Here is a 72089-nt window from a genome sequence, read left to right as displayed (position 1 = left end):
TGAGAAAGTGACATTTGAGCAAAACCTGAAGGAGGTAAGACGGTGGGCCTGGGGGTAGGCAGGAGGCAGGGCATTCCAGGCCGAGGGTATTACCAACGGTGAGACACCAGTTCTAAGGCAGGAATGGGCAAGGCAATGGGAGATAAGAGAGGGATAGATGGTATACAGGGTCTGGTTCTTGGGATGGAAGCTGCTGCAGTTTTAGGCAAAGAAGTACAGCCTCATTCATGTTTTAAAACAAAATTTTTGGCTGCTGTGTTGAGAAGAGTCTATAGGAGGCAAAGAAGACCTTCTGGGGATCTGCTGCAATGATTTAAGCAGCAGGTAATGTTGACTGGGACAAGAATGGTAGTGGGAAGTGGTGACATATGGTCAGATTCTGGGTATACTTTGAAGGTAGAGCCAACAGAATTTCCTGACTGTTTGGATGTAAGTTGTGAGAGGAAGAAGCTAAGGATGTTTCCAAGGTTTGGGTGCTGAACAACCAAAAATGGAGAGGCTCTGGATGAGGTAGCCTTGAAGGAAAAAAAATTGTAAAGCATGTATAGGGAACTATGCTACTGTGTTCTATGTGCCAAATCATTTCACATTCTTTGGTTGACTTTTTAAAAGGCTTCCTTCACTATAAGGTAGGTTTCCTTCCAATACATTCATTAGTTAAGATACTTTAGAGAAATGAACGGCCATGCAAAATGTAGACATGTCTATTAAAAATCCTGATTCTTAGCATTCTTTATCCTTAGTCATTGGATTGTGGAATATCTCATTTTCTTATAATTTCTTAATTATATTTCTAGTGACATTAGACTTAGCCTGCCTATAAAGGTCCTACTGCTGGCCCCAGCTGACCAACAAAAAGTACAGTGACACCAAAGGCGGTCAGTCACTCCTGAGTGATTCTCTTAAAGGGATAGGCTGAGCTGAGAAAAGGCCCAATCAATGTTGGGATACAGTAATAAAATCCACGTCCTATCACAGAGCAAATTCAAGAAGCACCACATAGAAGGACCAAAATTCAAGGCCAATCTCTCTTAAGATTTATTTCTCCTTAGGAGAAACTGTGAAGACATGGAGTAGAAAAAGGTCATATTATTGTATAGAGATTTAAATAAATATGTACTGTCATTTCCTGATGTAAAATAGAGATTTTCCTTTCTTTTAATTCTAAATTTACATATATTTGGTTCCTTCTTATTTATTCTGCACATTTGGTCACTGGACTTCTCTATGCAGTCATTATCATTAATACACAAGTTAGAAATACACATTAGACTCAGCAGCTGTGCCCAAGGCTATTACTCCCTATAATTTGGCACAGATGGCCAAAAAGATGATTTTGGCTGGATGGCCCAATACTAACCACCTAATGAGGCTGCAAGTCCAAAATCAATTGATGATAGATGTGGTTTCACAGTTAGTGTTCCTTCTTTCCTCCCAGACCCCTCCTCTTTTCCTTGACAAAAAAGGCAGAAGAGTCCAACCAAAATCTAATTTGCCAAAGTTCCACAGGCTAGTCCTGAAATGATCATTCTTCAGGTCAAAAGACTCTTTCTTCAAGTCAAAAATATTATTAAGTATTAAAAAGTTTCCTGCAATAGGAATTAAGCAGGTTTGTACCTAACTCAACATCAGGGAAGCCATCACAATAGTCAATAATAATTAAATTACCACAGACAGGCAAACCTAAGTATGATGTCTGCCTTTCCCTCAGCTAGTCACACACCACAAAATGAATTCTCTTAAAATTACAATTAAGCAACATCCTATCATGCATAACCTTGATCATTTTTGCAGATGTCGGCAATTCATTTATGCCTTCCAAGTTGTCTAATGGCAAGGTTTCTTTTCCTTCTTGTCTGTATACTGGTGCTTAACAATTGCCTATCTCCTCAAAATGCCTAATATTCAAAAGCACATTTTGAACCCTCGCAAAAATAAAGATCAAGCTACAATTTGAAACTGTAGCCTCTCTGCTCCTCATATCGTGCTATATCCATACAATCCTGCAGCAGTTCACTACTAACCTGTTAATCAATGACTCATAAGATTTTATCCACAGTGGAAATGGCATTCTCCAGTTGGCTTACATAATGCCATGTAATCACTATCAATGCTCTAAATCTAAAAAGATATAAAATTTAAAACTATCTAGTTTTATCTTATGCAGAAATGTATGTTATTAATCAACCGAGCTACCATATGGACAACTATGAGGATATTAGCTGCTCTCTGCAGCAATCCGCCTAATTAGTTATACACAAATTTTAGTAGAAAATGATAACTTCTGTGTCAGTAGTAAAGATGTTAATCACACATCAAGACTTCTACCCAGACAGGGCACCTGGTTGGTAGAGAATTGTTTGTGTTGTTTAAATGTCCACTGAGTATCTGGAAAGCACTGACCTCAGAACTGATTTAACTTGCTATTTTTTGTTGTTGTTGTTAAGTGTGAATGACAAGAAAGCTGAGGCCCAGATCCAGATGGCCTGGCTGGTCCTCTGAAGGTAGGAATAAGAAGCAGAGTGTGAGCAGCTCACTGCACTCTAGACCACATCTCCCAAAGTAGACCTATCACCATAATTACTCAATGGGAGTTTCTTAATACACAAATGACTCAGTACTAATGCAGATTCTCACACAGTAAGTATAGAAGATCCAGTAATCTATATTTTCGAAACAACCTCAGGTCATTCTGAGGACCAGCCTTGTTGCAAACCTCTAGAGTGCACGTATTTGTAGGACAGTGGTAAATATATGATTTTCTGACGCAAGGTCCTACAATGCCCAATCAAAAGCAGTATCAGAGCACTCTTAATACAAACAAAGCACTTAACGTATCTAATTTTATCTCATGGATGACAATGTGAGAAAAATGAGATTATTTGTGTTATCCCAATTTATACAGAAGGAGACTTAGGCACAGAGTTCTGAAGTCAAGGTCACTCCTTACAGAGTGAAAACTCAAGGAAACTGATGCCACCTGCTTTTGCTCTCCCAATCCACTTACTGGGTCAACCCCTAGCCTAACCATAATCCACAGAAGCAATAACTGAGAGATTTTCAGTACTGATCTGTGACTCAAGCCACCATAAGTGAGTGCTGCCTAAAGAAAAGGCCTTATTAACCCTGGCATTGTCCTTAGGAGGTCTCAAAACTGGCCAAGAAGGGACACATGGCTGGCTCCTGGGAGATGACCCTCTGTCCCAGCTGAGATACCGGTGGGTGCTATGCCACCACATAGAAAGACTCTCTCCTGAAACTGTCAATATGCTTCCATCCCCGAGGTCAACCATGAGGCTCCAGATACAAAGGGGAGATATGAATCACATCTAAGAACTAAGGAAGTTCTTGAGAACAATGATAACCTGTGTTTCTTAAACATCTTGGTCAACAGTTGGCCACTGAGGTGAAGGGCTCACTTAATGTTGAGAGGCAAGAAGTCCTCTTCCAACCTTGCCTTGTCCCTGCATCCAACAAAGGAGTCTTACACCAATAGCTGCTGACTGAGGCACTCTAAGTTTCCACATGAACAAAGAATGGATGGCAACAGAATTCTGAAGCAATCACAGGATATAAATCTCCCAAAAGAGGTCAAAGTAGAGGAAGCAGAATTCCAAGAATACAGTGCCCAAAAGGAAAAATTCAGTAATCAAGGGACATGTTTTGAGGGGTATGGGAATTTCATCCCTCACTGGGTCCAAGAGTAAAATATGTCGTTTTCAAAGGTGTTATGTCGGGTTGATGCTCCTGCACAGATAAACCATGTAACTAATTCCTCCTGTCCTAATTCCATGCTAGTGAAATCCCTAACCACTAAACCCTTAACCACTAGGAAAATAATGTGCTGGTCAAAGAATTCCACTCATATCTGCAAACCCCTTGGCAGTTACAGATACAGAATATACTAATATTTGATGTTAAGGCAATTAAGAAAATGTAATGACAATAATTAACTGCAGGCTTCTGATGGGTAACATTGATAAAAACAGCATGAAACACAGAAATCAAAAATTGGCAATTTGGTAAAGTACAGTGGCTCAGATCTATAATTCCAGCACTTTGGAAGGCCAAGGTGGAAGAATTGCTTGAGCCCAGGAGCTCTAGACCAGCCAGAGAAACATAGTGAGACACCCATCTCTACAAAAAAATTTTAAAAAATTAGCTGGGTGTGGTGATTCACACCTATAGTCCCAACTACATGGGAGACTGAGGTGGTAGGATTGCTTGAGCCCAGGAGATTAAGGCTGCAGTGAGCTGACTATACCACTGCACTCCAGCCTGGGTGACAGAGCGAGAATCTGTCTCAAAAAAAAAGGGGGAAAAAAAATTGACAACTTTGTGAAACAGTACAAGGTGAGAGAAGGGAAACATCAGAAAACCCTACAGATGACACTAAGACTCACAAATCTTAGGGATTTCAGAAAAAAGTCAAGTTAAATGCTGTATAGAAAGGCCTATGGGCTGTGCATGAGTTTCTTAAATGACTTTTGCTCTATTAGGAGGCCCCATCTGTAGGCGATCTTGAATACCTCCAAGAAATGATAAATAGCTTTGGCCCAAAGCTAAAGAAGATAAGCTATGGCAAAATTAAATCAGATTGTAGGTAATTAATGTTTTCATGGGAAAAAAAAAACATTGATTCCATATTTCTTTAGGCTTTGAAATCTCAAAAAAAAAAAAACCCAGTCAGTTCTATCAGCTCAAGGACATCAGGCTAGGAAAGACTAGTGAACTTTACGCAGCCAAAGGGGCATCTGATTACATCTACACCACGGCCTATCACAAAACAACATTTTTTTAAAAGAAAGTCTCCTTTCAGAAAATGTCAAGCAGAGTAGATGAAGAAACAAGTGAACGAGAGACTCTATCAAAATAAATCTCCTCCACTCAGATATCCATATGAATTATGAACCTAAATTTCCAAAATAATAACCATAACTATTGCTTAGGGAGTAGTTTAGAATAAACTGGTATCTTCACATTTAGAGTAGGCTTTTTTTTTTCATAATGATTTTGTAACTTTGCTGGTCTGTGAATGTGATGCAGACACAAGACCTGGCACTGATGTAATCTCGGCTACCGTATTTTTCAGCTGAGAATCTACACCTCACTATAATCAATCTCCATTACAAAACATTTTTTACCATATTCTTGTCTGGAGCGATAAAGAAATGAGTAAAGAATTTTCTATCTTTAACAATCACAAAACTTGTCTTTCTTATTTTAGGTATCTCAAGTAACGTTACCAACTAGTAAAAATGCATCTGAATTATGAAATTGCACTATATCTTTAGAAATACTGAAATATATAAATATATGCATACATCCATACCAGGTATAAGCAGAGCATATTTAGCACAAGAAAAAGTATTTTATTTAAGGATGGGCTTTATAATCCATTGTATGATGAAAACAAAGCTTAGCTCGGTCTACGGGATCCTACAATATACTGCTCAGGCTAACTTCCTACACGTGTGGTGGTAGGCTGCTAGCAGTTCCTGCTGCTGTCTAGGTTCTCCTTAAGCCCATGAGCTGGGGGGTGACTTTGAAAAGAGTCAGGCCATACTAATCTCATGTGCCCTCCTGGGTCGTCAGAAACCCACATGATATTTCAACACAGAAGAAGGAGTTGCTGGTGGGAACAGGGAATGAGTGAGGTCGTGGTGCAGAGAAAAAGAAAAAAACATAGATTTAAGTAGAAAGTATTCCGTTCAGGAAGATTTTAATCCTATCTGACTGGAAAGAGAATTTGAGGAGTGTTTTTTTGGTTTTTTTTTTTAATCCTGGTGAGCTTTTGACCTTTTCATAAAATTTACATAATTCAGCATGAAGGGAAACTTCTAGTTGTCAAGAAAGATGTGGGCTCTAGAAATTGACCTTGCAGAAAGGCTAGGAGGTCTGTGCCCACCAGGTACTTGATGCTGCCACTCTTAATTCTACAGAGAACACAAGGGGCAGCTCTGTGCTTTTTGCAGATGTGGACCCCTGAAGAGATCCTATGATAGAGCCTAGAGAGCTGCCTGGGTAGGAGGAAACTGACTGACCCTCTCTCCTTTTCCTTGTGACCAGGCCGATGCTCCAGGAGCTGCATAAAAGAGGGAACACTGGCTTGTCAGAGAGAAAAGACATCATTGATTCCAAGCTATGCATCCCTCTCCGTGGGAGAGCCCACCTAAGCAGCATACTGCATCACTAAAAGCTCCATAGCATAATGAGGGTAGCTCTGCTCCAAGGTCGGCACACCAGATTAAAACATTTTATATGGCTCAGGAAATTTAAATGAATTCCACCGTCATTTTGAGGAAGGCAAAGGAGTGGGGAAAGGGGAGGCAAAGGGAAGGAATTAACAAGTACTGAGATTTTATTACACACCAACATTGTACTAGAATGTTTCTATGCATATCTTATTTAATCGTAAAACAACTCCATAATCTAAGTAACATAACTCCCATTTTACAAATGAGGAAAATGAGAGCTAGAGGGGATATGTAACTGGACTGTGAGTCACAGAACCAGGAAGTATCAGATTTAGTATTCAAATCCAGGCTCCAAGGCTCAGGTTCTTCTGGTTGTGCCATGCTACCTTGCACTTTCAATTGTAGAACTAAAAATCATAAATAATAAGGTTTCTAAGTAATGATTTTAAATGAGGTATCAGAACTTGTGTCATAAAAAATTGCAAAATGCCTCCTCCACTGCTCTATTGTCTGTGCCATTAGCATCAAATATGTTCTCACTGAAGCAATCAGCTAGGATGGGACTTCTTTTTCCATCAATATCTTGTATAACAAACGGGTTGTATCATCTGGGTGGGGAAGGGAGGGGGTAGCCCTGCTTCTAAGTAACTGGTACTGGCTTCTCTGGCATGGAAAGTAGAATACATTATGCCTCAAATAAACATGTAGGAAAACGTTGTCAAGAGTCCATGAAAACTGCCAAAGACATTTCTTCTTCATTTAAAAATTATCTTATCAGGTTGGTGACTCCAACCTTGCAAGGGAAGAAGCTATTTTAGACAAATTTACAGCTTTCAATGCTTTTTGCCATATGTAGAACTAATCTGACTCCAAGTCAAGTCTGCAAAACTGTTTTTTTCCTACATAGTTCGTTTAAAAATCTCACCAAAACTTATAGTGCCATATGTCAAAATCAAGTTAAATTAAATACATTAATGCATTGCAATGTGTATACGAAATAGGGAAAGAACAAAAGAAATATGAAGAAAGTTGAGCACTCCACATTGTTCAGCTCCTCTTAGGTAAAGATCTTGACAGGAAGGGCCTGGGAATGAAGGTTCTGATTAGAAATGCCAGGAAAAAGGTGAACAAAATGAATTCCATTTACTAATTCCCAACAAGAGAGAAAGTAAAATGTTCTAGGATAAATTCTTAGTTCTACTCTACAAATTGGAAAACAATTCTGAAATAATAAGCAGTCATATAAGCAGAGAAGGGAAGTAAGACACTGCCTGACACAGAGACATAGCCACATCTATCTCTGCTGTCGCCAAAATGCCCCTTGCTTATTAAGAAAGATGGGCTCCTTACAGTATCGTTTTTTCATAATATTTTCCATTACTTGCCAAATATATCTGTGAAGAGCAAATCATCATATTGGCTTATATTGTACTTGATAGGAATTAAAATCCCTCCAACTTTAAAGGAAATTCCTGTCATGACAAATATCCCATGACGCCTTCTATTTTATTTCATCCTGTTACCTTGTGCTGAACATTCTAACAGGTAGCTCTCCCACCCAGTCACTGAAGATCTAGTACTTAAATGCAAGTCTAACTCCCACTTGCTTGTCACATTTCTTTCATATCTCCACTGATGTAATAAATAAAAACATTGACCCAACCAGGATCAAGATTATAGTACATTTATCTGTCACCAAAGCCTTCTGTCTAGATTTGAGTACAGCTTTTCAAATGGTTAACATACAGCCCACATTTTTCCTTTACTTGTCCCAAACATATGAGACTTCATCAAAAGTATATGCAACCTTAAAATCTGTATCTGTAAGAGCCTCCTTAGCCTCCAAGTCTGACTCTACTAGAAAACAAAAGATTACATCTTTTATCATCTAATTTGCCAGAATCTTTTCCCGTTTTTGAAAATCCATATACTTATCCACTCCAAATGAATTCATATAAAATATGTGTATGCTTTTTCTATAGAAAAGTGATATCATGAGAGGAAATTGTGTACCAGCCATCAGACATTAAAAATATAGACACCGCATGTTCTCACTCATAGGTGGGAATTGAACAATGAGAACTCATGGACACAGGAAGGGGAACATCACACTCCGGGGACTGTTGTGGGGTGGGGGGAGGGGGGAGGGACAGCATTAGGAGATACACCTAATGCTAAAGGACGAGTTAATGGGTGCAGGAAATCAACATGGCACATGGATACATATGTAACAAACCTGCACATTGTCACATTGTGCACATGTACCCTAAAACCCTAAAGTATAATAAAAAAGAAAAAAAAAATAAAAATAAAAATAAAAATAAAAATATAGACACATCATCATGGTTTATGGGTATTTATTGTGTGCCAGTCTCTGTATAGAGAATATAATACTTGGTTTGTCCCTTGCCTTTATGTTCAGTCTTTAGAAGAATCAGTACTGCATTCTCCAGATTCTCCTCTATGGCTACAACTCCTCTCCTAGTCTCCTTCCCAAATTTGTCTTCCTCCATCCCCCCCCACCCATCCGCAGTTGCATTTTCTGCTGCACTCCATCTTCCAGACTATAGTTCTTCCACAGCTTTCATCACTCGCTCAGCTACAGTAAGCTCATCAATATCAGGTATCACTAGCATCATCCTCTTAACCCACATTTCCAACAGACTGTCTGGTGGAGACTCCCATCTTTCAATGGCTATAAGGATTTTCATTTAATCATACCCAGCCATCAAGTTCCAGCACTAATCCCCCTGCTACCTAGGGACTGACCTGATCTCCACAATCAGAACATTTAAAAATTTTTCCCTGTGTCTGAGCTTCTATGGAATCTTATATTTCCATTGTAACATTTAACACATAACTCCCTCAAAATCACAATTATGTACATGTCTGTAACCTGCATTAGGTAACAGTTGAGAAGAAGGAATGTGAAGACAGAAGAGCAGCTGAGGTTGCAAGATTTCTTTCATTGCTCCAATTGGACTTCGCAGTCTTAGATTCTCCATCTGTAAAATGGAAATAAGATGCCCACTTTGGCCGGGCACGGTGGCTCACGCCTATAATCCCAGCACTTTGGGAGGCCGAGGCGGGCGGATCACGAGGTCAGGAGATGGAGACCATTCTGGCTAACACGGTGAAACCCCGTCTCTACTAAAAATACAAAAAATTAGCCGGGCGAGGTGGTGGGCGCCTGTAGTCCCAGCTACTCAGGAGGCTGAGGCAGGAGAATGGCGTGAACCCCGGGGGGCGGAGCCTGCAGTGAGCCGAGATCGCGCCACGGCACTCCAGCCTGGGCAACAGCGAGACTCCGTCTCAAAAAAAAAAAGATGCCCACTTTATAGAGTCATTGTGAAGCCAATATGGAAGCAGCTTGCTCACAGAAGAGCTCGAAAAGTGGAAGCTGCCAGGAGCAGTGTGTTTGCTCTGAATCATTGAGGGCAGAGACGATATCTCCATGGACTCAGCCAGGACTTTGTTCGAACATTACTAACACACACCTGCATAGCTCCTTACTAGGGGTGCAACATATTTCCACGAAAGGAAACTGAAATGGCTTTATTTACTGTTAAGGCATCTTTCCAGAGGGGGATTTTGGAATAAGAGAACCATTAGAAATCGCTGTTCAAATCTTTTGGCTTTTCCTTTTAACTACACCTCTCTGGATCCACCAAAGAGGCAATGTAAATGAAATGACACTCCTCTCTGACTATTACCTACTTCACTGAAGTCCACTAGCATCTCTGTAGCTCTAGGAGAAACACGAGAAAATGGCAGCTTCTCAAAATGTATTTACCTCACTACAAGATAGTTATTTAAGGAGTAAACATTTTATATACCAGGGTGCTGGGATTTAATGTCTCCGAGTTCCCACTTATGTTTTCGTTCCTTTGGCATCTTGCAGTATTCAGTGCTGGGTTTTACCTAATTACCTAACACTTTAATCAGACATTTTCATTAAAGGCTCAGGATGCTCCATTTGCTGACCAATCCTACGTCTTCCTATAACAAGCACTCAACTGAGTTTTTCTCCACTTCTTGGCCTTATGGCAAGAAAAAAAACGTTAAGCCAGGAACATAAGTTCTAAACTATATATGCTTTTGTTTCACCAGATTCAAAAATTCCTATTTTGGAGCACTTCATGCTCTTTTCTTTTCTGAGATATAAGACAGAGATCTAGGAAACCTCAAAAAAATTTTGAACCTGTTTATTGAAGAACAAAGGTAGAGCATTTATTAGACTTTAATATTGAAATAAAAAACTGATCACTCACAATGATAGATGTATTTGTTCACATCAGTATTTTGTTAGAGAATAATAACTTACAATTGAGTGAGACCTCAGTAGTTATGGGTTGCTAACTAGCAGGCCACAGGCCAGATACGACCCAGATACATTTTTTAATGTGGTCCTTACAGTTTTTAAAATTAAGGATACCTCATAAAAAAAATCCAGAAGCTTCTGTTTTCCTTAAAAAACTGTCATGTTTTAGAGCCTGGACAGTAACAATCAGCTACAGTGGAGTGGGAGCTGCCTCCTTTACAGTGGTTTGCAAGTTCCAGAGGCCACAGTTCACCCTCCACTCCCTACTCTCTCCCACGCGTCTTCTCTAGGCCTGCTGCACTCCTTTATCTCACTTGTCAGATCCCTGCACACATCTGAAACGCACACACAACTTTTTTTTAAAGGCAAGGAGACTGGATCTAGAAAGGGCTTCCCCATTCACTAGCTGTGACCTTCAGCAAGGTTTGAGTCTTGGGTTCCTCAGCTTTAAATGGAAGGTAATTTATTGGCCTCAAAGGGTTGTTGTGAGGATTAAAAAAGAAGTATATGAAAAGTGCTTTCTACACTGTAATGTAAGATGTTTGTCATCATCATTCATCTCCCAAAGCTTTGTGAATTGCATAAATCCCCTCTATCTACCTCTGTCATTATTTGGCTTACTTGCTCCTCACATTATTTATTACACTCTCTATGACAGAGTTTAAAATCTAAATTAGAAGAATTTGACTTATTTCCTTGGGTCATTTAACAAGAAGTAGAAAAGATGAACAAATATCAAAGGAAAACAAAATGAATTCTTGAATGCCAGTGGATCTTTACTGGGCCTTTTGTTTGTGATGGAGGCATGAAATTTGTGCAAAGTGTAATTACTGGATTGCTGATGCCTTCAAGTACTGTGTTACAAGTTCACCCAATAGACACCTGAGACCTCAAAACAAAACAAAACTGACAGCCCAGGTATTAGGCTGACCTCTTCCATTGGCCTATCAGTGTTCCAGTAGAGGACCCAGTCCCATCAGGAAAAAAAACAAAAAACAAAAACAACTGCACTTTCATATAAGCTCTAGTAAGTCATGGCACACATTTTATATCTATCTCTATATGTGTATAGAGATAGACAGATGTAAAAATAATCAATAAGAGATTTTTTAAAAAACAGAATCTTCTCAGAAATGAGCAGAGGTGCAAAAAACTGCGTTTCAATACTGATGCAGGGGATATAAAAATGCTAGCAAAGATGTATGTCATGAATGCTACCTTCTTACGTTACGAATTCACAGACATGTATTCCTGTTCTGGTCAATTTACAATAGAAGCTCATCCTTGTGTGGGGAACCACAATTAAATCATCTACTTTTAATTTAAAATAATCACGACTAAGTGAACTGCAAAATAAAACTGGAAATAGAGGGGAAGAAGGGATCTAAACTGGAGTCAGCTTTCTTTATAAGATCACCAAAATGGGAGTAAATTATGATTCAAGACACAATCCGTTGAAAAATTCATCTGACGAATCCTTTTTAAAGCATACCATATAGTGCAATTACGACTTTTCTTGAAGTTGAATGAAACCGCCACCTGAATACAGATTAACAAATGCCAAATTACGACAAGGTCCTCAGTGTATATTTTATTTTAAATATCAAAATAAATAACGGCATCATTTAAGAAACCAGTTCTTTCAATAGATGTCCCAGGGCTGATGTTTAAGCAAGTCTCCTTGGCAACCAAGGAGCACAGTACATATTGGGCTCGGGGGGGAGGGAAGAAAGGGGGAGCGACTCCAGGGCTGGCAGCATAAGTAACCTGAGTAGTGGCTGCTCCCGTTAGACGACACGGGCAGAGGCTGCATGGACTGCAAGCCCCTGAAATGTCAACTCCGGGTCTGCCCCCACTTGGCGCACCAGCAGCCTCCCACCCTCTTCCTCGGGTCTGCAGAACAGGTTACAAGGAGAGAGACTGGCTTACCCGATGGGGTGAGCGGTCTGCTGGGTTAGGTGCCAGAGACGGCAGCGTAGGCACCGGCCTCTCCTTGATGCACAATGGCTCTGCTTCGCCCCACGATGCTCAGGTTAAGAGAACCCGCAGTAGCTTCGCTCTGCTGATTCGGGGATGCAGTAGCGAAGACGAGCGTCCTAGCGTGTTTGTGTGTGCGAAAGTGTGTGTGTGTGTGTGTGTGCCTGCGTGCATGTGTGTGCGCGCGAGTGCCTGCGCGCTCCCGAACTGTCGCGCGGGGAAACTGCTCCCTAGTAAATAAAAAGCCCTAGCCAGCACTGCAGGTGGCACGTCCCGCTGACTCCGCCCCAGGCGGTCGCGTCAGATTGGAGACGCACCTTGGCACCCCCGGGGCGGGTTCAGACGCCACAGGGCTCCGCCCCCTCCCGCCTGCAGCGAGCCCGCGCGCTCGCTTCCCCTCCCCCTCCCCTGCGATCCCGCGCGCATCCTCTCCCCACCCTGCGCGCAACGCCGCCGCCCGCCGCCAGCGCGCTCGCTCCCCCGCCGCCCCCCGCCCCCCGCCCCCGCCCCCCCCAGTCCGCGAGCTGCCAGCGCGCGCCCGCCGGTCCCGGAAGTCCCCTCCTCCACGCCGCCCTCCTCCTCGCTCTCCGGCACCTGCGCCGCCGGCCCCTGGGTCACATGCGCAGTCTGTAGCCACCACTGCGGCGACTGAGACCCGCGAACCCAGCCTGCTCGCCCCCAGACTCCTTTCCCAGGGCTGGCCGGCAACCTGAGCGAACAGACCCCGTGGCCTTAACTCGGTGTGCCAGGGAGTCCTTGCTCTGCTAACTTGTGAAGTTCAAGTTGCCTCTAGTCCTAGCGGCCCTACAGTGGCCCTCCTTAGGATAATACACCCTATGGTACTGACCAGAACAAATTCACAGTAACTTTAAGAAACGACAGGGGAACCAACCCCCCAGAGGTGGACGAAATCCCCAAGCCTGAGAAATGAGAAAGGGTGTGATTACTGTGGTTACTACTAATTCAGCAATAAAACCGCAAACAGACAACAACCACAGAACCATACCATTAAATTCCACGGCCTGGCACACTCTAGTGCCACTTGCGAGTCATTCAGGTCACTCCTGTGTAAAGCATGCTGAGAAACTCACACTAAAGCAAAGTGGGTAATTTTAATAGGTAAGTATTCCACCACCGAATTGAAAACCTTCGTCCAACGTGGAGGTAAGACACCAGAAACAGGAAGAATGTAACTAAATTGGAGTAAACTGTATTTTGTAGAAGTTCAGGATTTAACTTACTGCAAAGATAGTATGTTAATCCTGTTTCTTGCAGGTTTATGTTCTGCCACAGAGTTGGGCTAGGAACAGTGCCCTGATCTACTTTGAGGTGTCCTTAATGTTCTCATTGGTCTCAAATCAGTGGTTCAGCGATTGTTTTCTACTTCTAGATCCACAGGATTTGGGGGTTTATTCGTTTGTTCCCTCTGGGGGTTATCTGTCTGGCTTGTAGTGCTTCATTTTCATGGTTTTGATATTTGGACGTTAGGATGCTGGATACCTACTTATCTAGCAGTCCTGGACACAGCATAGGACAGGGGAAAGAATGACAAACAACTGACTACAAACATTAGGTGCAGTGTCATCCTAAGAATTTTTCATAAGCAACTTGATAGTTTTCATTGCGTTGTCTTCTATCAGAAAATCGAATATGAAAGCGTCTTTGAACCAAAAATATTGACAGTGACTGGTATCAATAAATAAAACACTCCTTTAAGATTCCCAAGGTGTTTGTCACTAAAGTGAGAATACTTAAAATTTTAAGCCCATCTATATTGATTGGATTATCTGTTTGTTTAGAGTAAATAGCAGCTATTTATTTAGTATACTATTTATTGATTTAGTATAATTAAATAGAGCAAAGACTGTAATTGCATTTACACAGGAAAAGAATATTTACACCACCAACTCACCATCTGTGTGACTATGGAAAAGTATCTTACTGCCCAAGCTGAGTGTGACATGGTATCTCCGGGCCCTAGCACAATGTCTGCCACGTAGTATCAGCTCACTAAATATTGTTCATTGACACATGGCATTGAGGTTTAAATGGTAAATGCCTAGTAAAATGTCTAGTTCAGAGAGGGCAAGTTTTTCCTAAACAGCTCCTTAGTATTGATTTAAACTTTATGTTTTGTCTTAAGTATTTTATTTCTCTAAAATAAGAGACACTAGGTTATTCAATAGCCACCAAAATTCAACACAAACATATTTTTCAGTTTACTCCACTCCTAGTGGAGCAACTAGGTATTAGGCACCATTTCTCTCCTAGGTACCATTATATATAGTCTTTCTCCTTATTAAGAAAATGACTTAAAATAATACTTCCCAAAAGCTGTTTTTTGGAATACTTATTATTTGTTCAGCAATTTTTTGAGCTCCTAGAATGTGTTAGGCGGTATAATCCACGTAGGTCTTTTAGTTGTCAATAAATATACATTGTTCCTGTTTCAATCTAGTGATGTTATGAGGGATGAGCTGAAGAAGATTTTTTTTTTTTTTAAAGTGTGAGTCTTTGGTTGCAACTGAAAACTCTCTGCCCAATTTAGGCAAGAAGGAACTTAATAGAAGGATATCTGGAGCTCTAAGAATTGATGGGAAGCCTAGCTAGATACCCAGGATAGAAAGCCAGCAGGAGAACTCCAAAGGGCACAGAAGCAGTGACAACAGGATAATGTCAGGACAGGAGTATTATGAGATGGTGTCTTCCATTGCTGAAATGAGTGAGCCCCAATTGATTGCTCTTTGTACTCCCAATTGTAGTCTGCAGCTTCCAGTTGTCTTAGCCTGGAGCGTTGGCCTGTCCCTCAGTTGTGGTAGTGTGGGACCCCTGCTCATAGCCCCACTAGATATAAAAAGAAGAGTGGACACTGGGTGGCTGGAAGATAGCATATATTCACTATAGGAAATTGGGTGCCACGTCAAATGAGTTGGGGTAACACTGAAAACTAGGTTCATGTCACATTGGTATATTAAAGACTGAGGTCTTACACAAAAGAAACCTCTTTCACTTTCTTAAACAAGTATCCTAGAGTTTGGTTGAGTAGGTAACACTTTTTTGTTTTTTTCAGCTTGCCTCTTAATGTACTTTGGTAAGCATCTTGGAACACAAGTTTCTGCAGCATTTTTTCATCTATCATCAGCTTGTCCATAAGCCAAGATATAGGAGGGCAGCATAAATCTAGTGCTGTGAGTTTTTATAAAGTCTGTATTCTAACAGCTCTGGGAGAATCAGATTTGAAACTGTCTCTAGACAGATCAGATTTCTAGCTAAAACTACATCATGAAAGAGAGCTAGGTCATAGTTCTTTGTTCAGTTCCTGATAGCTGCCTCCTCCCGAAGCAAGTAAGGAGGAAATTGACATTCTTAGTGCCAGTGTCGTGGTTTTCTGTCACAAACCAGTAGTGACATTAAGGAATCACTGAGCCATATTTCTAATTACTGTACTACTTGAGAGAACAGATCAGCATTAATTATGCCAAAACCAAAATTGATTTTTGGCTGATGTTCTCTAGTTTTCAAGTGGATAACACAAAACAACTCTAGCTAACACTTCACTTTACTCAATTACCTATGGGTACATTTTGTAGCTAATTCATCCTATTCATCAGGAGCCAGTGCCAGTGTAACTCAAAACTAGTGCCACAGGAAACTTTTTACTGTGAAAATATTTCATGTTTACATTTTCTCTGCCACATTCTCTGATATCAAGTGCTGTTAATTGTTTTCAGTCTAATTCAACATAATCAACCAGACACATGATGGGAGCTTTGTAAAAATTTACAGTGCTGAATAGAAAATAGCCCCTACCTGTAAGAAAGAATATTGTAATTACACAATTAAATAGGTTCAACAAAATATAAAGAGGATTATTAGTCATCATTAAGATAAGGGAGATTTAAAAATAAATTGTAATGTTCATGTATCGGATTGGCAAAGATTATAAAAAGATTATAATACCTAGTGCTACAGAGAATATGGGTAAAGAAGAGCTTATGAGAATGCAAGTCAAAACAAATATTTTGGAAAACAACTTGTCAATATTTACATTCATTTTTTTTTTTTTTTCTTAAAAACTCATGCTTTTTGGTCCAGTAATTCCAATTCTAAGAATTCATCCTAGGGTTACCTCAAACAAAAGTTCAAAGACTTATGTGAAAGGATACTCATGATAGCTTGGTAATATTTGAGAGAGAAAGGGGGAGGGAGAAGGGAGAAGAGAGACAGGGACAGAGAGAACTAAAGGTCCATCATTTGGGGAGCAGTCAAATTATAAAGATACCAAGTAGCCATTTAAAAAACAGATTAGATCCTTGCAGTCTGATATCAAAACTATATCACTAAGTGAAAAATGCAAATGGAAGATCAATAGGTATAATGTGATGTGGTTTGTGTAAAAGTAGAGGACGAGAAGGAGGGAGATTGTGTGTGTGTGTATGTAATTGTGTGTGTTTTTCCATTTTACTGGCTCAGGAGGAGAGGGGTGAATCTGAAGCTGGCTCTGTTCAGTGCCATACACATCAAGGTGCTGGACCTTCCATGTCACCTCAGTACCATCAATGCTCTGTGTCACTCTCTAACCTGGGGAACTCACACATGTCCTAGGCCATCGAAAGGTCAGGATAGGCCCCTCTTAGGGCACATATTCTCTCCTCCTGGATTTTGGAAGGTGGGACACCATGGAAAGGAAAACTAACAGTTGTATAGGTCTTAGTTGAATGATGACTCATTGCCAACAGGTCCTGGAGGTGACCAGCAGTGCTCATAGTGTTAGAGGATGGTGTCTGTGATGCTGACTGCTCTCCAAGGATTTTCCTTGAACAGGCCCCCTTTCCCTGACCCAAAGGACCATGTTCCCTTACTGAGTAGTCATGATCTTCCCATCATCCCAGCCCAGGGATGCCTGTCCAGTCCTCCCAGTTAGCAAGATTCACTCTTCCTCATCGTGTTTTTTTTCCCTGAAACTCTTTCTGTTCCTGTGTAAATAGACCCTGCCTTTCCACTGAGGACTGGCCTTTTGAAACTCATTACATCAAGATGCAAATTTGGTTGATTGACTGGTTTTCTTAACCTGTGGTCTCTAATGTTATCCCTCCACTGAGGCAAGTTTTATAAAATGCCTACTTGGTTGAATGGGCAAGAGCCCAAGTATGAGAAAACACCAGGAACCAAAGGCATATCAGTTATATCTAGAAATATCTTAAGTAAGAAACTTGATTTTCTCTGAAAAGGGGGATGATGTGGCTCTTGTTTCATTTTCTACCTTTCTGTACTGTTTATTGTTTTTATGATGAGCATGAATAATGTTTATATTAAAATGCATTAGTAAATTAAAAGCATTACTTTTTAGAATCAATTTATGAAAGTGGCTATTATAACACTTTTAGTTGCATTATTGGAAAATAATAAGCATCACAGTCAGAAAACAAATTGCTTAAATATTGTGGGAATCCTAAAATTAATCAAGTGAAATTGGAAACTACATAACTTCACCTATATATAAACCTGGTAGAAGTAGAAGATTCAAAAACAAATAAATGAAACACATACGAATAGATATTTCATATCAACACATTTAAACGTTTGGTCAGCATAGACTCAAGAAATCTACCTTTCAGCTCTAATTCCATATTCTTTCTTGACCCTTTCCCGTTCTCTTTAATCATAATGACAAATGAGTCACAATACTTTTAAATCAGAGTTTCCTGTATTAGTTACAGTTCTTTGCTTCTGTTTTAAGCAACTGAAATTGGTTATTGATAACCTCATTACTTTACTGGAAATAAAGTGAAGAAGATACTTAATTGGAAGGATACTGGTGGCTCATAGAATTGAGGGACTGGGAGGGAAAACCTGAATATCCAAGCTTTTAGTAAAGCCAGGAACCCAAATAACTCCACTCCATCCAAGATTCAAATTCCCAGGAGAATCTAATTGGTCAAGTCTAGGTCATGAACCTCTCATTGTGCTGAGATAGGGAGAAGAGAGGTGGGAAGGACAGGATATGTGAAATGGGGAAGGAGGACTTCCCCCAAGGAAGAGTGAAGTTCTCTTACCTCCATAGGGGAAAGGGATGCTATACTGCACAGGCGGAGAGATGGCTCTTCATTTTCTCCATCTTTTAAAAGTAGACTTAATTGAGGAATTTTATTACTTCCTTTTAATATTTTCTTTTATTATATCCTCTCCTGCCCCATTACTGCTTCAAAACGCATTTCCAGTGGAATCAGAATTGGTATTTTAAAACAAATTAATGCAAGTTTTAAAGATATAAATTCTCTTTTAAAAACTGATGAGTAACCCACTGAATGTGAAGATGTCTCACAGTAGCCTATTTTGAAAATTTTCTTTCATGTTTAGGCCACTTATCATGGAATTTAAATTGAACACTTGGTGATACATCAAATTTCTAGTTTCTAATCTTAGAACTTTGTGTGGGATCAATTTTCACAGAAAGTTCATCACTATTTTACAGTAGTATAATGTAGATTAATGTACCTGACACTTCTAAAATTCTAACCCCACAGTAGTAATGTGTGAATTTAAGCATGCCATTAAGAAAAAAAATTGTTAACCTCATTCATTAAAATCATCCATTCATTCAATTTTAACTAATGTTTCCCAAGCCGTATCAGCCCGAAGGTAAAAATAGGTCATAAGAACTGTCAAAAATAACACAAAAATATTTCTCCAGCTTTAGTCTGTCTGATTAACAGAAACTAGCATCCCTGGCTTCCCCAAATTTTATTTCAAGTTCTCTCAAAGGTATTTTACCTATGAGCTCTGTTAACTCACCCTATGCATCCTTGCTAGTACAAGAAATGGCCCTTTGTAGATATTGCGAGTGAGACTACATGGCTGCCTTGGACAGCAGCTCTTTCCGTTTTTATTTACTTCTTTTCCTCCTTTTTATAGCTTCTTCCTTCTAGGCCAGTGGTTCTCAAGAAAAGGTGATTTTGTCCCTCAGGGGACATAATGTCTGAAGTCATTACTGTTTTGCATGCCTAGAAAATAAGAATGCTATTGGCATCTAGAGGGTCAATCCAGGGAAGCTGCTAAACATCCTGCAATGTACGGGACAGCCCCTGCAACAATGAATTATCTGACCCCAACTGTTAGAAACTCTTTTCTAGGCACAGACTTCAGTCTCAGAGAGGTAGCTTAGGGGACAATCTGAGTAACAAACATGTTCTGTCCTCAGAAGTCACCAGTCCTTTGATGTTCTTACACTAAAGATGCTCCTCGTCTTTGACTTCACTTAGGATGATGTTCTTTTCCCTGAAGTCTCTTAAGCCCGTCACAGGACTTGATCCCTGGCACACAGAGAACCACACTCAGCAGTCTTCATGACAAACCCAAACATGCCTGAATACCAGAGGAGGCCCACTTGAAGTTCCTGCTGGGACCCTTGCAATATTAATGATAGGATTGCCTCCTCTGTGAAGAATGTAATGATCATTTGGGGTATTGAACAAGAAATGGTGCCTCTGTCATAGCTGTTGTTTTCTTTTGCCAGCATCTCTCTCTGACCTCATCCTCCTTCTGATAACAGATTGTGGCATGGACATCAGGTCAGACAACAGACCTTTCCCAGGATGTTTTACTTCTAAACTCAAGCTGAGTAAAGAGAATCTCTTTTCTGGTCTGAGGACTACAGGGTGTGAGTCTCCAGGGGAACCATTTTGTGACAGTGAGGATATCAGGCAGAGAGAAGCAGGGAGGATGGAAAGCAAGGAGAAAAGAGGAAGTGACAGGGAGGAAGTGATAGTGCTTGCATCCTAGGTTATCATAAGTCCAGCTCCACTGCATACTTCCCAGCATTTAATTTTGTGTGCAATAAATTTCTCATTTTCTGTTTAAGTTTGGTTAATTTGGGTTTTATCATTTCCAACATAAGAATCTTGGCTAATATGCCAGTCTTCAAAATCCTTGCAATTTAATAAGGCAGATAAAATAGCATGTGAAAAGTGCTTATATAAAGTATACATAGGGTTCTCCTAAGGTTGTTATGTTTTTGACTCTAGAAAGAGTTCAGGGTTGTTCCTATTACAGTAGTTTATTAGGTTGCATATTTGTGTTTTATGCATTTTTCCATAGGTTGATTATATTTCACCACACATAATTTTTAGATGGAAAAACAGTTCCTTTATGATGAGCACCAAAAGAATAGCACTATAAACATGTATAGGAAGGAAAGAATAAATAGTATATAATCTGGGTCATAAATCATGTGTTTTAGTTAAGTAAGTGTAGAGGAGGAAAAAATATTTCTTCTATTCTCTCATGTTTTCACTGGGGCCTTTGAATTGAATTGACAAAATACAGATTAACAGGAGAAAAGACATACAAAAATTTTTGTGTTAATATTCTAATTTTTATGTGTACAGAGGCCTTCATAGAAAAGAATGGAAGAAACAATGAAGCAGTTTGACCCAAGGACTCATGTACCATTTTAACAGAGGGTGATAAATTACGGGAAAGTGACAAGACAAAGAAAAATAGGTTTGAGCTTCAAGAGACAGTAAATTGTGGGATGGTAATATGCAAGGGAAACTAATAGAAAGTAAGGGTTGCTTTAGTAAGGTTTGTTCCTACAGACTCATCTTGGTGCTGACTTTTGTTAAAGCAAACTAAATATGTTCCGAGAAATATGTTCTGTACTTCTATATTTGAGTCCTTGTGGATGAACTGTGACCTAACTTAATAGGTAGACAAGATTGAAAACCTAACTTAGGAGTATGTGCCTATAACAATAGCTGAGTCTTGGCCAATCCTAGCAGCCATATCTCAACCACTCATACACTGCCGAGTGTTCAAACTGTGTTCAAATAAGGCAAATGCCAACCTGTAACCAATCCAGCTGTTTCTGTACCTCACTTCCGATTCCTGTATGTCCCTCTACTTTTTTGTCTATAAATTTGTTCTGACCACAAGGCACCTCTGGAGTCTCTCTGAATCTGCTGTGATTCTGGAGGCTGCCCAAACTGTGAATCATTCATTGCTCAATTAAACTCCTTTTAATTTAATTCAGCTGAAGTTTTTCTTTTAACGCTTTCTGTCTCTAATGATAATGGTTGATTTCTTTCTTTTCGGGAAAGGAAAGGGGAGCACCTTTATAAAGGGAAATTTATGTCCTGCTTTTAAGCCAATGGGGGAGGGCAAAGAGCTTTTTCTGTGTTTTCTGCTTTTAATTGCCTTAAGCTCAAAATAATCCTTATGCCAAAGTGGCATATTTTGGGGTGGCATATTCTGACCTTTTTCATAGATAAACATGGAATCATATATACATAGTACTTTTCCAATTACAGAGCATTGTTAATTCTCACTCTTAATACAATTCTATGAGTATTAGCCGTCCTTTTTTTTTTTTTTTTTTTTGCTTCATGGATAGAACCTTATCAATTTATTGAATTTGCCAAGAAATTAATTGCAGAAATTAATTGGCTGAAATCCAGCTTTTTATCTCCCAAGATCAGTGTTCTTTCCTCTAACTCAGAGCTGCTTCTAAGTTGAGGAGGGAATCACAAAGAAGACAGCCACACCATTCCTTCCACTGAGTTCCTGGGCACCTGACTTGTGTTGCTATCATCTGTTGCCATATTTTACTGAAATTTTGTGTTCATATGTCAGTGTCTTTCATTAGGTTGTGAGATCTGCAATAGCATAGCTATTATCTTGCCCATTTGGAGGGTCTTATCTTTTTTTGTGCCTTTTACCATGCCCAGAACAGCTATTAGAAAACAGCAACCACTCAGTAAATATTTGTTGGATGATGGGTAGTGAGTGGATATGAGTTAAGAAGCAGGAAGATACAAAACAGCTGTAGGTACCATTGAGATTAAATTATAAATTTCAGTAGAAGAATTTGGAGAAATACCTTCAGAAAAAGTTGGGGAAAATAATGGGAAGCTGTAAATGCTAATCCAAAGTGTTCGTACTTAAGTCAGGAAGCACAAATGACACTTGTTGTTTCTTTTTAGGAGGGTTGACCTTCTTAATGGGTTGGAGGAAGGGTCATTGAAATTGTCCAGGATTGCCGGGCGCAATAGTCCGTGCCTATAGTCCTAGCTACTCGGAGACTGAGGTGGGAGGATGGCTTCAGTCCAGGGTCTCTGGGCTGTAGTGTGCTACGCTGATCGGGTGTTTGCACTAAGTTCAGCATCAATATGGTCACCTCCTGGGAACAGGGAACCACCAGGTTGCCTAGGAGGGGTGAACCAGCCCAGGTCAGAAATGGAGCAGGTAAAAACTGCCATGCTGATCAGTTGTGGGACTGCATCTATAAATAGCCACTGCACTCCAGCCTGGGCAACATAATGAGACCCTGTCTCTAAAAAAAAAAAAAAATAAAAGAAAAGGAAATTGTCCAGGATGTAAGTGCTGGGAACATGGGATACAGTGAGGGCCATGGAAATGGAAAGGAGAGGAACAGTGTTGAGGCTATGCCCAGCTAGACCCCCTTCTCCCTCATGACAATGAAGCGTGACTTCTCTGGGGATCTGCTAAAAGGGCGATAGTGCAGGGAGATAGACAAAGCATAATCTATTTGGTAAAGCCACATTTCAAATGCTAGCAACATCAAATGCAATTACTAAGACCAAAGGAACAGAGGCAGAATTACAGTTAAGGCTGCAGAGCCAATAATTTGGAGCCCACTAGATAAAAAGTCAAAGTTAAGCAAGGACTTAACAAGTACAGAGGATTTTTGGTAGTGGTCAGCAGTGATACCATGTTGTATTAGTTTCCTGTCATAACAAATTATCTCAAATACAGAGGCTTGAAACAAGACAAATACAAATGTATTATATTACAGTTCTGTAGGTTAGAAATCTAGCATGGGTCTCACTGGGCTAATATCAGGATGTCAGCCAGGCTCAGTTTCTTAGGGATGGCTCTAGTGACACTGTTTCTGTGCCTCTCTGCCAGCTCTTCCACCCTTTTTTGCTTGCAGGTTCCCCTGCTTTCTTCAAAGCCAGGATCATTAGGCTAAATCCTTCTCATGCTGCCATTTATCTGTTCTCCCTTTTCTGCCTCTCTCTTCCACTTTTAAGGACGCTTCTCATTACATTGAGTCCCCTGGATAATCCAGGATAACCTCTCTACTTTAAAGCCAGCTGATTTACAACATTAATTCCATCTGCAGTCTTAATTCTCCTTCGTCAGGTAATATAATCTATCCATAGAATTTAAGAATTACGACATGGACATCTGCCTACCACACCTTTCCCCCATGACGGAGGGGACAGTGCCAGCCTGGCCTGCAGGAGGAGAGTCCTAGTTATTGAGGTGCACATATGTCAAGGGAAAGCCTGGCAATATTCTGATCCAGGCCACTCTCAGAATCATTACTTTCTTTCAAAATTTTTCTCCAACTATGAACAGTTAACTCTCATGTTCTTAAGATAATTTCTTATTCATGAAAGTAAAGCTCACCTAGTCTCTCTACTGACCCATCTAGACTGCAGTGTGCTGGAGCCTGCTTGCACCACTTGCAAAAAGTTATTGGTAAAATTTCAGGAATTTGGCAATGACATTGACATCAGTCAAGGTAGGACTGTTTACACCATGGAAATGAGCAAACACTAAAATTAGGGCTTTTCTCCTGAGAGCCAGGTATTAAACATGTGCCAGCAAACCACTGGGTATGTATCAATTTAAAGTGAGTGCTGCTAACAGTCAAGCTGGGACCTACATTATGTTTCAAAGACAGTGATTGGTTATTGCAGTTAGTCTGGGTCTCCCAGACAAATGCCAATACCAGATAGACCATAATTTGTCTAATTAGCTTCTGCTCTCAAGTAGGATATGCAGAATTCAGTTTATTAGTTGCTGGGGTGTTGCCAAGGCTAATTGGAGTTATGATGTACCTAAACTGGACAGTACTGTCAAAAAGGCTATACCTCATTAATAGTCCTCTCTAATCTTAGCAAGATTATACATAGCCACAAATCCCATGCTTGATAAGAGTTCAAGCACTTCAGAGCTGGTTCAGAAAGTGGTGACTTAGCAGAAACAGAAAGCAATCAAACATTGAAATAATTTTGCATCTATATTCATTCAGACAACAAAAAATTGTGAGCTTCTCCTAGGAATATGAATACCACAGTAAAACTGACAGTTATGGTTCCTTCTCCCACAGGGCTTACAGGCTACCTTGGTGAGAAGGGCATATGTGCAGGTGGTAGGGAGAGGAGCAGACAGACAAATAAGCAGCAATTACAGTGCAAAGGAACTGGATCATGGAAGTAGTTAGGAGGGCCTCCTCACTGAGATTTTCCAGGTCAGGCAAGGAGTCCTGGATAAAGTGACATATAAACAGAGTCCAGTAAGTAATAATAATAATAGCTAATACTTATTGAGTACGTTGTATGTTTCAGTTTAAGTCCTAAGCATATTTTCTTTCATTTGGTTTTTCTAACACTCATGGAGCAAATATTATTAGTATTATCCCTATTTTACTTAAGAGGAAACTGAAGCATAGCTAAGTTAACTTACCCCAAGTCTCACAGCCAGGGGAAGAGCTGAGAGAGTAGGAGTTTGCCATTTTAAGGGATAATGGAGAAAAGAGTATTCCAGTAAAGGGAGCACCACAGGAAAAATCGCAATGGGTGCTAGGAAAAGAGGAAACTTATTGACTAAAGATGCAAGGGGAGAGTGATGAAATATGGAAGCTACAGAGAAAGCACGAACTGAGAAGGAGGGTTTAATTGGTCGTTAATCAGGGTGATGAGCAAGTTGGCTTACTTTAAACCACCACTGCAGCCTCCGTATGGGAGCAGACGGAGGAAAGCCAGTGAGGAGGGTGAAATCCAGGAAGGAGATGAGAGTCAGGAATGGGAAGGGATTAAGAGTTGAGGATGCTGCCAGTTTTATGCCTTGGACACCTAGGGAGGAGGTGATGGCCACCACTGAGCTACGGGACACAGGAGAAAGAGCAGGTTTGTGGGGGGAAGAAGATGAGTTCAGATTCAGAACTTTACATCTGAAAGGCCTGTAGGACTTCTGGGAAGACATGTCTATAAAGCAGATGGCTGGAGTGATAGATTTGGGAATCATCAAAATAAGATGGAAATTGAAGCCAGCAACAGGAAGAGATTACTCAGAGGGTGCAGAGTGAGGAGAGCCAAGAGCCTAGGACAAAGCATGGAGGAAATCTGTATTTAAGGGGCAAATGGAGGAGTGGCAGTCACAAAAAAAAAAGAAAAAAAAAAAAGAGAGAGACCGACCAGGGAGATATATGGAAAAAGAACATTTCAAAAATAAGGGCATGGCCAATTTTGTCAAATACTGCTGAGTAATAAGTAAGAAAAAGACCAAAAAAAATGTTTATTGGATTTAGCAGTTTGAGCTTTATGTTGTGCTTTGCAGTACTTTCTTTAAAGTGGTAGAAATCAAAAGCTACTTGCCCTGGGGTGAGGAGTAAATGGGAGGCAGGGAAGTGGAAATAAGAATTAATTCTTTCAAGAAGTTTGACTTTGACAGGAGAAGAGATTCAGGGTAGAAGGTAGAGGAGACAGCACTGGAGGAGATTTGACCACACTTAAATGCTGGTGGGCAAAAACTGTGGAATAAAAGGTCAAAGAATAGACAACTGATTGAGAAGCTTATTGTTTGTAAAGAGCTAAAACCAGTGAGAACCATGGGGGGGAAGTTGAAAATGCTTGAGTTGGTTCTAGGTCCCTCAGGAAGTAGAATGGGTCAGGCTGCAGGACTGAGGGTAGCGCAGGATGCAGTAACCTGTATGTGCACAGAAGTCTTTTTCTTCACGAGACGTCAAGATTTTCTATCAGGAAAGTGGAAGATACAAAGAGAATTTGCAGTCAGCAACTCAGAAGAGGGCCCACACCAGAACTATGCCATCCTGGCAGCTGGATCTTGAACTCCCAGCCTCCAGAACTGTGAGAGAATAAAGTTCTGTTGTTTAAACCCCCCAGTTTGTGGTACTTTGTTATGGCAACCCTAGAAAACTAGTTCAGAATATCAAAGCACTAGTTGTACAGTTTTAAAAAGATATTTAAAATATAGATATGTATTATGTTATTTACACAACTGTGTTCATTTTACAATACATATTCACATAGAATTTATGATATATATTGAATATAATTATAATTTTGGTAAATAATGGTATTTAAAATAAAATTGGAAATTAATTATCCTGGAAAATACTTTGAGTGTTAAAGCTTGTGCTGCTTCTAGTTTTATGGTTCTCTTCTTTTATCAACAAAGTGCATGCCAAATCTAATTGCCTCATGGTAATCCAGATCAAAATCATATTCTTATTAATACTGAGGATTTACCTAAAAGGCTTAAGGGATTATGTGTGAAAATGCAACAGAAATTGAGCAGTAACTCAGTAACTTCCATTAAGATACAATTGATTTTAAAAATCAACAAAAATTTTAAACTTGTATTTTATTCTCAGCAACAAGCATGTACAGTTTGCAAATTAAGTACAATTAAACATATACAGTTTGCAAATCACCATATGAAGTGCTGTAGATATGTGGAGGCAAGTGATAATGATACTGCTCCACATATAGTTGGGAAGACTGAAAATGTAAAAATAATAAATACAAATTAGAGTGCTCATACACAATGCTGCAGATACTATTTTCTCTCATGAACAAGGGAGCAAGCCCTTCTTTCCTCCATCATATAAACACATCCTTGGATCTTCCCCTTTGTGTGTCCTCTCTGACATAGCCACAGAGACAGGTAAATTTTGTCAAATTTTTTTTTTGCTTTATCTTCTGTTGAAATCTTTCTCGTTCTTTTCCCCTGGGGATGGGGTTATTAAAAACAGGGAGGTCATATGTGGGACCTCCCTGTGCCACTCCCTGTTTCCAAATGAAGGAGATTCCAAAATAGGGTGTGTTGCGGGTAGTGTAGCAGTCAATGGTAAATGTGGGAGCCAGCTACAGCGCCCACTCCCAAAGTGAAAGGCATTGTTATGGGTCTAGAGAAAGTGACACCTCATAATAGAGCTGCAGTCCAGTAATCTGGCTCACCTCCAAAGCTGGCTATGTGAACCTTGTCTCTGAGTGTGTGACAGTCTTCCTCCTGCCATTTTTCCTTTCCCACCTGTCACATGTGGAAAAGTGCAAAGTACAAAGTTCTTTAAATCTTCTATTTCAAAACTACCATCCGTCTTCTTAAGATTTTTTACAATACCAGCAGGACATGACTGCTGACATTCTATTTCTAATTTTTAATGTGTTCAAATCACAATCCCTGCACACAAAAAGGCACACGCTTTCAAGCTCTTCTGAATGTGCTGATGTTCTGGCAATAACTCTATTCTCCTTTTCTGATTAGCTCTCAAACGTTGGACTGGAAATAATTACTACAGAAGGAAAGAGCACTGGATGGGAAATCAGTATACCTGAGTTTTAGTCCTGAACCTGCCTCTAACCATCTGTAGCATCTTAGGCAAAGTTTCCCCTGTCTCTGCTGAGTCTGTTTCTGCTCAGCTTGTCCATTATGGAGCTAAGAGATGGGAGTGCCTTTGACTGCCTTTGCTAAAGAGTAACCCACAACAGTGTGAGCAGAGTAGCAGTATATTTGCTCTTCCTAAAACTGTGGGATAAGCAGGGTTGCAAAGCATAGTCCAGAACCAAAATCAAGACCAATCACACAAGATTGTTGAATCTAAAAACTGGGTCCCAAGACAGAAAGAAGATCCAAAAATAAGCCTTCGTGACACACATGCAAAATTCCAGAACAGAGCAGTTAATTTTAGGAGTTGACAGAAGTGTTTTTCTCTTCTATCTTCTATGTTTTTTCTGTCTATCTTTACCATCCTCACTTCCATGTGGTTCTGATCGGGATGCTGAATTCTCTATCCTTATCAAATGATAGGCATTTGACCCAAGGCAGGTCAATTGGTATCCCTCTTTTCTGATAATTTAAATCTGGAGTAGAAAAAAATCCAGCAGCAGAAGTCAGCTGGTCTTCAGTGCTTGAATGGTAGCATCTTAGCCCTTCTGCTGCTTAGATCCCTGGAGCTGCCCTTGTAAAAGGTCAGGTCTTCCTTTATCAGGTCTCCCCTTCAAATGGACCCTCTTTTTTGCTGCAGTGTTCATTCAGTTTCTCCTGGTTCCAGCAAAAGAACAAAGCATATCCCCAAACGGTAGAATTCAAATAGGCACAAGTACGAAGCTTTGGTCTTCTTGTGCAGCAGAACTCATCCTGGGAGAGCTGGCTGGAAGCAAGCAGGAGGCATGTTAGAGTCAGCACCAGAAACTGGTGAAGGGGAGGGGGCAGGACAGTGGCGAGAGGATAGGGCAGTAAAGGGAGGGGGGTGCGGACAGTGGACAGTTGTTCATTGAAAAATGAGCTGATTATCCTAGATGATGTCTAAGTTCTAACTAGCATCCTATAATTCAAAGTGATAAACTCCATAGCTCGAATTATTACTGCCATGTTTTAAGTGAGATAGAGGAAGAAGCTTTGGTCTTTTTCTCTGTTCGTCTTGCTTTTTGGTAAGAATCTAGTGGATGGGAATATCCAGAAGTGTAGGGTGATGCATGATTCCAAGCATTCTGATTCACTACTATAAATGCAGAGGGGTGTGCATGTGGCAGAACCCTGTTAATAACATTCATGTGACATTTATTATGTGTCTCACAAATGAATCCCGCCAAATCATTAGGTAAGCCCAGTTTTATCATTACAAGTATACATTTATTCTTGAACACCTCTGTGTGTGGCAAGGTTTTGGTATGTTTCTTTTCTAGGAATATTTCTTGATGTTAATCAACATCAGCTTGTACTTTTGTACCCTGGGCTACCATGACATAAGAAACCTTTCACTCATCTTGAAATTTCCTCCTATTTCCCTTGTACACTATCAAGGAGTATATTTTCTGAGTTTCAGATACACAACTCTACCATTGATAGCTTTGCTGCCCTGTGATCCTTTTGGGGGTTTCTGGTTTAGCTGTTAAAGAAGGCACAACACCAGTACACATGAGTACAATGTCAAGCCTGCTTCTGCCTCAGAGCCTTTGTAGTTTCTGTTCTCTTGGCCTAGAACTCTTTTTCCCCAGGTGTCCACTATTTATGAGTCCATGTATCTTTGGTCTGTTCTATTGGTTTCTGAGTTAGAAAGTAGAAAATTAACTAGTCATTCACATACAAAGAAGAGCTATTAGTTGTACATCTTAAGCACTAAGCAGAACTTTGATATGAGGGGTAGAGTTAGGGGCTGGCAAAGGAGCAGGTATGGGAAGCTGTTATACACATGAATCTTATTTCACTTATCATCTGACTCAACCAACCAGTTAAAACAAAAATGACCTTTTAGCAGGAATTGATACAGAAATGAGCTGGGCGAGTTAAGTTGTGGCATCCTAAGATGACAGAGTCAGTCTTCTGATGAGCAGCAAACAATGTGGCCTTTTAGGGGTAAGAAACTGGTGAAAGGGAAGCCCACAGGTGGTGTGCTGAGTAGAGTGAAACACAGTTTCAGGAGCTTCCTGTACATAAAGTGTTTAGCAATCACATTATGACTTTATTGCTCAAATTCATTGAAAACACTTAAAAAAAATTTCTGAGTGTGAACCCATCCAAAAATCTGTACCTTTTTCTCATTCACAGCTCTTTGAACAAGACTAATGTTATTTTGTGGTTATGTTTTAAAAGAGCAGTCCTTGTCTTTGGTAAGATGTCCTTAGAATAATAAGATGTATCACTAAAAGAAGGATTTTTTAAAAATAATGACTAGGGAGGTAGAAAATGGGAAAGTATATAGAAGAAATTAGATTTGCCATAAATCGGTAATTATGGATACTGAATGAAGAGTACATGGAGATTTGTTGTACTAAACTCTACACATTTAAATGTGTTTGAAATTTTCATAATCGAAAGTTATTTTTTAAAAGACTACCATTAGATTTCTAACAAAGCTACATTGCTAAATAACAAGATTCTCTCTGACTTGCATAAATACTTATAATTTCTTACAGTAAATATATTAAAACCGCTTATCAAAATGCAGCTAGCTAGGTACATGAATTATCTTTTTGATGAAAATGGGAACTTCACATACTCTTTTACTAGATCACACTGCTGAGAGCTGTAGACAGACCTCATATTTTTAGCCTTCTCTGGAGACTTCTCTGGAAGCCTTCTCTGGACATGTAAGAGCTACTGTGCCCATGGTTGTGGGTTGGGAACCTCTAAGTGAACAAGATTGCATCCATACATCCTGAGCTTCTATGGAATCAAAAGCTCTAAAAAGATTAACTACACCAAGAGTAGAATGAGAATATTAAAATAGATGACTGTACTTATTCAGCTTCTGAATCTCAAATCCCACTGTTTAGGTTACTGTTGCTGTCCATCTGTCCAGCTCAAGTGGAAGTCATATCTAAGCAGTGTCACTACAAAGACCTCTTATTAAATAGATATCCCTAAGAAAACTGGACCAAAAAATTTAACCTCCCACATGGATGAGAGTAACAGCACCTTACCTGGTCTCTCTTTCTCTTCCAAAACATCCTTTATGTAGCTGTCAGTCATCTTTCTAAGAGAGACCTATGGCTCTCTAATTTCCACTCAAGAGACCTTCACTCATAGAAAATAAAAAACAGACTTTGTCCCATCATTTTAAGACCTCTACCACCACCTGATCTGCAATGACTTCTATAATAGCTACATCCCATTCTCCCGGTCTCTTTACCTATCCCTCTTCATTCCACCACCCTCTTAATCCCCAACTTTATTCTTGCTGTATTCATTTTCTGTTGCTTCACAACTAATCACTACAAACTTAGAGGCTTAAAACAATATCCACTTATTATTCTATGGTTCTGTAGGTTAGAAGTCCAAAGCAGGCTTAACTGGGTTCCCTGTTTAGGGTCATTGGGGGTCATAGACTTCTGTCTACCATACCTGCCTCCCTGCCTCACCTAACAGTGTCACATCCAACAGAAATGAAACTCGGCAGAGGGTTGTGTGCGCTGATGCTTAGGGGTAGCTGTGTGCAATTCCTAGAGACAATGGAGACAGAAGCTAACAAAAGGTGGGACTACCAGAATAAAAAGGCAGAGCTGTGCCTGTAAGGTCATGGACTGACAATAAGAAACGAATCCAAAAAGTCTATGAGCAAGGACACTTCATATACTTCCCAGAGTATCCTTCACCATTTTAAAAACAGCCTCAGGCAGCTAAATGGTTCTCTTAAATATGTATGGTTGGGTATAATACTACAGAGTATTGCAATAATGTATTAATGAATAAGGAATCTGAAGATAGTAACTTCTAAGCCATAAAGTTCCAATCAAACCTAAACTATAATTATTAAAATGTTTCCTATTATATTAGTATTTTGTTATATAAAAGAATAATAGCTAATAGTTTTTGAATGTTTACTGTATGACAAGCCTTATGCTTTCAAATGGATCATATCTCATAACAACCCTATGAAATAAGTAGTATTGTTATATTTCCATTTTACAAATAAAGAAACTGAATACCAGAAAATTTAAAGAGCTTACCACAAAATTACGCAGTCAGGAAGTGATAGAACCAAGATTCAGATGCAGGTTTGTCTGATGCCAAGCTGGTTAGTAATCATTATGTTACACCATGGCTGCTGAGAAAAGAATCAGAGACAGTTACAAAGGGAGAAAGGACCAGACAGATGGAGAGAACAAACACAGACCCTAGCTCTGGAGTTATTGAGTTGGGTTTACCAGTTAAGGTAAAATGCTTTGGTTACAACTTGCTTTTCACGTCTTTTCTGGGGTCCTTCTGGAATTCCCTGTTCTATATTATTTATTTTCATAATCTTTCATAATCTTTGAAATGAAAATGATTTCTTGAGTATTTGCTTGTTCTTTGCAGTTTTTCACTTTTTTTTCCCTGTGCCAAATTATCAAGAGTACCTTCTGTAGCTGGGGCCAAGATGGACAACTGTTGTATTGATTAAATTGCTATGGATGGAAAAAAAAGATCTCATTGGAATCAAACCAAAACTGCTATGATGAGGTGTTCCTTACTTCCATATAAAGCAAGTCCATGGGGACATGGAGGGACAGATACAGTATGAAAGCAAACTGATGCAGCAGGGAAAGCTGGAGTAAAGAAAGAAGACAGAGAATTGTTATAAATGGGAATGGAGAGCAAGGGGAAAAAGCAAACTGATAAATGATGTTGGAAATTCAGTTGTTTATGGGGAAAGAATTATATCCTTACATCACAGAGTGATTTTAAATGTTGCCCTGTACATAATTACATCTGTCTTGTCACTATTGTATTTACTGATTTATTTGCCTATTCCTGTATCAATACCATACCATAAAGTTTTATATCATATTCTGATATAGGGTAAGTCCTACCTAATTGCTGTTTTTCTAAAATCTGTTGGCTATTCTTTCATATTTTCTTTTCTGGATATACCTTATTATCAGTGATCGAGCTTCATTAAAAACGCTATTACAATTTTAATTGAAATCGAAAGTGTATCAAATTGATTAATTTTTTGAATAATTGACATTTTTACACTATTCAGACTTTGAATCAAGGAACCTGGTATGTCTAGCCATGTGTGTTTCTTTATGTCCTTTCATAATTTTTCTGGTTTACTAAGTTTTAGTTTTAAACATATTTCAAAGTTTATTTCAAGATGCATAATAATTTTTGTGGTCATCATCCATGAAATTTTTTGACCATTATATTTTCTTTCTTTCTTTTTCTTTTTCTTTTTTTTTTTTTTTGACAAAGTCTTGCTCTGTTGCCCAGACTGGAGTACAGTGGCCTGTTATTGGCTCACTGCAACCTCCACCTCCTGGGTTCAAGCTATTCTCGTGCCTCAGCCTCCTGAGCAGCTGGGATTATTGATGTGCACCATCACGCCTGGATAATTTTTGTATTTGTAGTAGAGGCGGGGTTTTAGTATGTTGGCCAGGCTGGTCTCAAACTCCTGACCTCAGGTAATCTGCCTGACCCAGGCTCCCAAAAGTGCTGGGATTACAGGCGTGAGCCATTGCCCTGGGGCTTGGTCATTATGTTTTCTAACTGATGGGTAGGATAGCTAGCTATTCAGCTACCTTATTAAATTTATTTATTAGATCTAATAGTCTTTGCCAGATTCTCTCTAATTTTCTAGGCAGACAGAAGTGCTGATTTTGCAAAAGAACAAATAACATAACATTTATAATTTTTATTTCCTTTTCTTCTTCTTTGTGAGCCGGTCAATACGATATTTGCCATAATTTTCTGAATTGTACCCTTTATAAAGTAAAGGCAGTTTTCTTCTATTCCCTGCTAGCTAAATGTATTATTAGTAATGGGTGTTGAATTTAACCAAATCTATATTGGGAATTCATTGAAATGATTACACAGGATTGACTGAACTGCCTTAATTTCTGGAGCTCAGGGGTACTCTTCCAGGCTTACTTGATCATTGGCAAAATTAAGTTCCTTATGGTGGTAGGATTGAGATATCTGTTTCTTGTGGGCTGTCACCTCGGGCCTCCTCTTACCTCCCAAAGGCCCTGAAGTTCCTTGCCATATGGCCTCCTTGCAGGTTCTCTCAAAGATCCTTTAACAACATGGCAGCCTGCTTCTTCAAAGCCAACAGGAGAATCCCTCACTCTTGTCTCCTAAGGTGGTCTTATATAATGTAAAGTAATCATGAGAGTGACCGTAATCTATTCTATTCTGTATCTATTCCTTATTCTATTATTTTCTATTTGATTGTGTTATATTCATATTTGCTATATTCTATTGGCTAGAAGCACGTCACACAAGGGAATGAGACTAAGTATTATAATTGTATATAAATTTATATATTTTTTCTTTCAATTTTAAAAAAAGTCTCTATATTTATGATCATATTCTTTCCAAAAAATTCTTAATGTATTTTATTTGTTCTTTTATTTTCACTTGAATTTGTCAGATTTTATATTCTCAAAGAACCAACTGTTTTTTTTGTTGTTGTTTGTTTTCTATGTGGTTGATTTCTGCTTTATCTTCAGTCCTTTAAAGAAATTTTTTGACTTATCTAAACAAAGAAAAAAGCTGGAGGCAACATGCTACCTGACTTCAAACTATACTGCAGGGCTACAGTAACCAAAACAGCATGCTACTGCTACAAGAACAGATACATAGGCCAACGGAACAGAATAGAGAATCCAGAAATAAGATCACACACCTATGATCATTTGATCTTTGACAAACCTGACAAAAACAAGCAATGGGGGAAAGGATTCCCTATTTAATAAATGTTGCTGGGAGAACTGGCTAGAATATGCAGAAAATTAAAACTGGACCCCTTCCTTACACCATACACAAAAATCAACTCAAGATGGATTAAAGACTGAGATGTAAAACCCAAGACTATGAAAACCCTAGAAGAAAACCTAGGCAATACCATTCAGGACATAGGCATGGTAAAGATTTCATGATGAAGACACCAAAAGCAATTGCAACGAAAACAAAAATTGACAAATGGGATCTAATTAAACTAAAGAGCTCTGCACACAAAAGAAACTATCAACAGAGTAAACAGACAACCTACAGAATGGGAAAAAAATTTTGCAATCCATGCATCTGACAAGGTCCAATATCCAACACCTATAAACAAATTTACAAGAAATAAACAATCCCATTAAAAAGTAGGCAAAGAACATGCCCAGACACTTCTCAAAACAAAACATACATGCAGCCAACAAACATATGAAAAAAGCTCAATATCACTGATCCTTAGAGAAATGCAAATCAAAACCACAATGAGATAGCATCCCACATCAGTCAGAATGGCTATTATTAAAATGTCAAAAAAAAAAACAAACAGATGCTGGCAAGGTTGTGGAGAAAAAGGAACACTTTTACACTATTGGTGGGCGTGTAAATTAGTTCAACCATTGTGGAAGATAGTGTGGTGATTCCCCAGAAACCTAGAGGCAGAAATACTATTCAAGCCCACAATCCCATTACTGGGTATATATTCAAAGGAATATAAATTGTTCTATTATTAATAAAAAGACATATGCACATGTATGTTCACTGCAGCACTATTCACAATAGCAAAGACATGGAATCAACCTAACTGTCCATCAATGATAGACTGGATAAAGAAAATGTGGTACATATACACCATGGAATACTATGAAGCCATAAAAAGGAACAAGATCATGTCCTTCGCAGGGACATGGATGGAGCTGGAGGCCATTATCCTTAGTAAACTAACACAGGGACAGAAAACCAAATACTGCATGTTCTCACTTATAACTGGGAGCTAAATGATGAGAACACATACACACATGGAGGGGGAAGAACAAACACTGTGGCCTGTTGGAGGTCGGAGGATGGAAGGAGGGAGACAATCAGGAAGAAGAGCTAATGGATACTGGGCTTAACACCTGGGTGATGGGATGATCTGTGCAGCAAACCATCATCTAAAGTTGATGACTGTAGTGAACAAAACAATAAGCCTTCCAAAAATGTCTTATCTCTTAATCCCTGAACCTGCAAATGCTACCTTACATAGCAAAATGCACTTTACAAATGTGACTAAATCAAGGATCCTGAGATGGAGAGATTATCCTGGATTATCCACGCAGGTCCAATGTAATCATAAGGGTGTTACAATGGAAAGAGGGAGGTAGGAAAGTCACAGAGAAGGAAATGTGACAATGAAGTGATGCAACTGCTGGCTGCCAAGAAATGAGAGAAGTCTCTAGAAGAACCCCTTCCCCATTTAAAAAAAAAAAAAAAAAAAAAAAAAAGCATCCAGGAGGAATATATCTCTGCTGACACCTTGATTTTATCCTTAAAAAACTCATTTTGGACTTCTGACCTCCAGAACTGTAAGATAATAAATTGTTTTGTTTTAAACCATTTGCGGTAATTTGCTAGCAGCAATGAAAATGAATACAAATGAATACAATGACAAAAGTCATAAGTGCAGTAACCACAAAGCAGGCATCTGGGCATAATTGCTTGTTGATCATTCTAATCTCTAATCTGAGAACCAGTGTTCCTCAGTATGAATACTGGATCTGCACAAAGCCTAGTTTGTTTTGGTTTTGAGTTTGCAGCACTACCCCCCGCTCCCAGTATTCTAGGTTTTACAGACCCAAAACACTGCATCACTATGAAATTGGCCAAACTTGGGAACCTTTTAAATTACTTCAGTTGGACTCCTACAAATTCTCTGGTTTCTAATCTGGAATCTAGGCCCTGGAGAGGTTCTCTCTGCCTGAACACCAGAACCTCTGCCAGAATAAGTCATTCCTCCATAAATCTGTTGTGCTCCTCAGTAGTGGTTGAGATTTGATTGATGAAACCTCTGAGGGCTGTCCTGGGCCCCTTGAGCCAACTGTCACGTGGGTTTAGCTAATGTAATCCTTTGAATGCTGTTGAATTATGTTCAAAAGAAGGAGTACCCAATGGTAAAACTCTAGGCAGAGACAAAGACATGAGGGCAGAGGGAAACAAAGTGGGGACTATTTCTGTGGCCAATGTCAGGCACAGGCGGGTGGCATTTTATGCCCCAGAGCTAATGATTCCCACCCATATTCCAACCTTAATAAATCTAACAATGCCACCATGTGTGCTGAGCATGCTAATCAGCAAATAAAAATCAAATTTAGCATACTTATTTTTAAAAACTTAAATTATTGAAGAACACGAGTCTTACTGTAATCTCAAATTTTTTTTATCACTTTCATTCATCTATTCACCAGAGCTTCAGAATATGTATCCTTTTTCAAACTGCTCCCTTCTCCTCTGAAAAATGAAAAACAATGCAAATATTGAACATCAGATTCTGAGCTGGGCATTGTGCTAGACACATATTTTTAATCTGTGTAAAACCCCTTAGGTGATTACTATTATCCCAATTTTAAGATGAGCAAAGTGTGTTCAACCAGATTAAGTTACTTGCATAAGGACTCACTTCTGGAAGCAGGGCTAGTGTTCAGGCAGAGAGAACTTGTCCGGGGTCTGGACTCCAGCTCAGGGATCCTACTTGTCTTTCAGTTCATTTGACCTTTATTTGATAATTGTTTAGTACCTACTGTGTACTAGCTCTGTTCAATGTGTTGGATACAGCAGTGAACAAAACAGACAAAAGTTCTGTCCTCAGAATTTACATTCTAGTGTGTTGTCAAGACCCTGGGTTTATTATATTAGTATCTTAAGATATTCAGCCATACACATGCATCATAATACTCCACTCAGGTGGAAGCTTCATTCTAAGCAGCATCCTAGTTATACTTTCCTTGGGGATCTGACTTCAATCCTTAACATAAGCCCAACAGGAGTTCTTAAGTTCAGAGTTCCTGTTAGTTTATATGTTTTGACAAGAAGAGCTGGAATTATGCATTTATGGTTCAGGTTTTATTTCCATGATTCCCAAAGGGTGACAGCCAATTGTGAGTTTCTGATGGAGTGCATCTGCCTTCTGTTTTGCAATTTGAGGGCCTGAGCAGCACTGGGCCAGGATCAGGTGAAGCAGCTGACACATGCTGGAAGCTCTTTCAATGTTGAATCCAAGCTCTATTGGAATGTGTGAATTCAAAGAATTATTTCATATTGTAATCCCTACTGTCCTGACAGTCACTTCTAACATTACTTTTTCATACTGCCCGAAGTTCGGTGGAATTTCTATGAAAATGAGATTTTCATTTTTAAAATATTTTAACAGGTAGTGAGTCGAATTGCTACCAAGATTAAAGCACATAGACATAATGAAGCAGATTAAAATTTCTTAGCACTCATAGAAATAGAAATACCGTGCCTAAAAAGCCCTGAATCACAAGCATGCTTAAAAGTGTCAAAGATAGAAATCTTGGAGCAGCCTGCCACCTTCAGGATAACTTCCCAGTTAATGCTATCTGAGATCACTGATTTCAGCTTGTATAAATTCCAAATACCAATCCCTGTAAAAATGTTCAGTATAATTAAATAAAGGGTTTCACGCGCGTCCGTGTGAAGAGACCACCAAACAGGCTTTGTGTGAGCAACCTGGCTGTTTATTTCACCTGGGTGCAGGCGGGCTGAGTCCGAAAAGAGAGTCAGCGAAGGGAGATGGATTATCATTAGTTCTTATAGGTTTTGGGATAGGCGGTGAAGTTAAGAGCAATGTTTTGGGGGCAGGGGGTGGATCTCGCAAAGTACATTCTCAAGGGTAGGGAGAATTACAAAGAACCTTCTTAAGGGTGGGGGAGATTACGAAGTACATTGATCAGTTAGGGTGGGGCAGGAACAAATCACAATGGTGGAATGTCATCAGTTAAGGCTATTTTTACTTCTTTTGTGGATCTTCAGTTACTTCAGGCCATCTGGATGTATATGTGCAAGTCACAGGGGATGCAATGGCTTGGCTTGGGCTCAGAGGCCTGACAAAGGGCATTTAAATTAGAGTGGCTGAAGCTGTCTTCGTTGCAGTGCTTTTGCTCTGATTAAGCATTATATTTAATGATTACATTAGTTTTCTTTTTAAAAAACTTTCCCTTTCTTCATTTTGGTTCTTTGATTCTTGTTTTATTGTTATTATTCTATTCGATTATCTTTACATCAATATTTTCTTACTTTAAACTGGTTAAAAGCAACCACTCTACTTCATTTTGCTAAGCAGAGATCAGAACACTAAAAATAGATTTTGCAGCCACAGTAAGAGAAATACTGTAACTTCCTTCCTGGTGGGTTTTATTATAGATTAATAACAATATTTCTAAAGGGTCTTAAATAAAAGCAGCACTACAGTAACCCATTCAGGAAATGGAGACAGAGAGAAGGTGAATGTAACACTCGTTTTGTGTGTGTGTGTGTGTTTTCTGACGTCTTATTGGCTGTTCCTTTCATTAAATTACACAGAGGCTTAAAAAGAATGAAGGCAAGAGAGAAGAGAAATAGGAGAAGGAATAACTCAGCATTTAGTAGCATGGAGAAGTAAATTAGTGTCAGGCCTCTGAGCCCAAGCCAAGCCATCGCATCCCCTGTGACTTGTACGTATACGCCCAGATGGCTGAAGTAACTGAAGAATCACAAAAGAAGTGCATATGCCCCGCCCCACCTTAACTGATGACATTCCACCCAAAAGAAGTGTAAATGGCCGGTCCTTGCCATAACTGAAGATATTTCACCACAAAAGTGAAAATGGCCGGTCCTTGCCATAACTAAAGATATTCCACCACAAAAGTGAAAATGGCCGGTCCTTGCCTCAAGTGATGACATTACCTTGTGAAAGTCCTTTTCCTGGCTCATCCTGGCTCAAAAACCTCCCCCACTGAGCACCTTGCGACCCCTACTCTGCCCGCCAGAGAACAACTCCCCTTTGACTGTAATTTTCCTTTATCTACCCAAATCCTATAAAACGGCCCCACTCTTATCTCCCTTCGCTGACTGTCTTTTCGGACTCAGCCCGCCTGCACCCAGGTGAAATAAACAGCCAGGTTGCTCACACAAAGCCTGTTTGGTGGTCTCTTCACACGGACACGCATGAAAATTAGTAGCAAAAATAAGATAAGGGAAAGTATAACTAAAATCGATACCATTAGGTCAAATGAGAACGGGATGTAAAAAATAATGGAAAAAGAGAATACAGTGGCTTGAAAAATGCATCAGGCGTAGGGACAGGAAAATAAGAGGCATTTAAATGAGAGCGGCTGAGAACAAATACTCATCGACAACGAACATCCTTTCATTATTTTCCTTTCACAAAAGCAGGAAAGGGCAACTTGAGAGCCCAATTTGACCCTGGTTCAGTAAGTTCCATTTTTATCGGCTAGCTCTTTGGTGGCATTGCCCTGTGAAACAACTTCAAGGTCAACTTCGTTACGACTTTGATTTTCAACCCTTCACTGAAACTTTGGAATCACGTGGAAGGTCTTATCCAATGCTAGGCCTCACTCCACAAGAATTAAATCAGAAAGTCTGGGGTAGGGCCCGGCACAGAACTTTGCAGAGCTTCCCCGGTGACTCCCTCGGAGTTCCAGGGTTAAGTGCAACCGTGGGTCTGGGGACTTAAGCCCCGCCACCTCCTGCCGGAAGCGGCCCCAGTGGGAGCCGTCACTCGCTCCGAAGATAGGGGCTCCCTTTTAAATGCCCTGGGCAGAGAAGCGGTGTGTGGCCTCCCGACCGCTAGGGGGCGACGGGCACGCATTTAAGCGCCCGCGGCGGAGCTTCCTCTCACTTGTGCGCATGCTCCGGGCGTCCCTGAACCTGAGGGCATAATGTTATGAGGAGATGGGAGCCCTAGTGATTCGCGGTATCAGGAATTTCAACCTAGAGAACCGAGCGGAACGGGAAATCAGCAAGATGAAGCCCTCTGTCGCTCCCAGACACCCCTCTACCAACAGCCTCCTGCGAGAGCAGATTAGTCGTGAGTGGTGCGAGGGCGTTTCGGGGCGCGGGGGCGCGGAGTCCCTGTGCTGCCTGGCTGTGCCTTGTGTGGGTTCGGAGGCCGAGGGATCGGCGTCAGCCTGCTCGGCCGCAGCCGCTGGGGTCGGCGGAGCGTTGGAAGGGGGAGCCATTTGGCCGGTGACATTGAGACTGTCCTCCGCGCCCGCGGTGAGGTCGGCGGCCCCGCCTACTTCCGAGTCCCAGAGGCAGCGGCCAGTGCTGCGGCTAACCCGGCCCTAGCCGACTGCTGTCACAGACTTGATACAGGGAATAAAAATCCGAGAGGGTCACAGAGCTTTCTCTGGGGTCTTCACTGGACGATGGACGCCGAGCCTGACCTGGAATTTTGATTTCCATTTATTTTCCTAACAGTCCAAATGATTATGTTTATTTTTTTAAAAATTAAAGTAGTTAGGCCGGGCGTGGTAGCTCAAGCCTGTAATCTCAGCACTTTGGGAGGCCGAGGCGGGCAGATCACCTGAGGTCAGGAGTTCGAGACCAGCCTGGCCAACATGGCAAAACCCCGTCTCTACAAAAAATACAAAAATTAGCCGGGCGTGGTGGCGCGCGCCTGTAGTCTCAGCTTGTCGGGAGGCTGCGGTGGGAGAATCTCTCGAACCCGGGAGGCGGAGGTTGCAGGGAGCCGAGATCGCGGGACTGCACTCCAGCCTGGGCCACAGAGCGAGACTCCGACTCAAAAAAGAAAAGAAAAAAAAAGAAAGTGTTTGTGTTAAGCGTTTAGGATATTACAGGAAATTTTCCTTGATTTTAATATTGTGACTTTTTTTCCTTTCCTTAGTCTATCCAGAAGTTAAAGGAGAGATTGCTCGTAAAGATGACAAGCTGCTGTCGTTTCTAAAAGATGTGTATGTTGATTCCAAAGATCCTGTGTCTTCCTTGCAGGTAAATGTGTTTGATTAAGTGAATACACAATTTACTTATTTTGGGGCTTCAGGAAAATAATTAAGTGTGGCAAGTCGTTAAAAGAGTGCTCTGCAAGTGTGTGTTGTGACTAATCTACGCACCTTGGCAAAGTTTCAGGACAGTGGTCTAAGACAGCAAGACACTTAATGCCTTGGTTCACTGGATATTTACCAGAATTCTAAAATAACTTGTGGAAGTATTGATACGGGCAACTGTGTGAATTATTTTCTAGTATTTCAGAATTTGTAGGATTTGGTAAGGCATTATTACTTCCAGTGGTTGTCATTTGAGTGACAAAAGCAGAGCTTTAATATTATTTTCTCATTCTTCTGTGGATTGAGGTATGTTCTAATCTCAAAGACTCCTTTAGTAAGTAGTGTTATTGGATTTTGTGGGGTGTTCTGTTTGTCTTTTTAAGGATGTATTCAGATAGGGTATTTAAAATTAGAAGGATCAAAGAATATATTGGGAATGGGAACCTATGTGTAAATCCATATACTGTATTATGTAAGTCCTGGGCACAAGTGCTTTGTATATAGTGATGAACAAAACTAGTCCTTATTCTCACAGGGCCTATGATGTTGTGAAGGACACAGACAATTAAACAAATGAGCAACAATGTGACGGTAATTATGGGAAAAGTACGTGCACTGTTGAGTATATTGGAGGGACCTCTTTGAAATGGGAGGATCAGAGATAGTTTCTGAGGAAGTGATAGTTATGCTTAGGCCTGAGGAGGGATCAATTGGAGTTAACCAGATGAGTTTTTGGGGGCAGGAAGATTCTAGTTAGGGGTAAAAGTTTGATTAAAGGCCAAGGAAGTGCCAACAACTTCCAGATTTTTTTTTTTCATTCTAAAATATTCTGGTACTGTCCCTCTCTCTCTGGATATTTGCACAGATAGAACGATTAATGTAATTTTCACTACAGAGGAGAAATAAAACAAGATTTGTAAATCGCTGCACGTAGTAATTGTAGGGTCCAGTTATCACCAAATGCTCACATGAAAAAAGTATAGGGTTAATGTCTATGTTCTTATGTCATTTTAAAATAAGTGTTGAGTAATACTCCCCAAGTATTCTTTCTCTCATGTTACTTAATTATGCATCTGAAAATTCACTCTTGGGAGCAAAAAAAAATTAATGCTTTGTATGTATAAGACTCAGTTATACATATAATGCATAAAGAGATATGTATATAGTGATATTAAAATTTCCCGGGGACATTAGGAAAAGTCTAAATAGATTCCTTAGGGAGAGTGATAATGAAAACTGGAATTGCCTTTTGTTTATGTTCTGTGTCCCTTTTTTTCCTTCGGGCAGTTCATAGTTGTGATGCCTCTAGACATCACTGATACTGTGCCTTTCATATGGCAAATTATTTGTTGTCTGACTTTTTAACATATTTATTCAAAATTCTGTCAAATATTTCAGTCTTTTTGCCTTTTGTGATAAAGGAATACTGGGCCCACTCTACCATCATATAAACTATTCTGTATTCTAGTAGTTTTATAACTACATTTTATATTAAAATCTTTATCTGGCATTAAGTGTGGTTTTTGATGTGTGGAATAGATCAGTTGAACCTCTTTTCAAACAGATGGCTAGTTGTGTAAATATAATTTGTTGAATAGTCCAGACCTTTCTCCACTTAAAATGCATCTCTAGATACACATATGGGTCTATTTATGGACTCATCAGTTTTACTTATTTTTCTATTTTTACACTAGAACCGTAGTTTTAATTAATAGAGCTTTATAATGTGTGTTGATATTTCTTACAGTCTTCTCTTATTCTTTTAAAATGTTTCTTGTCTCTTCACACATTAATATTTTTCCAGATGAATTTGAGGATGAAATTGTCAGGTTCTTTAATAAGTCCTATTTGGATTTTGAGTATAATTGAATGGGAATTTATGGATTAATTTGAGGAGAATTAACATTTTAATTATTAAGTCTTTGAGGGATAAAGGGAATGTTGTTACTGTGATGGGAGCTTGTTTCACTTTAAACTGTTTATTGCTACTACAGTAGTCTTCCCTTATCAGCAGCTAGGTTCCAAGACCCTCAGTAGATGCCTGAAACTGAGCGTAGTACTGAACCCTATATATACTGCTTTTTCCTGTAAGTATATACTATGATAAAGTTTAATTAACAACTAATAAAATGGAACAATTACAACAATTTCAGCGTTAGAAGATCCATTCTTATTATCCATGTTAGCACTCTCACCATGTGATTTTTTTTCTTCATTAAGTCAATAACTTTTAACCTTTTCACTTGAAGGAAGCACTTTATGGCTTCTCTTTGGCATAACTGAGTTGCCAGCATCACTAATCTTGTGCTTTGGGGCTATTCTTGGTAAAGTAAGGGTTACTTGGACACAAGAACAGTGATGCCACACAGTCTGATAATCAGAATGGCTACTAAGTGACTTAACAGGCAGGTAGCCTGTACAGTGTGGATACACTGGACAAAGGGAGGATTCACATCCTAGACAGGATGGAATGGATAGTGTAAGAATTCATTATGCTGCTCAGAATGGTTTGCAGTTTGAACCTTATGGATTGTTTGCTTCTGGAGTTTTTCATTTAATATTTTTGGTCTGTGGTTGACTTCAGGTAACTGTAGATAAAGCCAGGTACTACTATATATCAGAAAGTGGATGGTTTTTATAGTGTAGCTATCCACATTGCTAGGTTATTATTTCTGTTAGGTTTTCAGTTGATTCTCTTTTCTAAAGATATATCTATGTAGAATTAAAAACTTCTGTTTCTAGTATTTATACTTCATTCTTTTATTGTGTTGTGTACATTAACATGCCAGTGAAAGTAGGCATTCTCATCTGTTCCTTCCTTCCACAGGATGTCTCAAATGTTTCAGCATTAATTATAATAGAATGATACTTGTTTTCGATTAAAAAATACTTATATCATGTTTGGGACATTTTCTTCTATTTTTAATTTCCTAAGGGTTTTTTTTTTTTTTTTTCAGTCGAGAGGATTTTGAATCTTCTTAGTTTTTTTTTTGTGTCAAATAATTATTAATTTTAGTATTTACTATTAATTAGAAAGGAAATCTGAATACAGATGTGCTTGGAGTGGAAGGAAGATCTACCTTACCTGGGAATAGGAAAATGAGAGAAGCTTTGAGATTTGCAAAGTGAAGAAATTGAGAAGAGTGTTTCAGGCCTAGTTTGCAATATAAAGATACAAGAGTGTGTGATGCCTTTGAAGAATGGTTAGAGTTCACTGCAGTTATGGGAAAATGTGAAGTGTGAATTTGGGAGAAGTGAGGTGGGATGGAGAGTGATAGGGGTCAGATCGTAAAGGCCCTTATTTTTCTTGCTAAGGAGTTTTGTTTTATTCTGAAGACAATGGGAAGTCATTAAAGAGTTAATGGTCAAAAAGTGATGTTAGATTTGAAAGTAGCCTGGTGGGGGAACAAAGTGCATTTTATCTTATTAGAAGAGATCAAATAGGAGGTATTTGCAGTCATTTCTGCAAGAGACATTGGCTTGGACTAGAGTGATTTAGCAGTACGGGGGAGAAGTGAGTGAGTTTGAGAGAGAGACATATGATGCAGTATCAACAGGATTTGGTCATTGATTGGTGTAATGAGTGAAGGAGAGGGAGGTGCAGGTATAATCTCATTTTTGGCATGAGAGATGGGTAGTGTTGGTCATTGAGATTGAGGATATGGGAGTAGAACTGGTGAAGGTTTAGTTTCAGATAGTATTGAATTTGAGGAGCATGTAGGTCATTTAAGTGGAGATACCTATTAAGCATTTGGGTTGGGAAATCAAGAAAAGGTCTTGGTTTACGATCACAGCTTTGGAAGTAGTTAACTTGTAGGCAGTAATGGAAGTCAGAGGAGTGTGTGGGATTACTTTGGAAGAATGTGTAGAGTGAGAAGAAGGCCTGGGCACTCTTAAATGTCACACACTGACATTTAAGGGTAAGCAAAAGGAAAAGGGTCCATGAAAAAAACCCTGAAGGACCCACTGAAAAAACCGATGGAAAACTGTGAGAGGGCAGCATGGAAACCAAGGGGGAAGATAGTTATAGGTACATTGGAGTGGTCAGCAGTGTCAGATGTAGTGAGATACTATAGTGAGTTCAAATGAGGTCTAAAAAGTGTCCTCTGAATTAAGCAACTAGACAGTCATTAGAGATAGCAAGCATTATTTCTTTTAAACATTACCTGAAGAGAAGGGAACTGGTCATAAAAGAGGTGTTGGTTTTGGGTTTGGTGGGCATGTTAAAAAAGATAGTAACTATAGCATTTCTATATTTGACCAAAAAGCAGCAGTAGGCACGGTGCAGTAAAAAAAGGAAAAGAAAAGAAAGAATGATAGGCATAGCTAGGAAACGAGAATGGAATGCAGAGCACACACGCTGGGATTAAGCTGGGATGGGACAGATAGATGGAAGGATGGGTGTGCGTGGGATGTTTTATTTATACTGGAGTGTATGGGAGGCATTAGTTTATTTTTTCAGGGGAGACAAGATCACTAGCAATATTTCAATTCATTCAAGGTGTTTGGGAGTACTGAGTATGAAATACAAAGGTGGGAAACAGAATAGATGTTATCAAGCCAGCTGTTAGGGTGGCATCAGAATCCTGCCCTTTTAAAACAGGTGCAGTTTTTAATCAATTGTTTTCATTGTTCTTTTAAAACACATGAAATAATGTGGTGAGTGGGTGGTATACATTTGATTATTATTTTCTAGAGCTACCTACATTTCTTAATGATAGAGCTATAGTTATGAAAAGGCAGGCCGGGCGCGGTGGCTCACGCTTGTAATCCCAGCACTTTGGGAGGCCGAGGCGGGCGGATCACGAGGTCAGGAGATCGAGACCACGATGAAACCCCATCTCTACTAAAAATACAAAAAATTAGCTGGGCGTGGTGGCGGGCGCCTGTAGTCCTAGCTACTCGGAGAGGCTGAGGCAGGAGAATGGCGTGAACCCGGGAGGCGGAGCTTGCAGTGAGCCGAGATTGCGCCACTGCACTCCAGCCTGAGTGACAGAGCGAGACTCCGTCTCAAAAAAAAAAAAAAAAAAAAAGCAATGTGGCAAAAGTACTATTAAACTATGGCTCATTATAATAAGAAAATGAAGTTTGGAAAATCATGTATAGAATTTGTGTTAGTCCATTCTTGCACTGATGTAAAGAAATACATGAGACTGGGTAGTTTATAAAGAAAAGATGTTTAATTGGCTCACGATTCTGCAGGCCATACAGGAAGGATAGCAGCTTCTGCTTCTGGGGAGGCCTCAGGAAACTTATAATCATGGTGGAATGGGAAGCAGGCACAGCTTATATTGCCAGAGCAAGAAGAAGCGGGGTGTGGGGGAGGTGCTACACGCTTTTAAACAACCATATCTGGTGAGAACTCTATTGCAAGAACAGCACCGAAGGGGGAAATCCACTCCCATGATCTAGTCACTTTCCACCATGCCCTACATCCAACTTTGGGGATTACAGTTTGGTGACATGAGATTTGGGTGGGGACACAGATCCAAACCATATTAGTTGTTATTTGAAGAGGAATAGTGTAGATTTGAGAAGTATGAAAGTAGATGTCAAATCTTTTCTCTCATCCTAAACCCTTTTTTTTTTGATACTAGGTAAAAGCTGCTGAAACATGTCAAGAGCCAAAGGAATTCAGATTGCCGAAAGACCATCACTTTGATATGATAAATATTAAGAGCATTCCCAAAGGCAAAATTTCCATTACAGAAGCATTGACACTTCTCAATAATCATAAGCTTTTTCCAGAAACCTGGACTGCTGAGAAAATAGTGCAAGAATACCAGTTAGAACAGAAAGATGTGAATTCTCTTCTTAAATATTTTGTTACTTTTGAAGTCGAAATCTTCCCTCCTGAAGACAAGAAAGCAATACAATCAAAATGAAGAAAATCACAAAAATTTCCTGTGTGTACTCCTCATCCCTCCTCCTGTGTATTTTCTCATTTTTTCATATTAAATTATGTTAATTACCAAATATTTAATGCTCTTATTGTGAAGGCATACTCTTAATATTTATTGAGCTCCCTGACTTTTCAAGATTGCCATAGAAAATATTTTGTTTTATTTTAATTTGGTTTAGGCATATTTCGTAAGTGCATGTCAGCATGACTAATCAGCACATCTGTACCTTTATTATGGTGAAAGAGTTAATCTGTTATTTTAGGCACATATACCAACTTTTAAATTGGTCATATTACCCCTTGGGAAATGTCCTGAATCCCTCAACTGAGTTTTACTTTCCAAGTTAGGTATTTAGTTCATTCTTCATATGTGATAGTGAAAGTAAAAGCTTTCCTGACCCTTAAGACTGACATTTTCTTGTTAGGGAAAGAGACTCGATAGCAGGGTAGACTAACAGTATTTCCCAAATAAAGGCACACAGGAGAAAACGAATCAATAGAATCTAATTAAAATTACTACTCCAGGGAATAAGAAGTATTGAGGATTTATTTTATTTTGAATTGGTTTTAAGTATGGAATAATTGTCTTTACAGTTATAAAAAGTAATTAGTGGTGTTTACAAAATGTTGGGAATTTCTGCTTTGACAGGTAAGTCCCATGGCCTTCAGAGAGGCAGGCAGCAGTAGAAACTTTCAAAAAAGTAACATTTCTCTGGATTTAACGTGGAAATAGAGAAAAATTTAAAGAATAATTAAAAAAACCATGGTAAATGAAATTTGGTGATTACATATAGTTTCGGATGTTAATGCTAGTTGAGAGAAGAGAGAAAAATAGCAAGTAGAAGCAGAGAACAGATCATTGGAAGGGACCTGAGAAATTGCCGCTTCATCCATTTTAGCAAATTTAATTAGCATAGCATGTACCAATACTAGGATCTTGAGTGAGAGTGTGTGAGTTTAGCTCTGCCTAATATATTACTACTTGTGGGTTCTTTGGGAGACTATCTTCTTCGAGATTGAATTTCTTCTATAAAATGAGCATAATGCTACCTTAAATGTAAGGGTTATCATGAAGATAAATAATAAAGGACTACAAAGGACCAAGCAAATAGGAATTATTTTTTGCGGTGGAGAAGCAAGTGCCTGGGGAGAATATATGACCTAAGGTTCTGTAGTTTATGACCTAACCAGGCCCAGAATTTAGTTTTTCAAATCCTAGTAATGTGTTTTTTCTGTCTTGCCAAAAAGTAGCACACCTCAAAGAAGGGAAAAGATGTGAATTGTGGGTATATTAGGGTTATTAGTGCTTCCGAGAGAAGATAGGCGTCACTACTTCCCAGAGATGCCCCTGGAAATGGTATAGAGGATGTTGAACAATTCAACGTGATGACGGAATGAGGCATTTGTAGTAATGCTGAGAACAGAAAAATGGACTAAGTGGAAAATTTGTAAGCATGTCTTTGAATGTAGATTTGTTATGTGAACAAACTACCTAGTTTATTTTTAGTTCAATACAATAATTGTTTTAAGAAAACATGAAATAACTACTCACTATAAAATGCATTTTAAAACTAAATAAAAACTTTATTCTTTTTATTATAATGGTCACTAGCTGAGTCACAAATACTAGTACACTCTTCTGAGCCATCTTCTCTATTCATATCTACATTGTGTGGTTAGGCATCTGTTATGTGGTGTCACATGATAAAATAACTTCTTCCCATATCATTCATCAGTCTTACTATACTGCCTTTTATTATATATAGGAGAGCACTTGGTAGCAGCGATGTCAGAAAGTGCATGGAACTTAGATTCAGAAAACGTTAGTTTAGATCTCAGAATCACCACTAGCCATGCCATCTAACATTTTAAAAGTAATTACTACGGTCTGATTGAAGTGCTTTACATGTATTAACTTGCTTAATACTTACCATAGGTACAAGGATAAGTAGCCATATTTTAGAAGCACAGAGAGCTTCAGTAACTTCAAAGATTACTTAGTGTTGAAGCCTGGATTTAGTCCTGTTAGGTTATTTTCAGAACCTTGTGCTTCCAACTGATACACTATGTTGCCTTTGTAAGATTCTGAGAATTAATGAGATGTCATGCAAAGTGCCTGGGACATACGAGGGCAGGACTACTCAATGCTCACTGTATATGAGAATCACCTGTAGAATTCTGGGAAAATACAGATGTCTGCTATGAGAGGCTGGTGTAAGTCTGGGAGACGCCTGGGTTCATGGATTCTGGATCACGGGTGTTTAAAAAATATCTATGACCAGTGCCACCAGCATGTTCCAAATTGCTGATCACCTGTCCAGGTGAAATAGCATTCTCTGGTCTAAAGTTTATTGTGAAAGAAGATAAGGATCAGAGAATAGACAGAAGGGTGGCCTTGAAGGAGTTTGAAGAAAGGAAGCTTTCCAGATGATTGAAAGGAGAAGGAAAGAATTTCAGGAGATTCAAAGATTTGGGGATAGGATGAGGAGAGGAAGGAAGGAGGTTAATAGGCTGGACAGGAAAGCCAGGATCCAGGGAGCTGATAGAGGAAAAGCTCTCAAGAAGGGAGAAGCCTTCTGCAGAAAAGTGGGTGGATTTGGGAAAACTCTACCATAAATAAATAGGATGACCATATAATTTTTTGCCCAAACTAAGACACTTGAAAAGGGACACCAATTAGGTGAAAAGGGACACGATAATAGGAACAATAGGCATAAACCGGAATGTCCTGGACAAATTAGGTTTGATAATCCTAACTGCAAGAGGCACTGTTGGAGGACTTAAAGGCCACCTCCGAGCTGGATGTAACTGTCTTAGCTCCAACTTGCCAACGTTTAGCATCTCACCATCACTCAGGAATGATTCCTGTCTGTGCCGGAGGGCTTTGCTTCGTCCCCAAATACTTGTGCATGGACATCCCGTCTTCTGTATTTACTCAATGCCCTCAAAACACCCATAATCTCAAGAAAAGGAGAGTGGGGCCCTGAGCATTTGGTGTGAGGAGGCTTCTAATACCCATACTTGGAGGGATTGAACTGAAGGGCTCAAAGCACCCTGAATTGGGGCTGTGCTTAAAGATAGCCTGTTGGGTACAAGTTGAAAATATACAAGAAAAGAACAAGTATAAAGGATTAAAATGGTTTTATGCACCTCAAATAGCCATCACTCATTGTTTGATAACTACTCTATTTTGTCTGGACAAAGACCAATCTATGAAACACTTTGAGAGAAGGAATGCATTTTTTTTGTTTTTTGTTTTTTAGCGTGGATGCTCTGTTTCTTCTGCTTCAGGAGTAATAGGACTGGATTACTTATTAGAAGGAATGGTGAAAATCAGAAGCACTTATTAGGTATAAATCCCTATGTAAAAATCCCTATGTATTAGGTATAAATCCCTATGCTTTAAATTCAGAGCATTTGGGTCACGAATTCCAGGTACTCCCATACCTTTTTTTTTTTTTTTCCACTGTCAGTGCCCCAACAATAAAACTAAATCTTGGGAGCACGTGTGAATAGAATTGTAGAAGAGAGGCTCACTAGTTAGAAGAGTAGAATCCTGAGCAGAGCTGGAGTTCTGTATTTTTCAGTGTATTGATATTGTAAAATATATAGTAGGTAACATCAAAATTGCTTCCTTCTCTGCTTCCTGCGAGGAAAAAGGCAACAAGGAAGTCATTGTAAAGATGAATAATTTGGGAATAAGAATTTAGTTAAAATGGGATAAGCCAGTACCTGGGAATTGAGAAGTAATCCCTGAGATGAAATGGATAACAGTACAGTTGATGAGCAGGAAAATTCCTCGGTTACATGAGAGATAATAACCTTTGGAAAGGTTATCTAATTCTTTTTTTTTTTTTTTTTTTTTTGGAGATGATGGCTATGTTTATGGCCTTGATAATGGTGATGGTTTCACAGGTATATATTTATCCCCAAATTCACTGAGATGTAAATACATTAAATATGCACAACTTTTTACATGTGAATCATACCTTAATAAAATGGTTCAAATAAATAAATAAGTACATACTATTCATATTATTTTACCCTTGCCTTTTTTAGTGAACAACATATTGGGGCCAGGAGTGGTGCTTCACACCTGTAATCCCAGCACTTTAGGAAGTGAGACGGGTGTGTCACTTGAGCTCAGATGATCAAGACAAGCCTGGATAACATAGTGAGACCCTGTCTCTATTTTTTTTAAAAAAGTGAGCAACATGGAAAGGTTATCTAATTCTTAAGCAGAAAAGTTACCTGACTGACAATCAACTCTGCTTATGGTTCAAATGCAAGCAAATTAATAATTTATATATAGGATTATTAACATCCACATATGGAAATAGAAGGGGCCACTGAGGAAAAATAGATCAATTTCTAAAATAAGCCTTGGACCTTTTTTATTTCCAGAAGAATGAATATTGATTAATATGTATTTGGTAGTAAAAATTCCATTTAGAGCTAATGATATTTGAGCAATTTTGCCATGTGTGTCTGCTTTATAGCATTTTGTATGGGGAATATCATAGCCAAAGTTTTCTCTGAATGTCTTCCTGCATTTCAGGGTAAGCATAACACAAATCACCTAATACTTTAATTGAGCTATATAACAATTACTACATGTATTTTAGAATTGGTTTTAATTTCCTTTCATTTTTCAATGATCCTGTTACACAACCAGGCGATTTGTATGTTTATGTGTAACATACCAGTATGTTTTTGTGTAATATTTAAATTTTACTTTTTTACTTTTAATTGTTTTCAGTATATGGCATTATGATTTGCCATGTCTTTATATGGTTTGGTGAGTATAGAAGCAGATGCTGTTTTTTAATTGCCTTTGTAAGAAACAATACAAATGAGCTCCTATTTATTATTCACATTATTTTTAGGTGTAGGGAAATCCTTGCATAGAGTCATAGAGTATTCAACTCTGATTGACTTTACTTATCGCTCCTTAGGCCATTATCCATTCATTATTCAATCATTTCTATATCAGTCCTTCTTCTTCTGGTGCTGGCTCAGGACTGATGCTATGGCTTCAGATAAGGAACATAGAAATGAGGAAAGGCCATTTAAAATGCGTCTTGTAGAAAGAAAGGGGGACAGAGAGAGAGACTGATTATTATATTTTGCTTTACAAATATCTCAGAAATCCTGCAACACCACCAAAGGAAAAGAGTACCTTGTCTCTTCTTAAATTGTTCTTTTGTTGCATCTTTTTCTTTCATCACCAACCCTGATATTTCTGGAGGAATAATAAAAGGTAAGACAGAATATTTTTTAAAGACCCAATTTAAGAGATTGTAAAGCCTTGAAACAACATTCTTAATGAAGCCTTTAAATATTTAGGTCACCACATTCTATTTTTTTCAGAGACCCATTTCGAGATAGGTCAAATGTGCAATCTACTTCTGAATGTAGATTTAAGATTAATAGCATTTTTTAAAACTTTCTCTGCTTGCACAAGTTATTAAGCAAAAAGAAGACAAACATTTCAACTTTGCTTAATAGCTGTTTAAAAGATAAGTGGCTTTTCAAATTCTTTTCTCAAATCAATAATATTACCAGTTGTTCATTCATCACAAATATTTATTGATAAACCCACTATGTGCCAGGCACTTATCTAGAGGCTGGGGATACTGCAGGGAAGATAACAAAGTTCCAAGTCTCATGGAGCTTAAGTTTTATACGGTTAGCTGCTGTTCAGTTATCTATTTCTCCATAATAAACCATCTCAAAACCTAGCAGCTTAAAACAATTCATTATTATCTCTCATGATTCTGCAGATTGAAGAACCATTGAAGCTCAGCTAGATGGTTTCCCCTGGGATCTCTCATGTAGTTGCAGCTGAGGCTGTTGTCATCTGAAGGCTCACCGGGCGGGACATTCAAGATAGCCTACTCTTACAGCAGCATTCGATACTGTTTGTTGGCTGAGAGTTCAGCTGAGGCTATAGACTGGAGCACCTATAGGCAGCCTGTTCATATGGCATGGGCTTCTTATATCATGGTGATTGGCTGGGTTCAAAAACAAACATTACAGAACAAAGAAAGTGAAACTGTCAGGTCAGCTGCTGCTGCTGCTGCTTTTTTTTTTTTTTTTTTTTGAGATGGAGTTTCGCTCTTGTTGCCCCAGCTGGAGTGCAATGATGCAATCTCGGCTCACTACAACCTCTGCCTCCCAGGTTCAAGTGATTCTCCTGTTTCAGCCTCCCAAGTAGCTGGGATTACAGGTGCCCGCCACCACATCTAGCTAATTTTTCATATTTTTAGTAAAGACAGGGTTTCACCAGGTTGGCCAGGCTGGTCTCAAACTCCTGACCTCAGGTGGTCCACCTACCTCAGCCTCCTAAATTGCTGGGATTATAGGCATGAGCCACTGCGCCCAGCCTGTCAGCTTCTTTAGGCCTCGGCTTAGATATTGGCAGAGCATCACTTCTTTATTCTATTTGTCAGAGTAGTCACAAAGTCTGCCTTGATTCAAGTGTAGGGAACATAAACCACACTATGGGAAAAGTGTCAACTTGTAGCCATCTTTGCCCTTTGCAGTGCATCATATCAGGAAATACCTGATGTCAATTTGTCTCATTTTGATGATGTTAACTTTGATAGCTTGGCTAAAGTGGTATCTGTCAGATTTTCACTATAAAATTACTATTTTTTGTAGTTAATAAGTTATTGCTTAGGAAAGGGCATGAGAAGCTCTGGAAGTGTTCTCAATCTTGATTTTGGTAGCCATTGCATTAGTATATGCAAATGTTCAAATACATCAAGCTGTACATTTCAGAATAAAGCATTTTACATACATTAGTATATTGTGTTTAATACTTTAATAAAAAAGAAAAAAATTAAAAAATTAAATTCACCATTGTCACCTTCATACCTTGCCCTATTGTGGGTCCTTTGGTTGTTTGGACAGTGATCCCACTAATCTCCCAATTACAAAGACTGCAAAACTCAGACACAATGACTGTTCTGTAATTTGCCCCTGCCACCAGTTTCCTGCTTCAGTAATGACTCTCTATAATTCAGTTTTCAACTAGCACTCAGGCTAATTTTTCCAAAAACACAAATATGAAAATGCTGCTCCTTTGTGATAAATTCATTCTATCATCTTAGGATAAAATCTAAGTTCCTTAAGTTATAAGGAACTCCGTGCCTACTTAATCTCTCCAAACTCATCTCTCATGACTTTCTCAATGGGAACTCCAGCTTTCCTAAGTTTCCTACCGAGATATGTATTTACCTATGACCTAAAATGCAAAATAATACTTCAGAGATTTATTGAATGGCAGTTTAGTTCAATTCTAGTTAGTGAATATTACTGAGTGTTAATTCGGTGCAAGGCTCTGAGCTACGTAAGAGTTATGATAAAGAATAAAAATAGTCCCTGCTTGCTAGTTGGGACAAAAGAAGTGTGCAGATTACCCCATTACAGGGCAAAATTTAGTAAGTGCTGTAAGTATAAACACAATGCAATGGGGAATCAAAGGTGTGAGAGATGAAACCCTTGTTGAGCATGACTTATTTGCCTGAATTAATGGTACTGTCCCAAGAAAAATGAATGGAGCTGCTATTTAAGGGGAAAAAGAATACAAAAGTAATTACTTCACCAAAGAATTCAGGTTCCCAGCAAGCCTAGTCCCTTTGTGTGGCTGGTGTATTTGGTGACTATGCATGCAGAAGGTCTTCCACTCCCTGTGAATATACTCCAGTTCTTGAGAGGCTATTTAAGTATTCATCCTTTATGTGGTTTTGATTTTCCTATGCTGGTAGATATTGTTAGCATTTTGATTTTCTCCTTGCAGAGCACTGCTGTGGCAGGTACAGTGGAGGCTGGCACTCCACCTTGATGCTCACTGTGGGGCTTTTGGGCAGAGTCTGTTATCCTCAAAGAGCCCTCTTTAATGTTTACAGAGAAGGTGTGACCTCTAGCAGAATCTCAGAGCTTCACATTTTATTAGACACCTACTGTTCTTTTTATACCTACTATTTATATTTATGTGCATTGGAATCCTTTGACTATATAGCTGCTATAGAAGAGCCAACTGCATTAGCTTGCTTGGGCTGCAGAATAAAATATCACAGACTGGGTAAATTAAATAAACAACAGCAATTTATTTCCTCACAGCTCTGGAGGCTGAAAGTTTGAGATCAAGGAGTTGGCAGAGTTGGTTTCTTCTGAGGCCTCTCTCCTTTGTTTTTAGATGACCATTTTTTTCTCCCTGTGTCTTACATGGTCTTTCCTCTGTGCCTGCTTATATGCTAATCTCCTCTTCTTATAAGAACACCAGTCATATTGGATTAAAGCTCACCCTAATGACCTCATTAACCTTAATTACCTCTTTAAAGGCCCTATCCCCAAATATAGGCACGTTCTGAGGAATTAGGGTTTCAGATTTCAACATATGAATTTGAGGACTTGGGGACATAATTCATCCCATAACACCAACTTGTGTCAGATTTTAGCTGCATATGTTTATTTAAGGGCACAAGTTGATCTTGGTGCATTTTGCATTGCATAAAGTTCAGGTTAGTTTATGCTGCAATTGAGACTGAATATTTCTGTTAATGATAATTGGGATGTCTGCTCATTGAAGCATTGTATACCATTGGATGATATCTTAATCAAAATCAAGTCTAGTTCCCTCATTTTGCAGGGTCAGGTCTGGTGTCTAAATTTGAACAGTTAAAAGCAGAGTCTAGAACGCAGCATCCTGTTCTCTGATCCACCATGCAGTGTTTCACCTACCTTGTAATAACGTTTAATTTCCTGAAGATGATCTGGAGATGCTGGATGACTTCAGAGTTTCTTCCTTGTCATCAGAAATAAAATCAATCGTAGGTATAGTTTTTGGTTTAAGAGTTCTAATTGTGTTCTGGTGCTTTGAATATATTTGCAACTCATATTTAATATTTCTAGTAATTTTACACAAGTGAATTAGAGGTTTTAGAGCATGTTAGCAAGGCACATCTGTGTTCAGATATCAGCTTCCCCGCTACTGGGAAGTTATTTAAACATCCTCAAGTTCATTCTCCCACCAACAAAAGTCACCCACTATTTATATAGCTGTGACGATATATCAAACTAACCAGAAATAGGTGTATGAACTTCATAATCTTCAGAATAAAACACAACCCACATTATAATAACAATGAAATTGCCCTACCATAATTGTGATAATGATAAAAAATTGATTTCTGGATCTCTAGAATTATCTTCTCTAGCTATTATTGTCTTCATGGCTTTGTAAACTTAAATCCTCTTTTATGCCCCCCAGTTTGTAAACGTGTATTACAATTTTGAATTTTTTTCAGAAACTATAGTATGCTTTATTAGTATAAAATAAAGTGATTTTACCTTGTAAGAATTTAATTAATTAGAAAGAGCAGAATTCTGTAACATAATATTTTAATTTAAAAGAAATGTCAAACGACTTGTGATAATAGATCATGAGAGATAGTATGAGATATAAGACATTGAAGAGAAGATTAATTCGTAATGATTTAACTTGATACATAGTATAATATGGTCAGACTCCATCACTTGGAATTTTTTTTTTGCTTGTACTGGGCAGAAGCAGATCATTTTAAAAAGTGGTCTCTAAGAACGCAATCGTTTTGAGTTTTTAAGAGTAATTTATCCTCCACAACAAGTTAAAGAATTTAGTATATTGCAATGTATTTGAGGAAATTATGCTAATTACAAATGCCATGATTATCTATTATTTCCTCAACTGGACTTCTATTTAGAAAGTCTAGTTTATACATCCTAGTTTGTCCTGTGAATTTACAATGGATAAAACTGCATGCCTTTAAAAGTATGCTATAGCTCAGAGACTTGTCATTTGTACAGTTTTCCCTTTTGCTAGCTTGATTTGAGAGATTTCAAATCAATTATGACAAATTTTACTTCAATGATGGTAAATTTTTAATGAGACTAATAATCTATAGGAAACCCAGAAGTAAAACCTTTTATTCCTTTGTAGGATAGTATCAATATATGAACCATTGTGTTTATAATGATAATGGTGATAATAATATTACCATGGTACCTATTTACAGTGTTTGTTATTTGCCTGACATCATGCTAAGTACTTTCCTCTCCTTATTTCATTTTATCCTCAAAATTATTCTATATGGTGGTTTCTTCTATTATCTCCACCTTACAGATGAGGAAACTGAATATTAGAGTGCCTAGTACTTACTTGACCCAAGGCTGTATTGGAAGTCAATGGGGGAGGGGCTATCCCAGGTGTGATTCCTCTCCAAGGTCCTCATTTTGACCATGGTAGGAGGTGGGGCCTGCCTCACCACCACTACACTTGTATTCTACTTGTAATTCTCACTAGCAAGGGAGACTCTTTTTTAACTTTGAGACCGGGAATGAATATGACCAATGTGTACAGCAAAGATACCCAGAGAGATAAATTTCAAAGGGATATGATATATCACAGTGACTCTTACAGGGGAAGTGGTCATTGGGTATAGCATAAAAGGAGAAATAGGAATTCACTGTGGAGGAAACTTTAGTATAGAGGGGACGCATGTGCCAATGCATAGAGATGAGACAGAGAATGTGGGAATGACCAATTATTTTACCCAAATCTGGGTCAGTGGTGTGCCTTGCATTCTTTCATCCCACATAATTCTGCTCCCTACCAAGGGTTGTGCATTTGATTACTTTCACAGGCTTCAAACACCTAGACTATCTAGTATTGCTGGAGAGTATCTTTCCATTTCCAGACTCATGCAGTCTTGCTATTGCCTCATCTTTGGTGAATCAGTGCTGGCCCTTGAGGTGCACACTCATGGTTCTGTGAGGCATCCTTGGTGATGGGATGCTGATGGAGGCTTTCAAATGCTGATTAATTAGACCCTCATAATTTAGGTGTTTCACTGGCTCAGAGAAAGAAGGTCAGCCCCTAAAGGAGGCTCCTAAAGACAGACACTGAAAGCTCTCGCTTCTCTGGACAACATCTTACTATATTTCTCATGGCATGTTGGTTGTTATGGTGATAGCAAAGGAGAGGAGGCTGAGCATGTATGGTGCAATGGAGGTTTTGCTTTAAGGAGAGGGAAGTAGTAGGCTCTAGCATCTTATACCAAGGTCCACTCTCATTAAATGGTCTTGGCTATCATGTCACCTGTATCTATGATGCTGGTATATGTTCCATACACAGCAAATACACCCAAGAATCCTCAAAACATAAAAGGAATGTGACATCCGTGCTTGTTTTCACTAGCCTCTGCCATCACTTAAACCTCTTGACTTGCATCTATAGTCCCATCCCAGAGGCAATACTGGTACATTACCTCCATTCTACTCTTTGTTAACAGCACTTAAAGTTTTCAAAACTATTTCTCCAGTTCTATCACTTACACATCTGGTTTTAACAATAATAATTAAAACATGAGTAAATATCTAACCATATTTAACCCTTGTTATTCTTTATGTCAGTTCAAATATTGCTTCCACTGACTTTGACTTCAAGCAGAATTAACTAATCCTATTGGTTTGGTCTCATAGAGAGACCTAAGATTCTCGCAAATGTACATGCTACCCTCAACCCCATACCTAACAGTTTTGAGTGAGAGGGCTTTGAGTGGCCAGACATCATATAGGGGCTTTCCTGAACTCTCTCCTTCCCAGCTGATTGTGATAGAATGTGTTTCTATTTTTTTTTTTTTTTTTTTTGAGACGATGTTTCGCTGTTGTTGCCCAGGCTGGAGTACAATGGTAGGGTCTCAGGTCACTGCAACCTCTGCCTCCTGTGTTCAAGCAATTCTCCTGGCTCAGCCTCCTGAGTAGCTGGGATTACAGGCTCCTGCCACCACATCCAAATAATTTTTGTACTTTTAGTAGAGACAGGGTTTTACCATGTTGGCTAGGCTGGTCTTGAACTCCTGACCTCGGGTGATCCACCTGCCTTGGCCTCCCAAAGTGCTGAGATTACAGGCGTGAGCCACTGCGCCCAGTCTGATAGAATGTCTTTTTAAACAGACACCCTATCAGTCAGAACTTGGAGGTCATACAGTGCCCCTTCAAACAATTATGGGTATGAAAAATGAAAAATAGCCTCCCCCACACTCCCTGCTATATTAATTTAGGATTTGGAAGGAAGCTGGGAGGGGTTGGCCTAGATTTTGTTCTGGCCTACTTGAAACACCAAAGAATGAGACAAAGCAATTGGACACAACAGTATTAAAAACATCTTTGGTCAAAAGGTGAAGGTGGAGCAGCAAAAGTTTATCCTTTATCTTCTGACAGTGGTCCTTCCTCATTGTCAGAGAGAGAAGGAAGGTAGGTTTCTTTTTGAAAAGGAAGACATAAAATGTTGTCAAGAATTTGAGGAAGGTGGTTTGAATTTTTCCTTGGATTTTCAAGAATCCTATTTGCATATATTAATACTTTTACTTATTCTAAAAATAAAAGAGGAAAATGATAATTTTGAGGCAGGGTAAGCCAGGGATGAAGATACAGCTAAAAAGGTTTTAAAATAATGCACATATCTGCAGCAGTCTTGATTCACTTTCACTGATATGTCAGAGAGGATGGAGAAAGGAGATTAAGCTATTTTCCTCCTCCAGGACTCAAACTCCTCTCTTTCCCAGCAATCTAATTTTCCTTTTTCAAAATTCCAACTTCGTGTTTATTTTTTTCAAGGTAGTGTACAATTTAGCCGATCATTTATCCTTCCTCATTCATCATGTTGTATACTTAGCTTAATAAACATCTTATTCTCAGAAGGATCCCAGAAGAAACTGAAGTCACACAGGCTCATTTCCTTGCTTTACCTCAGAACAACACAGTAATATTACCTAGATATTTCTATTTTTACCCTATAATGAGGACACTCGATCTAAAATTGCACACAGCCCTGAGCTGCTACATTTTTGGTTCACTTTAACCTGAATAAGGGCTTCAGAGTTTGCTGAAATCAGATTCATGCCATGCCTGTTTCAAGGCAGTACATGGCTTGTTACTCTCAGAATTCAATGTTTATTTCTCATTGTAATGAAAAAGGCCCTCTGGCTGTCCAACCAGCTGTAATTTCTCACTAGTTCTGAATAAACATTTCAAACCATAATGAGTCATTGTTGAATTTTATGAAGAAAATGGAATTAAGAGACAGAGTAATTTATAGCTGTACTGGCCATCCATTAAAGTTTTTCAACAAATGTGGGTGAAGCAAAAAGATGTAAGGCAAAAAGATGACTGTGGTTTTAAAAAATGTGGAATAATAGCTGAAAAAGATTGATGTTACCCTACTAGACTCCTCTGTGAAAGAAACAGGCAAAACTTCTGTCCTTGCTGGTATGAGATCTCCTACTCCACGGTAAGAAAACCTGCCATAAAGATGAGGTTGGATCCCCTAAAGCGGGCCTACATTTTAACCTAGGAGCTGACCCCGCAGGATCCACCACGGCCCACACCTTCCCACCCTCGAAGATGATGGGTTTTAGCCTGGAAGGAGAGCAACCCACGGAAGGTGATCCCTGTATCAAATAGGCCTGGGCCCATATCCTCTCTAACCTGCACTTCCTTTGAGACACAGATAATGGTACCTTGGTGAGTGAAACCAGAGCATCAGTAAATTAAGAGCTCTCCTAGGTGTTTTGAAAGATCCTTCTCTGTATCCAACCTTTAATGCCCAGGCATTTGCTTGGGTATTGTCTTCCTGAGTCTCATGAAGTTCCCTTTTTACACCGTGAAATAACAGGATACATTTTTTAAAAATAATTAAATGAACATTCAACATTTGAGCCAAAAGGAGTCAAAATAAAAAACTTAAGCTTTTGAACTTTCCATGCTTTCAAAGCTCTAGCTGTGGGACCAGAAAATGGCTTTCTTTGTTTGAAATTGTACATTTGGCTTATAAGTAGAATTTTGAGAAAGATCAAGGAGCCTCAGTATGATCAATGATGGCACAGGAAGTTGGGCTTCCACAAGAAAGGGGAAAAGAGAAGCTTGAAAATTCAGTTAGTAAGCATGGGTTATGAAGTGCATGAAGTTTTTGCAAAACCTGAATGCAAAAGCATTCAGCATTACTCCTTGGAGCAGGCACGGTGCCACACATCTTCTGAGTTGCCAGTTTCTCTGGAGCTTCCGTGCTCTCTTAGAGGAGAGAAAATTATGTTTAATTTTATATTCACTGGTTGGATTTCTTAAACCACTTTAAATATCAGAGGAGCATTCTTAACATAAACAGAAATGTTGTTCTGAACTGATTATTTAAATGAGTTTTTCACTTTCACAGGCTGGAAATCTTTCAGGAGATTTTGTTTCCAAAAGAATTTTAGAAAATACTAGCATAGATGTTTCATTAAACTAAGATGTGATAAAGACCGGAATACTTTTAAAATTACCAATTATAAATCTTCAGACAAACGGATGGCTTATACATATCGAGTCTGTGCTTGAAAACATCTTCATATTGCCAGAAGGCTGTGACTCAAATTCAGAATAGAAAAAGAGATACAAAATGTCGATCAGGAATGTATAAAAATAATCAGGCTTTTTGGCAGAAAAGTAAACCTGGTCACTGAATTTTGGCTTCTCTAGTATACAACAATACCAACCTTAGATGCTGAAAAAAGACTCTTACAGAATGGTTCCTAGCTAAAGAGAAATTCGATTGTTTTAAAATATACTGACATTTACATAAGCTGTTTTGCTTAAAATGGCAATGCCTTGTTTTAAAATAATGATGTTAGGCTCTTGAAAATGATTTGATTCTTGTATCTGAGGGCACTATGATCATAAAATCTGACTCAATGAGGGAAGAAACATGTATCCTCACAGGCCCTACAGAGGAAATCACCAGACTGACTCAAGTTTTTGCCTTATTTTTTCTCTTAACATTTTATAATGCAAGGGCATTTGTTTCGGGACACTTTTCAGCATCCTACTCTATGTATCTCTTTTGGGAAATTGCAGCTGCCCCAGGGAGTGCTATTGTGGGTACCCTGGAGGGAAGAAGGATTTTATGAAGAGTAAAAAAAGGAAAAACTCTATGTATATGTTTTTGATCTTGGTGTTTCCCTCTTTGACAGTAGATTGGTCTTTTATATTTCTGTATTTCATTAATATAGAACACAGAGAAACTGATCAGTAAATGATATTTATTTATTTATTTGAGTTGGAGTCTTGCTGTGTCACCCAGGCTGGAGTGCAGTGGTGCCATCTCAACTCACTGCAACCTCTGCCTCCCAGATTCAAGCGATTCTCCTGCCTCATCCTCCCGAGTAGCTGGGATTACAGGAGCCGGCCACCACACCCGGCTATTTTTTGTACTTTTTAGTAGAGACGGGGTTTCACCATAATGGCCAGGTTGGTCTCGAACTCCTGACCTTGTGATCTGCCTGCCTTGACCTCCCAAAGTGCTGGGATTACAGGCGTGAGCCACGGCGCCCGGCTCAGTAAATGCTTTCTGAATGAATGAATGAACACTTCAGACCATAGCAGATTCACATATACAGAATCCAGCCTGTATCATACTACAATTAATATAACACATTTTAAATAATAAATTGAAGGTGTTCCATTAAAAATGAAGAAGTTCAAAGCACATGTAAGCTAAAAATTGTTTTCCTGTCATGTGTCTTTACAGTGTCACTGCCACTTAGTAGACGTTACTCTTTCTGGAGCAATACTGAGGGAACCAAATTGTGCAGGACCTGATAAGCCATGCTGAAGAGTTTACAATTGATGCATTAGGCCCCAGGAAGCTCCCGAGCCATTCTGAACATCAGACATAATTGATGAGAATAGTATGCATGGGATAATTGGGGCTGCGAAAGTGCTGGAAAGCAGGAAGATGGGGTAGCAATTTATTTCGACTCGTTCAGGTGTTGCAGGAACAAGAACTGGTCTTAGATGGTGTCAGTAGAAATGGAGAAAAGATGGATATTAGAGGTATTTTGAAAAATTACAAATTCCTTGCAGGCCAGAATTTTGTTTTACTTCTCTCTGTGCCTGTTCCATCACCCCAGCGTCAGGGGTGCTAAGAACCTGATAAGCATATGTTGGAGTAAATTGGACTGTGTGACGGGATATTGTGAGTGAAGATTAAATATATAGCAATAATGCCAACAATGCCAATGGTGGGCTGCTTAGAATTAATATTCAGTTAGATTTTAAAAAATGATTCCAATATACCAGTGAATAGGAAAATGGTGATATTCTTGAGAGACTTTCCTGGCGTAAAGGTCATAATTAAACACCAGTTCCACATTTGCTTGCGGTGCCTTTCAGCCTTCTCCAGACAGAATTCTTTGTTTCCTCCTCTGAGCTTCATGGACACTGTTCACTAAGTATATCATTGCACATATCACATTGTATGGCTGTTAATTCACTCGTATTATAACTTCTTGAAGGTAGGGACCTAACCATGTTATTTTAAAAAAGTTGATGTATAATTATCACTCAGAAAAACACATAAACTATAAGTGTACAGCTCAGTTACTTCCTACTTATGTATATACCCATGTAACCACTACCTAAAGCAAGGTATTGAACATTTCAATCATCTCAGAACATTCCCTCCTGCTTATTCGCAGTCAGCAATGCCTCAGCCTCGCCCCAGGTAACCACTGTTCTAACTTCTATTGTGTAGATTAATTTTGCCTGTGAACTTCATGTAAATGGAACAGTCTTATATGTGTCTTTCTGTGGACACATGAGTTCATTTCTCTTGGGTATATACCTAGAAGTGAAGTTGCTGAGTCATAAGTGTGTGCAGTTTTTACGTTATTATGAACTGCTGGCTGGGCATGGTGGTTCACACCTGTAATCACAATACTTTGGGAGGCCGAGTCGGGAGGATTGCTTGAGGCCAGAAGTTCAAGACCATACTAGTCAACATAGCAAGACCCTGTCTCAATTTAAAAAAAAAAAAAAAGAAAAGAAAAGAAAAAAAGTTTAATAGTTTTCCAAGGTTGTTGCATTTTACTCTCCCTCTCACCATTAATGAGTGTTGCAATTGCCCCACAGCTGCACCAGTTCTTGGTATGGCCGATCTTATTTTAGCCATTTGGATAGATATGGACTGTGGTTCTAATTTGTATTTATCTGATGAGGAATGATGCCGAACACCTATTCATTTGCTCATTGGCCATTTGGATAACTTTTGAAAAGTGTGTCTTGAAGTGTTTTGTATATTTAAAAAATTAGATTCTTTTCTTATTAATTTATCATGTTACTTTTTGAATACCCAATGTTCAACATAGTGACTGGCAATTAACAAATATTTTTAAAGGTTTGTTCAATAAGACAATAAGAGTAAATAAAACTGACTTTATTTGCAAATGTTTCTTTGTCACTGGCCACAGGAAATGGGTTGTGGAAGTGATTAGTTCCTATAGTACATTTAAATTTGTTGGTTTTTGAAAATATCAAGACACAAATTCTAAACACAGCTGGTCGTATTTGTGATAGAAGCACTTGTGATTTTACATTAAATTTTGGTTCATTCATGCATTTAAAGTATTCATTATCATAGTGTCTGGAAGCCCAGAAAGCTTTTAGACTAGAATACAAATTGTAACATTATCTTCTGTTTTCCTTTTATCATGTTAATATGATAGATTAAACATGATGTCTAAAATGCAGGATCTATTCTACTAGCTACACATTTTTATTTGATTGCTAGACTAGAAATTTGCTTTCTAATCCCTTAAAGACAGATGAACTTTTAAAAATATGAAAAAAATTCAGAGTCCAGATTTAAGATTATTTTATATTTTAATAATGATTTTTCCAATTATAGACTAATAGCCAATTTTGAATATTTATAAAGTATGGCAATATAAAGAAAAATCACCTTTATATTTCTACTGGGAACATATGGCCTTCTTGTGTTTTGTACACATGTGTGTTTGTGCACATGTAAATATATGTGTGTGTGATCCATGTAGCTGTTTATTTTTGTAGTTTCAACTCAATTTTCTCCTACGATATATTGGAGATCTATCATACACATATATTGTATGCATATGTGTATAAAGAGAAAATTTGCTTGTTTTATATATGTGATATCTTTTGTGTAGCTCTTTGCTTCCTGTAGCAAATCTGAAAGGGGTACTTATTAATCTTTTTCCACTATCTGTGCTTTTTCGGGATGACAACTCTATCCATCTTTCCTGCACTCTGGCACCTAACATCATACCTTATGTATATAGCATCATACCATCTTCATATAACTCATCAAATGTTAATTTATTAATAGGCTTTGGAAGCTGCTGGCTCTTTCAGAGACTTCCTCATTGTGATGAGGCCAGATTGAATGTATTAATTGAAACATGGGCTGTGCTATGTGATCCCAATGGATGTGAGAAATTCATGGTTTGCTTCCACTCCTGAGGTTTTATAGATTCAGATGCTCAAAAGGATCCTTAAAGATCTTCCCATAGAATTCTATGTGTACAGGCAGACAAATTGTTGAACTCTCTAGGATAGCCATGAATTCTCTTGAAACTTTCTAAAGTGCAGACTATTGAAATATTTTAGCAAGTACAGTCTCTGCCAAATGTTACTTCACGGGTAGACTTAACTAGTAATTTAGTTATGTTTGAAATAGCTCAATTTCAACTTCAACTTTGTTTAACCTTAAAACATAATTATATTCAATATTTAGGTGATAAGAAGAAAATGACAGCAGAAAGCAGTGTGCTGAATTTACATGTAAAGATGTTTATTCTCTAAATCTTGAATATACAAAATTGTAGTCCTGCAAGTTGATGTGACACATAGTTTTAAAATATGAAAATTAAATGTGATTTCATAAAATTTCACTTGTAGAGCAACAAACCTACAGGAAATAGGTAAGTGTAAAAATAGTGATCTCTGATTTGAATCTATTTTCCTTTAGATATTTTAGCATGAATAAATGCTTTGTATATAATGTACCTTCAAAATTACCATTAAAAAGTTTTAGAACAAAATGAAGTTTATGTGGATCAACTGTGAAAATCTTACACATATTTGAAATGAATTTTTTCAATTTCAAAATGTTTAATGTAAATAAAAATGCATCCTTACCCCAAATTTTCCCCTCAGGCAATGGACAGTGCCAGGTATTGGGAAGATGACTCCTCCTTTATAATTGTCTCCCAAGAGTTTTCTATGAAAGGAGAATCTACTCAAACACCTTGGGTAGGCCAGGATGGCTCTGAAAGATGGGCGTATACCTTTCCTATCCTGTGACTTTTCTAGGCATTATCATGTTCAGGCTGTGAAATTTTTGGCAGCAGTGCTACCAAGCAGCCGAACCCAGGCATACTCTGGTATGAGGAATGCTAAGCCTGTGTGTCACCACTGACGCCTTACGGGGTGGAAGGGTTCTGCTTTCCTTTTTCTGCTGCTCCTTCCCATAATGTTGTCAGTCCTTACTGGGAAGAATGAAGCTTTTGAGTGTAACCAGAGTGCATCAGCTGTATTCTTTATAGTTGATTATTGGCTAGTAACTAGGAACTCAAATATTGAGCCCCTACCCAATGTGGTGTCGAAATTCTGTAATATAAGAAGTCACTTGTAAATTTAGTTTTCCCTACATCTGAAATATTATTTAACTAAGAAAACTCAAAAATTCAATAAGATTAATGAATTTAAGTTCCTTGAGTAGTTTCATATAAAAGTATTTAGTGGGGTTAAAATAACTTCATATGCTATATATTCCAAAACTTATTTCACATTAAGTACAGAGCATTACAACATAGTTTGTGCTTTTTGTGAATAAGGAGATGGAATGTTTATGTTGTTTACTCTCTTAAATGCATCCCATTAAAAATATGATAAGATAGACACATTCTATTATTAATCCCCAATGTTCCCTTTCCCGTTATATATCATGTCTGTTGATCACTGCTTAGGAGACCTTGTTGGCCCCACGTGTTTCTAAAATTGCCAATTAACAGCCTTGCCCAGATGCAGCTTGTTACCAGCCACAAAGGAAGAATGTTATTTTATAACAGGCAACTTGTTTCTTCTGTGATTGGGCTAAAAACATGTAAGTAAAGCTATATGAAACAAAAGATGTCTTCGGGGTTAATTGGAAACTCAGAACCTTCATCGCAAATTTTACTATGTGCTTCAGTACCTCTCCTGTGAGTATAAAAACCCTGGAGACCGGTCGTGTTGTTTTGCTTCACTCAGTGCAAACTGCTTTGAGACTCTTGGACACTATTAAGTCAAATTTCAGTTCAGACATTTTGTTCAGACCTAAACTCTGAATGACACTTTCTCAGTTGATTGAGAGGGAAGAACAATATCTGGGAAATATTCACAATGTGATACAAATGCCAAAGTGTTCAACTTGAGCTTTTTTTTCCTGTGAAGTTAAATATGTACATATATTTATGATTATGATATATTTAAAATATATCAGCCCTTGATGTTTTATGTTCTGCTGTAAAAATGTTATTTTTTTCTCTGTCTTACACTCTATGGCCTGGATAATGATGTCTTAAGTCTGGGCGTGTTTTTCTTGAGAAGCATTTGTATTCTTTTTCTTTTACATGTTTCCTCCTACTTCAACTTTCCTCCTCCCACCATGTAGCCCCAAATAAATATTTGCCTTCTCATTTTTAATCTTTTATGTTTTATTATATTACTGTGAGTTTATGAACCTACACAAAAAGTTGCTGTCTGAATAAGATAATACTTGGCCAAGTTATAAAAGATATATCAATCTAGATAAGTTCATTTAGAAATAACTATTATCTACTGAATCTTGTGAGGATAAGATCTAGTCAATGCTTATAAGAAGCATATATTCTAATAGAAATAATAATAACAATATCAACACATTGCAATCTTATATTGTGTCAGTGTAAAGTACTTTACATTCATTATCTTCTAAGATAAATTCAATTATCCCCATTTTTCAGATGAAGAGATCAAGACCCAGAGATGTTAAATAGCCTAAGATTGCATAGGTTAAATGGGACCCAGGAAGGACAGAGATTTTGACTGAATCTGTCTGACTCAAAGCTGACATATTTGCATCATGCATTAACATAATTGTGCAAAGCATTGGGTGATTGAGAGTTCAGGTGTATAGACGAATGTTAGAAAACAGAAAACAATTCCAGATTTGGATTGTCAGGGGTAGGTTCTATGGAAAACGTGAGCAGGTAGAAGTGGTAGGTTGAAAATGTGAGAAAAAGAAGGCTTTGAGAGCTCTTGGGAAAAAAATTCACACCCCATGCAAATCTGTGCAGGTTGTTCCATATGGTGTCTGAAAGTGCTCAGGGTCCCCACATTTGCCAGTATTGTCAGGCAGCCTATGCACAGAGTGAAAACTGTGTTCTATTAACTGAGCCTCTGAGTGGTCTTATATGTTCAAAGCCCAGTGGGTTTGATCTGTGCTATGCCATTGACATAGAGCTTTTGGGAAAATGACAGCATTAGTTTCAATTAGGGCATTCTATACTTGTCAGAGATTTTATAGTTTACCTATTTTCATGAAAATGATCTTATTTTGTTCTTGAGATGGCGTCTCGCTCTGTTGCCCAGGCTGGAGTGCAGTGGCGCTATCTCGGCGTACTGCAAGCTCTGCCTCCCAGGTTCATGCCATTCTCCTGCCTCAGCCTCCCGAGTAGCTGGGACTACAGGTGCCCACCACCATGCCCGGCTAATTTTTTGTATTTTCAGTAGAGACAGAGTTTCACCGTGTTAGCCAGGATGGTCTCGATCTCCTGACCTCATGATCCGCCCGCCTCGGCCCCCCAAAGTGCTGGGATTACAGTCATGAGCCACCGTGCCCGGCCAATCTTATTTTGTTCTTAACAAATTAGGATGGGCATTATTATCCTAATTTTATTAATGAAGAAACAAAAGCTCAGAAAGGTTTTATAATAATAGTATTATACCACATATTACTGTTTGCATCTTTCTATTTTCCTTAATATATCACTAGTGTATTCTTGTATTACTATTCTTTACATCATAATTTTAAATAGCTGCATGTATTTCCTCATATAGGTATGACAGTTACCTTAAGCAGTATTCTGCTATTAAACATTTAGGTTGATGTTATTCCTGTATTGCCAATGGTGTGGGAAAAGGTCTCTCCTATATTGTGTGTATTATGAATGGGGATACAAATTTGACAATATCAATTACAATTTAAAATGTGCATGCTCTTTGAGCAAACAACTCTACTTTTAGGAATACATGCATTAGAAATAATCACACACATACAATAGCAGCATTGTTGATATTTGAGGAAACATTGGGAACAGCTTAAACATACAAAAACTAGAAATTATTTAGATTGACCAGGCATGGTGGCTCATGCCTGTAATTCCAATAATTTGGGAGGTCACCGTGGTCAGATTGTTTGAGCCAGGGAGTTTGAGACCATCCTGGGCAACATGGCGAAACCCTGTCTCTATGAAAAAAATACAAAAAAAATTAGCTGGAGATGATGGCTTGTGCCTGTAGTCCCAGCTACTTAGGAGGCTGAGGTGGGAGGATCATCTGAGCACAAACGTCAAGGTGGTGGTGAGCTGAGATTGCACCACTGCACTCCAGCCCAGGCAATAGAGTGAGATCCTGTCTTAAACAAACAAACAAAAAACAAAAAAAAGAAATTAGTTATATCATGGCACATTCATGCAATGAAATACTCTACAGCCATGAAAAGGATCCAAATGTGCTGTCCAGGGAAGCTCTCCAAAGTGTGTTTTGAGTAAAAACATCAGATTCCAAAATAGTATGAACTCATCTATTAAATATGTGAATATATTACACCACATGAAGGAAAAATAAATATGTGAGTATAGATTTGCATATTCACCAAACATATCTGGAGTAATATAAGACCATGAAAAAATGATCTTTGGAAAATTTACTGAGTGGGTACATGTGTATGTTAAGCAAGGAGTTGGAGGGGCTTTCTATTTTATGCACTTCTGCTTTTCCTTAACTTTAATATTACTTTTATTTTTAAAAAAGAAATTTTCTGTGGGGAAAAATAAACAAGTGTCACAGTTTGATACAGATCCAGTCTGCTTGGCTCCTAGCCCTTCAACATAGTTTTGCCCAAATAATAGTTATGCTTTAGTTGCTTTGTGCAACCCTTTCCACTGCTGGCTCTTGGCTCAGTAGAGCTGCCCTTAGCCTGGTTTACCTCCTCCACCCTGCAACCACCCTCTCATCCAACACTATAAACAAGACAGACTGAAATGTCTCTCCAACCTTTCTCATCTCTTGCATAGCCTGCTTTTGCCTTTCCAACCAAGGCGTGATATGTAAGACTTTTTTCCACCTAATTTTCTGAAAGATCACACTACTTAGTGTGATGAGTTGCATATTCAGACTCTCTGCTGTCCTTCAATCTGGGCCCATCCTACTTTTGTATCCGACAGATATATACCAGATGAAATTCCTGGTCATTCAAAGTCTCATTTCCAGTGCTGATGTATGCTTTGCCCCTGTTTTCTCATTTCCTTAATTGTTTTGAACTGGATCAGAAAGAGGAGAATTGTGTGTCTCTACTCACATTTCCATTTTTACCTGGAACTCATAGAGCTACTCAGCAATGAAGCCAGACCCAGGAGGATGTATCAGGCAAAGGAAATAGCACAAGCGAAGGCGCAAAGAAAGAACAGGGTACATTGGGGGAACTGTAGTTAGGCATTGCTTGAAGATGTTGCCTTGTCTTTATGTGCCCTTAAGCCATAATTACACCTCCCTGCACTACATATACACAGCACCTCATGCTCATGGCAAGAATCACCAATTAATTATGGAGGTGACCTCACAATTCCTCTCAACAGAGTCCTCCAGCAGCCATCATCTGGGGTACTGGTATATGGGAGGAAACCCATTTTTCAACTCAGCCGTAAGGTGTACCTGAGTCCCCAGACAGAGCTGGTATTGTCTTTGCAGTGCAACACTGACAATTGCAGTTATGGCAATAACATGCTGGTAATATTCAATGGGTAGCACTCATTCTAATTTATTTAGTAATCATACATTTTCACTAATCTTCCCATTCATCCTTGGCAGGTTTGAAGACTCTGACATAAGAATTACTATGTGGTTGAGAAAGAAGTCCAGGGCTGAAGGTTCATTTCAATTTAAGAGATAGAGAGAAAAATCACTTTTCTCTACTGATGTATGATTTATCTCTTGGCTGTTTCCCATGCTTTTGAGTGGATTAATATTTCTGAAGTCTTAATGTATTGTATTTATTCTCAATGTTTATTTACTGACAATAACAGCTCTGCCCAATGACGTGGCAATTTAGAGCATTTAAAATAGATGTTTCCATGTTAATAGCTGGGAACCAAAAATGTTTATTTTATAAGTTATTTCTATTCCTGAAGCAATTAAGATGCACTTCTACTTTTGACAGGCCACTTTTTTTC

At 38.9% G+C, this 72089-nt stretch overlaps 2 protein-coding genes across 6 annotated transcripts in view; one reads left to right on the top strand and one right to left on the bottom strand.

Moving 5' to 3' along the window:
- Nucleotides 1-12752, bottom strand: part of KLHL32 (kelch like family member 32) — a 224066-nt gene extending 211314 nt beyond the window's left edge. For 2 of the 5 annotated variants that reach the window (XM_058435416.1, XM_058435418.1), the window contains exon 1: nt 12448-12752. The gene's annotated coding sequence lies outside the window, so the exon portion shown is untranslated. The remainder of the gene's footprint in view (nt 1-12447) is intronic. The other 3 variants (XM_032155575.2, XM_032155565.2, XM_032155582.2) reach the window with 2 other exon arrangements.
- Nucleotides 12753-40673: 27921 nt separating this feature from the next.
- Nucleotides 40674-47791, top strand: NDUFAF4 (NADH:ubiquinone oxidoreductase complex assembly factor 4). Its single transcript, XM_032155554.2, has 3 exons — nt 40674-40834; nt 41654-41757; nt 47411-47791. The coding sequence occupies exons 1-3, from the start codon at nt 40699-40701 to the stop codon at nt 47696-47698; spliced, it is 528 nt and encodes a 175-aa protein (XP_032011445.1). The 5' UTR covers nt 40674-40698; the 3' UTR covers nt 47699-47791.
- Nucleotides 47792-72089: the final 24298 nt, after the last annotated feature.

This window comes from Hylobates moloch, unplaced genomic scaffold (genome assembly GCF_009828535.3).
Source record: "Hylobates moloch isolate HMO894 unplaced genomic scaffold, HMol_V3 SCAFFOLD_2, whole genome shotgun sequence".
Classification (NCBI taxonomy): domain Eukaryota; kingdom Metazoa; phylum Chordata; class Mammalia; order Primates; family Hylobatidae; genus Hylobates; species Hylobates moloch.
This window is presented reverse-complemented; position numbering and strand designations above follow the sequence as displayed.

Bases quoted from the DNA above. Each gene is read 5' to 3' on its own strand.
- NDUFAF4 (XM_032155554.2), top strand. From the start codon at position 40,699: ATGGGAGCCCTAGTGATTCGCGGTATCAGGAATTTCAACCTAGAGAAC. The intron at 40,835-41,653 runs GTGAGTGGTGCG...TCCTTTCCTTAG, and splicing joins CCTGCGAGAGCAGATTAGTC to TCTATCCAGAAGTTAAAGGA. The intron at 41,758-47,410 runs GTAAATGTGTTT...TTTTGATACTAG, and splicing joins ATCCTGTGTCTTCCTTGCAG to GTAAAAGCTGCTGAAACATG.